The sequence below is a fragment of the Oncorhynchus masou genome, chromosome 31, assembly GCF_036934945.1.
Source record: "Oncorhynchus masou masou isolate Uvic2021 chromosome 31, UVic_Omas_1.1, whole genome shotgun sequence".
Classification (NCBI taxonomy): Eukaryota; Metazoa; Chordata; class Actinopteri; order Salmoniformes; family Salmonidae; genus Oncorhynchus; species Oncorhynchus masou.
In genome coordinates this window covers 62838885-62901100 of record NC_088242.1, presented here as the reverse complement: position 1 = coordinate 62901100, position 62216 = coordinate 62838885, and the positions used below count along the sequence as shown (strand labels likewise).

General features: G+C 42.4%; 1 protein-coding gene, 1 long non-coding RNA gene and 2 other non-coding genes across 5 annotated transcripts; 2 read left to right on the top strand and 2 right to left on the bottom strand.

Annotated features, from left to right (window-relative positions):
- Positions 1 to 22922: 22922 nt before the first annotated feature.
- LOC135525260 (uncharacterized) lies at positions 22923 to 37207 on the bottom strand. Its single transcript, XR_010453104.1, has 3 exons — positions 37105 to 37207; positions 34850 to 34973; positions 22923 to 23501 (listed from the first exon to the last, which is right to left on the bottom strand). It is a non-coding gene; the product is annotated as an uncharacterized LOC135525260 (long non-coding RNA).
- A 7850-nt stretch (positions 37208 to 45057) lies between these two features.
- On the bottom strand, positions 45058 to 45130 carry trnar-ucg (transfer RNA arginine (anticodon UCG)). Its single transcript has one exon. It is a non-coding gene; the product is annotated as a tRNA-Arg (tRNA).
- A 423-nt stretch (positions 45131 to 45553) lies between these two features.
- On the top strand, positions 45554 to 57277 carry LOC135524251 (DNA polymerase subunit gamma-1-like). Of its 2 annotated transcripts, none has more exons than XM_064951626.1 (22): positions 45554 to 45629; positions 45883 to 46510; positions 46821 to 47016; positions 47325 to 47498; positions 47711 to 47857; positions 48966 to 49045; positions 49300 to 49482; positions 49828 to 49901; positions 50325 to 50448; positions 50759 to 50998; positions 51186 to 51303; positions 52092 to 52166; positions 52344 to 52460; positions 52679 to 52839; positions 53050 to 53221; positions 53329 to 53464; positions 53747 to 53993; positions 54391 to 54513; positions 54766 to 54934; positions 55044 to 55252; positions 55455 to 55615; positions 55962 to 57277. In XM_064951626.1, exons 2-22 carry the CDS (start codon positions 45948 to 45950, stop codon positions 56024 to 56026), a joined length of 3534 nt encoding a protein of 1177 aa, XP_064807698.1. In that variant the 5' UTR covers positions 45554 to 45629; positions 45883 to 45947; the 3' UTR covers positions 56027 to 57277. The 2 variants fall into 2 exon arrangements, with proteins under 2 accessions (XP_064807698.1, XP_064807697.1); XM_064951625.1 differs by having other exon boundaries at positions 49828 to 49970.
- A 448-nt stretch (positions 57278 to 57725) lies between these two features.
- Positions 57726 to 57798, top strand: trnar-acg (transfer RNA arginine (anticodon ACG)). The gene has a single exon. It is a non-coding gene; the product is annotated as a tRNA-Arg (tRNA).
- Positions 57799 to 62216: the final 4418 nt, after the last annotated feature.

The window sequence follows — 62216 nt, the reverse complement described above, 5'->3', positions numbered from 1 at the left end:
GGCAGCTATCAACTGCAGCGCCATCTTCAATCTTCTACTGTATGTCATGTTTTGTTTATAGCTTAGGTTGATGTTTTTTTAGGTCCAGTTGACTTTATGGTTTATCCAAATGGCTCTATAGAATTTCAGCTCAAGCTTTCATCGTTTAGTCATAGAACCTGATTAAATTTGCATCGCTGCATTCAAGGAGTGTAAAGTATATTTATGACTGTAGAGAAAGGGGGTACATTACCGGTGTTTATAGTGAGATGTGAATTTGATTAAACTAAATCAAGGCAAATGAACACTGCTGTGTTTGGATGTCTTCACTTATAACCTGTTTTACATATTTAATTTATTGTTCATTCTAATCTGTACATTATGAAGCATTTTATTAAATCTAGCTACCCATTTGTGCAACCTCGCCATGAAGTGTTTGAGACTATTGTAGTGGAGTAGGTCTACTGTCGCAGGTATTCACAGGTCCCCCAAACTCGACTACCTGAGAGGGTCTAAGTCCAAAATTCCTGATTGTATCGTTTCTCGGGTGTATGTAGCTACCAGTGGTGGACCCAACTACAGCTCTGCATAGCCTAAAGCATATACATTTTACGCTAATAAGGTGCATTTATTGACTTATAGATGGCCTAGCCAACATATAAAACTCTGCTCGTTAACCAGAAGAGAAACGTCTGATAAACTTTGTCACTCTGGTCCAATTGGATCCGGGTCTTGGTCCAACTTGTTACACCTGAGAAGACCTCTGTGCAGCCTATTTTTGGGGGGGGTCAGGGTAGCCTAGTGGTTAGAGCGTTGGACTAGCAACCTAAAAGGTTGCAAGTTCAAAACCCCCGAGCTGACAAGGTACAAATCTGTCATTCTGCCCTGAACAGGCAGCTAACCCACTGTTCCTAGGCCGTCATTGAAAATAAGAATTGGTTCTTAACTGACTTGCCTAGTAAAATAAAGGTAAAAAAAAAAAAGTTCCCTCACAGAAAAAATAAAGTTAATCCATCATTTAATTTTGCAGGTCTTCTGCTTTGAAAACATTGAGTATGAAATAAGTTCAGTCTTTTATTGTAAAGTAAGTGGATCCAGGGCTTTTTCTATTAAGCTTACCAGTGAGAATTGTTTTTGAACCCTTCTAGACTGCTTCTTTTATAAAAGCTACTCTTATTAGCAAGACAATGCATCGTATTTAATTGTATTACAATTGTTTCAATCACTCTCATGCAATTTTCACAAGTATGTGGTGCATTTTCACTAAGCACAGCAGTCTAAACAGATACTCAAAATGGCTAATGTTTAAAAACTAAGCACATTCAGTTGACTGAGTAACTAAATTTACACGTTCACTTGTTCACTGCACAAAATCACTCTTAATTTGGATACATATTCGATATGAGTATCTGCTTTTCAAAATGCGATATTCACTTTAATTATTATTTTCTTTTAATTTGTTAGTACAATTAACTTCATCGAACCATTCAAATCTGAAAACTACTGAACCACAGTTATGTAGTGCCTAGTTAACGTATGTAGTTTGACAACTGCTGAACACTACATTTTTACCTCAAATGTATCAGTTTATCAATGTTGGAAGGTAAAACTAAATCATATGTCTGTAAATAGTACATCATTCTCCATCTGCCGGTGTGCTTCAATAGGACAAAGTGGAAAGTCACCCTGCACTACCATTGCTGAAATACCTGATTTGTATATAACCATATAATCCATATATTTAATTGATACACTAATCTGATTCATTTCAAGCAGAGAGACGGGCAATACTGTATCAGTTGACAAGTCTTGTAGAAAAAGTGATCTTGTACAAGGTTTCATTGGTCAAAACTGGAATTTCACGAGTTAAGGACCAGACATTGAAATGGGTTTAGAATTTTTATTGAGGACATGGAATGGACGTGAGAATGAGGATGAGAATGGACCAGATGAAGTAGAGGGCTGCAGATGAAGGATCCAGGGGGTGGAATCTAGAGATTGGAGTCTTAGGTAGACATGGTCAGGCCATGGTAGTTATGCTGCTGTGGTGATGGCAATCCCTAAAAAGAAAACTCCAAATTAGTCTGACTCTGGAGAGGAATTGAGCTGTTCTGGACTGCAGGTGCTGAATGGTTGGAGATATAGTTGAGGTAGTACAGGCATATGGATGAGATGCCCATGGAGTTACCCAATCTTAAACCCCAGGAGAGCAAGCAGAAGCGACGGTGGCAAGGAAAATAACTCCCTTGAAGGAAGAAAACCTTAAGAGGAAGCAGGCTTAGCTGGGGAGCCAATCCTCTTTTGGCTGACTAGGTAGGATTCTGTGTGTGAGGTGGATGGTGTCTGTAAACTGAGGCAGGAACTGGAGAACTGCTTGAGTTAATGCAGGTTCTAAGAGATGAGCATGTTGTGGGCTGTTGTCAGAGTGGATGTAGGAATGATAGGCTTGAGGGGACCAGCATCCAAGGAGTGTTTGGGATGCCGTGTCGAGATGCCATGGATGCAGCTCTGATGTGGAAGTAGTGTCTGGAGAATTGGTCAGCAGGATAGCTGGGATAGGGATAGCTTGTCTCAGATGGGAATGGAACCATTGGCGAGGTGATGGAGCCAGATTCGGTGATGAATAGTGGATCAGATGGAGAGGCATGTTGAGCTTGTCTGGGTTGTAGAATGTAGGTGAGTGGTTCGTGAGGGCTGAGGATAGATTGTAGCCGGAACAGGTAGACTGGTTTACTTCTGCCCAACTGATCGGTTTACCTTGTTTGATGTTGAAGGAAACTTTTTCGAGGATGGCGTTGTCTGATATGCTGAGATGAGAAGTGATTTAGGTAAATGATAGAGGATGTAAACTCAAAACGTTGCAGGAAGTGCTTCAAAAAGAACCATTTTGAAATGTTTATCTTGTATTTGCAATAAATGGTAGTTACAATTACAAAATGGTGAGCCTATCATTGGGCTCCCGAATGGCACAGCGTTCTAAGGCACTGCATTTTGGTGCTAGAGGCGTCACTACAGGCCCTGGTTCGATTCCAGGCTGTATCACAACCGGCTGTGATTGAGAGTCCCATAGGGTGGCGGACAACTGGCCCAGTGTCGTTAGGGTTTGGCCGTCATTGTAAATAAGGATTTGTTGTTTGGGCTTCTGACTTGCCTAGTTAAATAAATAAACTTAAAAATCATTATCTGATATGTGTTGGTGATAAAACAAAATGTGCTCATGGAATTTCATGGGAAAAATTAGATTTTGCATGAATGACACGGGTGAAAGTGTGTTCCCCAATTAATGCACAATTAAAGGTTCTGAACATAGATTTGTAAGGTCTTGCCTATGGAAAGACTTAGCACTAAAATGAAATTAAAACATTTATACTAGGAGGATGTCATATCATTGGATGAGTGGGTGAGTGACCGACTTTCCCCCCATATAATTTGCCGGTGGCTGCAGCTAGAGATGCAGGCGTAATTTGGTTAGTTAGCAAGAATTGTGAATCGCTTTGCTAGCTAGCTAGCTATGCTGAACTTGAACAACTGTTAACCAGTTAGCATATCTCTTGCGTTCATAAATTCACTCTGGCTAACTACTCCGATTTCAGAGCACTCTTGTCTGAGTGTACCAGAGCGCAGAATAACTGATGGATTTACCGACTTTCAACACCCTCTGAATATGACTGGTGTCAGTAAATGTCGGCAAAGAAAAGTAATTCAATTGTTGCCAGTAGCACAGTTAGTCACCAACGCTCCTGATAAAATGAAAACGGCCTAACCAGCTCTTCTAGGGCGAGTAAAACGGTCAGTGTTAGAAACGAAGTGTCATATTCTTCCTGGGAGTGTATATGAACAGATTTGAATAAGATTTCATGTCCACTTTAACTCAGTGTAAAGGGAGTAAGGGGATACAATACTGTTTGCGCCGATACGTAAACTTATTGCATCGTGAAATGTGAGGTGTGTATCTGAGCAGAAAGTTGGGCAACTATGTGGAAATCTTCTTTTTTTTAGATGTTTTATTTTCATCTTGATGTTTTTGTTATTATTGTTGTACTTTTTTTCTATTACACTATTTTGTTTCTGATTGTTATCATTGTTTCTGTCTTTGTTGATGTTGTTTTTGTTTAATATCTATCAATATAACAAAGAAAGAAACATTAAGAATCTTTACATTGAGAATGTCAAGGCAATATATACTGTCTGTCACTCAGTTGTGTTTTTCAATTATCCTTATGTTTAAAGAACTGTGATATTTGTTTAAAACAATTTAAGATACAGTATATAGGCCCTACCACAAATATGGATATTTTTACTCCCATTGTAACTAATGTAATCAACTGCCTTTGTGATGAGAAATTAAATCATTAAAACTAGTTTACAGTGAGAATGGAATAGCTGTTTCATTAATGACGATCTATTGTATTCAAAAGAATGTGACCTTTGTACAAATAAAAGCACTACACAGTAGGTGTATCACCCCATCTCCCTACACTCAAACTCAACTCATACCAACCCTTGAGACTTCACCTCATCCGATATATGTGTTCATGTAATTATTGCACAATACGCCCCAATATATCACAATTTATTGCACATCTGAAAATCAATACCCAAATTCAACATCCCAGGATGTCCTGGTTTGTCCTCATCATTTAGCTCTAATTAGAGGGCTCTGATCCTAGTGTCAATTTCCAGCCACCTCACACAACCAATGTTTGGTAACGCACCATCACTCTGACCCAGACCCTCCATAGTCCTCTCTGCAGAGAGATCACACATGGGTCATGAAGTCATTAATGGTGCCACAAAAGCCCCAATTAAAAGAGATGCTGTCCTGCTGGGAAGGAAGGGAGCGCCTCTCAATTCAATTCAAGGGGCTTTATTGGCATGGGTAACATGTGTTAACATTGCCAAAGCAAGCAAGGTAGATAAAATATAAAGTGAAATAAACAATAAAAATTAACAGTAGACATCACACATATAGAAGTTTCAAAACAATAAAGACATTACAAATGTCATATTATATATATATACAGTGTTTTTACAATGTACAAATGGTTAAGGACACAAGATAAAATAAATAAGCATAGATATGGGTTCTATTTACAATGGTGCGTGTTCTTCACTGGTTGCCCTCTCCCCTATTCAGACACCAACTGCACCCATGGAAGAGTGGCAAGAAGAAAGCCATTTCTTAAAGATATCCATAAAAAGTGTTGTTTAAAGTTTGCCACAAGCCACCTGGGAGACACACCAAACATGTGGAAGAAGGTTCTCTGGTCAGATGAAACCAAAATTGAACTTTTTGGCAACAATGCAAAATGTTATGTTTGGCGTAAAAGCAACACAGTTCATCACCCTGAACACACCATCTCAACTGTCAAACATGGTGGTGGCAGCATCATGGTTTGGGCCTGCTTTTCTTCAGCAGGGACAGGGAAGATAGTTAAAATTGATGGGAAGATGGATGGAGCCAAATACAGGACCATTCTGAAAGAAAACCTGATGGAGTCTGCAAAAGACCTGAGACTGGGATGGAGATTTGTCTTCCAACAAGACAATGATCCAAAACATAAAGCAAAATCTACAATGGAATGGTTCAAAAATAAACATATCCAGGTGTTACAATGGCCAAGTCAAAGTCCAGACCTGAATCCAATCGAGAATCCGTGGAAAGAACTGAAAACTGCTGTTCACAAATGCTCTCCATCCAACCTCACTGAGCTCGAGCTGTTTTGCAAGGAGGAATGGGAAAAAATGTCAGTCTCTCGATGTGCAAAACTGATAGAGACATACCCCAAGCGACTTACAGCTGTAATCGCAGCAAAAGGTGGCGCTACAAAGTATTAACTTAAGGGGGCTGAATAATTTTGCACGCCCAATTTTTCATTTTTCGATTTGTTAAAAAAGTTTGAAATATCCAATAAATGTCGTTCCACTTCATGATTGTGTCCCACTTGTTGTTGATTCTTCACAAAAAAATACGGTTTTATATCTTTATGTTTGAAGCCTGAAATGTGGCAAAAGGTCGCAAAGTTCAAGGGGGGCGAATACTTTCGCAAGGCACTGTATATACAGATGTGAGATCTTAATTTGATCACTCTTTTGTTGCTGATCATTTCCACAGCAGGAAGTGCACACTTGTAGTGTATTCAAGGTTTAAAAAGGCTTCTAAAGTTTGTCATTTTCACTTTAAATGTCTCACTTAATTTTCCCGAACAAAGGATGCATCAACCCCTACAAATAATGTTCATTAACTATAATCCACATAATAATTCACATTTCCTTTTGCTGCAGGATTATCTTCCTGCTGTAAAACACTGGCTCAAATTAAGATCCTACATCTGTACGCGCACGCACGCACACACACAGCCATACACACATTTTCCCTGACCCCACCCCACCACCTCTCCTCAACCACGGCCCCTCCCACCATCCCAAACTCAGCACGTTTATCAATCAACCACTTAAAGGGCAGATAAGAGACCCCATTAAAACTAATTCAGAGGCCCATTTTATGGTCCTAGTCCTTTCCCAAGGTGTCAGAGAAGTTAGTGCTGAGAGGGACATGTCCCTGGGGGCAAAGAGTTGAAGAGGGAACAGGGAACCAAGTTGAGGAGGGAAGGGGGAACATAGTTGAGTAGAGAGAAGCAAGGGGAAGGTGAAGGAGAGCCAAGTATACTACCATTTTTACAGAGACACTGACCTTGGTAATGGATGAGACTGAAAGGGGTGAGGTGGTGGGGAAAATGAGTGAAGGAGAAAGATAGTGAGAGAGAGAGAACGAGAAAAAGTAATTGAAAGACAGAAAGGGAGGGAGAGGGAGAGAAGAAGGCAAGAAGGAGGGAGCAGGGAGGGACAGAGAGGCTCCTCCTTTTCAGAGCTGATGCCTGACGGCCTTCTAGGGTCAATCAGGACTGTTGATTGACAGGTGTGCTGACTGAGAGGGTGGGCAAGTGTGCTGTGGACGAGAGTTAAGAAAGGAGTAGAGACAAAGCACACACTCACAAAGGGCCACAGACGATCATTAATGATAAAGAACTGTATCATCTCTACTAAAATGTTGGTACAAAGTTATAGTCTGTTTGTAGTCTGCTGTACTTGAAAACATAACTGTGAGTAGCCTTAAATTACACACATTAGACCACTTAGAAGTAAGCCCATAAAACTTTACGAGCATTTATAAACATTTTAGAAAAATGTTGTTTGACCAGATACAATGCTATTTCACAGTAAACAAATTAACAACTGACTTTCAGCAAGCGTACAGGGAAGGGCACAGACCAATGCTGAATGATGAAGAGACACACACAAACACAGACACACGCATACGCACAAACACTATAACACATACTCTACACACACACACAGACACACACACACACAGACACACACACACATTGTAATGTTGTGGTATTGTGGAATTTACATTTTAAGTTTGTAATAAGACAGTAAAAATGTGCCTCCGGAGTGGCGGAGCAGTCTGAGGCATCGCTACTGCCCCAGGTTCGATCCCAGGCTATGTCACAGCCGGCTGTGACCAGGGGACTAATGAGGGGGCGCACAATTGGCCTCGCGTCGTCCGGGTTAGGGGAGGGTTTGGCCGGCCGGGATTTCCTTGTCTCATCCTGCTCTAGCGATGACTTGTGGCCGGCCGGGTTAAGCGAGTAGTGTATCAAGAAGCAGTGTAGCTTGGCAGGGTCGTGTTTCGGAAGGCTCTCGACCTTTGCCTCTCCCGAGTCCATAGGGAGTTGCAGCGATGAGACAAAACTGTAACTACCAATTGGATAGCACGAAAAATGGGGAGGAAAAGGGGTATAAAAAGAGAGTATTAATCTAATGTCTTGTATGATGTATTGTTTTATTAAGCTGATGTGTTTTGCTATGATGTGCTTGTTTTAACCCTGTTTGGACCCCAGGAAGAGTAGCTCCTGGGGACCCTAATAAATACAAAAATATTTATTGCGTGATTATTTTATATATTGGGGATAAAAAAACATTCATTTAGATTTTTGATCAGGGAGCTAAAGCCAATCTAGACAATGAACTCCACCCACCACAGTTGGTGACGATCTCTCAATTGGATGATAAACAAACAATATGGCAGTTATAGTTCCCTTTTTATCCATCAGACTCTTGATCCGATTTTATATATTGGTTTATTTAAATGTCAGCTCCAGAGAGTTAACTTTATGATCGCCAAAGAGTTGTCTGTCTCAGACCCTCAATGTGTAGGGAGGCATTCAGGGCCTTATGTTCAGTCTCTCATAAAGACACTTGTAAAATCATCCAGTGAAACCATTCAGAAGTCCATAAAAGTGTTCATGAACTCTACTTATCCCACCTCTTCTCCTCATATTATACTCAGCCTCTCTATAGTTTTCTCAAAGCACAGCCTGTCACAGCCCACTGACCACTGGCCGCCCAAGGACACTAACTGGCCACAGAGGCAGGTTAAGTGTCCCTATCGAACCACAGTGGAGTGGAACAGCAGATTAGCCATGATCTTTTCTATCCTATCCACTGGTAGTCGGCCCCTTTATACGCTCCATTACACTGCCGTTTAAAAGGAACAGGTTCGTCCATTCAGGTCCTGGCGTATGAATCCCAGATGCAGTGCAGAAGAACAGGCCCTTTCAGCCACAGAAAATAGGTCTTTTTGGCACCTTCTAATTGTAGTTGCGAAGGACCCCAGGGTTCAATGGCGAGGCCCTGTTGTGAGGGGAAAATGCCCCGTGGTCGCCTGACAACGGCTGCCAGGGGAAGCGAAATGTGTGGGGAGGGACGGGCGAAGTCGAAAAGTCTCTCTTAAGACAGGAGGGATCTGGTGATTGACAGGTGGCTACATGCTCTAGTGCCGACCGCACGGGAGGTCTGTCCTTCCTGGGTCCTGTGTGTGTGTGTGGGGGGGGGGGGAGCAGCAAAAGGAAATGTGAATTATTATGTGGATTATAATTAATGGACAACCCTGCCTGCATGCGTTTGTGAAGTGCATTTGCATGTGCTAGCATTAGGTAGCATTGATGGAGCTCTGAAAGCACTGTTTGTAAGTCCATAAGATGGGGTCTCTCAAGTTTCATTTTCTAGCATATTTAGCAAACAGCCCTGTTCACTATGGTCTGAAGGGGGCAGTACTGTCCATCTACTCAGTAAGTCAAGGGCCACTACATGTCTGCTGTCTGCGTGCCTGCCTGGGCCCCACCAGGACATCCATCACAGCTCTTTGTCCCCCCTAGTCAACACTAGTTTCCCAGGGCCCTCAGACGGATGTGTAAACGGCTGTCTCCTTCCAAACCTACCTGAACAGATGTTTTCTGTTCTTAGTCTGTATAAAATATAGCTTCTGTTGCAATTTGTAAACAGCCTGTAAATGTTTGCTGATATGTGTTGTGTTAACTATGAATGTCTTTCAACATGGTGTGCAAAGTTCTTCACTCAGCAAAGTGAAGCACAGCGCCTTCAGAAGGTATTCATATGCATTGACTTATTCCCCATTTTGTTGTGTTAAAGCCTGGTTTCAAAATGGATTAAATGTCATTTAAATCATCTCATCTATCTACTAACAATGTGTCACGGTTTTCTATAGGTGAAAGAGAGTCGGGCCAAAAAGCGGCGTGGCTATTGTGATTCATATTTTAATGACACAAGGAAAAAACACGAATCAATACGAAAACAACAAACGTAACACGAAAACCGAAACAGCCTATACTGGTGCAAACTAACACATGACAGAAACAAGGACATAAGGACAATCACCCACGAAACACTCAAAACTAAGAAGCGGTAGATCTGTTCTATGTGGTCTATTTCTTTGCTTCCCGTTCTTAAGATTCATTTTGCTTCTTTTATTTTTGGTTTTGTACACCAGTTTCAAACAGCTGAAAATACAATATTTTGGTTATAATGAAAATATATTACACAGGGGTTTAGATGGTACAATGATTCTCTACACTATACTTGCTTGTTTTGTCACATAAACTGAAATTAGGCAAACTATTAGAATTTTAGCAACCACGAAATGGCAGAGTGATTTCTACATAATTGCACCTTTAAGTGCCTTGTCACAAACAGGATGCATGTTTTGGAACATTTTTATTCTTTACAGACCTCCTTCTTTTCACTCTGTCATTTAGATTTGTGTTGTGGAGTAACTACAATGTTGTTGATTCATTCTCAGTTTTCTCATATCATAAACATTAAACTCTGTAACTGTTTTCAATTACCATTGGCATCAGGGTGAAATCCCTGAGCAGTTTCCTTCCTCTCCAGCAACTGAGTTAGGAAGGACACCTGTATCTTTGTAGTCACTGGGTGTATTGATACACCATCCAAAGTGTAATTAATAACTTCACCATGCTCAAAGGGATATTCAGCGTCTACTTTTTTTGGTAAACATTTCCCTATCAGTGCCCTTCTTTGCCAGGCATCGAAAACTCTACCTGGTCTTTGTAGTTGAATCTGTGCTTGAAATTCCCTATTCAATTGAGGGACCTTACAGATAATTGTATGTGTGGGGTACAGAGATGGAGTAGTTATTCAAAAATCATGTTAACCACTATTATTGACCGCGGAATGAGTCCATGCAATTTATTATACGATTTGTTACTCATTTTTACCACTGAACTTATTTAGACTTGCCATAACAAAGGGATTGAATAATTATTGACTCAAGACATTTCAGCTTTTCATTTCTTATTAGTTTGTGAAAGTATCTACAACTATAACTCCACTCTGACTTTATGGGTTATTGCTTGTAGACAGTGACACAAAATCTCAATTTAATCCATTTTAAATTCAGGCTGTACACAACCAAACGTGAAAAAGTAAAGGGGTGTGAATACTTTCTGAAGGCACAGTTTTAATGGTGGGGATATAGTGTGGATTCTGATTTTATGTGTTTTATATGTATATAATACAGTATATCATGTGTTTATGCAATGATTCTGTGTGTTTGTGTACGTTAGGACCTCTTTGTGTCTGTCTGTGTACCCACTTTACACACCCCTGTCTGGGAACCAGCACCCCGCCAGTCCCCAGACAATCCATCAGCAGTCCACCTGTTCATTAAGGCCCAGGGGGTTAAGGGAAACAGACAGAGCGGTGGGGTGGGGTGAGGATCTAAAGGGGGTGCAGGATACACAGCCTCCCCTGTACTCTCAACCAGACGTCTGGGACAGTCTGGACCCTTCTCTCCCAGACAGACCCCCCAAATGCGTTCCATAAGCCCCCTTCCCCCTTTACCCTTGACCCCCTGTCACAGTAGCCCTCCAGACAGACTGGGGTTAAAGTTTAGCCTAGCAGCCACACATCAGACACGGCTGATGGACCATGCCTGATGGACTACTGATGTGAATGGAGAATAATGGTAATCAAATTGAGAGTCAGCCTGTTGGAATGTTGCTGGTGCATTCCTATAGACATGGATCCAAAGACATTTTGGGTCCTTTTAGAAGGGTCTGTGACAAGCATAGTGGATGACTCTAGATATTCTAAATGTGTAGACTGTGAAGACAAATTAGAACTGTGTTAATGTTTCAAGGGCCCCTTGCCTTCCTACCCGCTGTGAGATTATATTTTGATTCAAAGTCTACGATTTAAAGGAAAAGTTGTGGTATATGGACTTGACTATTTATTTGATAACTATAAAGCGTATGAACAATCCATATCATATGGCCAATGGCTTTTAAAAGGAAGATGTGCATTCACTTATGTTTAAACATATTAAAGGACAAATTGCTTTAATTGCTAAGTTGTCAATGTTGTTGTTGTTAAAAGGGACCTCAGACCTGTACAATATGATAGGCAATTTGCTATTCAATATCATTATTGATTTTACTATTAAACATACACAGTTTCAGCCACTGTTCTTGGTAACATTGTTTTGTTTCTGTACCCACAGCTCACAGCTCAAACTTTACCTTTTGACTGTGTTGATTCAAACAGGTTTCAACCAATCCCCACGCTCATCCCTGCCTCTTTGTTATAACTGATCTATAACAGAGAGGATGGGCTTCATCCTCTCTGCACTGAGCAGCTAGTCCATCCACGTAGCATGTAGCTCAGATGGCTCTCTCTCCCCCTGACTGTAAGCATGTGCACGCATATAAGTGTGACTGTCTCTCTCTTTTTCTCTGGAAGAATAAGAAAACAAGAGAAACCCTTCCATTAAGACTAAGATAACATTGGGAGATACATCACTGATCCAAACACATTTCAAGCCAGGTGCACTGAGCAGCTAGTCCATCCACGTAGCATGTAGCTCAGATGGCTCTCTCTCCCCCTGACTGTAAGCATGTGCACGCATATAAGTGTGACTGTCAATACATGGCCCTTTCTTTCTTTCTCTCTCTCTCTCTCTCTCTCTCTCTCTCTCTCTCTCTCTCTCTCTCTCTCTCTCTCTCTCTCTCTCTCTCTCTCTCTTTTTCTCTGGAAGAATAAGAAAATAAGAGAAACCCTTCCATTAAGACTAAGACAACATTGGGAGATACATCACTGATCCAAACACATTTCAAGCCAGGTGCAAACACAGACAACAACCTCTTATTCACTGACTATTGAATGATTCCTGGCTCTAATGAATCCTGGGCTCTGATCAGGGGTTCAACGTTACAAGACGTTCAGATAGAAATGAATTGTGTAGAACAAAACGGATTGTATGCCATGTAGAATAGGAGGAATCATGTTAGCACATTTCTATGCAATGTTTGGAACGTTTCACTTTTCTGAATACACCCCTAATGAGTTACTCAAACTCATTGGATTGTTTTCTACAGTAGGGAATGAAATTGCACCTTTCTCATTCAACATCAACAACACATAGCCTGCAAGCAGTAACAGGATATTGGTTTGTCTATTGCTGTGAGAAGGAGAGAGGCTGTGTGTAGTCTACATTCCTCTCCTCCACCACAGGACATCAACATTAACATTCTGCACCTAGATCGTATATCCTGAATAAAAGAGACCAAAATGCTGTACTACTATGAGAGACATATTGAGAGCAAAACCAGCACTTTTTCTTTTCACCCCCAGTCAACATGCTTGTAAGATTAAGTTATTCAAGATCTCTCCCACACACACGATCACACGCTCACACACACACGTAAAGATGCCACGTCCTCCACCCCCAAAAGCCTATTCAGCAATAATAATAATAATAATTTTGCACGCCCAATTTTTCAGTTTTTGATTTGTTAAAAAAGTTTGAAATATCCAATAAATGCCGTTCCACTTCATGATTGTGTCCCACTTGTTGTTGATTCTTCACAAAAAAATACAGTTTTATATCTTTATGAAGCCTGAAATGTGGCAAAAGGTCGCAAAGTTCAAGGGGGCCGAATACTTTCGCAAGGCACTGTATATTGTCATCAATCTACACACAATACCCCATAAAGACAAACCAAAAACAGGATTTTAGAAATGTTTGTCACTGAAATATCACATTTATATAAGTATTCAGACCCTTTACACAGTACTTTGTTGAACCACCTTTGGCAGCGATTACAACCTTGAGTCTTCTTGGGTATGACTCTACAAGCTTGGCACACCTGTATTTGGGAAGTTTCTCCCATTCTTCTCTGCAGATCCTCTCAAGCGCTGTCAGGTTGGATGGGGGGTGTCACTGCACAGCTTTTTTCAGATCTCTCCAGAGATGTTCGATCAGGTTCAAGTTCAGGCTCTGGCTGGGCCACTCAAGGACAGTGAGAGAGCAGGTTTTCATCAAGGATCTCTCGGCTCTGTTCATCTATCCATCAATCCTGACTAGTCTCCCAGTCTCTTCTGCTGAAAAACAACCCCACAGCATGATGCTGTCACCACCATGCTTCACCGTAGGGATGGTATTGGCCAGATAATGAGCGGTGCCTGGTTTCTTCCAGACATGACACTTGGCATTCAGGCCAAAGAGTTGAATATTGGTTTCATCAGACCAGAGAATCTTGTTTCTCATTATCTGACAGTCTTTTAGGTGCCTTTTGGCAAAGTCCAAGCGGGCTGTCATGGTCCTTTTATTGAGGAGTGGCTTCCATCTGGCCACTCTACCATGAAGGCCTGAATGGTTGAGTGCTGCATAGATGGTTGTCCTTCTGGAAGGTTCTGCCATCTCCACAGAGGAACTCTGGAGCTCTGTCAAAGTGACCATCGGGTTCTTGGTCACTTCCCTAATCAAGGCTCTTCTCCCCCGATTGTGCAGTTTGGCCGGGCGGCCAGCTCTAGGAAGAGTCTTGGTGGTTCCAAACGTCTTCCATTTAAGAATGATAGAGGCCACTGTGTTCTTGGGGACCTTCAATGCTGCAGAGATGTTTTGGTTCCCCAGATCTGTGCCTCGCACAATCCTGACTATGGACAATTCCTTCGACCTCATGGCTTGTGTTTTTGCACTGTCAACTGTGGGATCTTATGTAGACAGGTGTGTGTCTAATCAATTGAATTTACCACAAGTGGACTCCAATCAAGTTGTAGAAACATCTCAATGGTGGTCAATGGAAACAAGATGCACCTGAGCACAATTTCAAGTCTCATAGCAAAGGGTCTGAATACTTATGTAAATAAGGAATTTTAGTTTTTTATTTGTAATATATCAGCAATGATTATGAAAAGCCTGTTTTCACTTTGTCATTATGGTTTATGTTGTGTAGATTTATGAGATGTTTTCTTCTTCATCCATTTTAGAATAAGGCTGTAATGTAACAAAATGTGGAAAAACTGAAGGGGTCTGAATGCTTTCCAAATGCATTGTATATGCCTCATCACAATTTCGGAGAGCTACAGATAGTTCCTTAGACTTCATGGTATAGTTTTGCTCTGACAAGTACTGTCAACTGTGGGACCTTATATAGATAAACGTGTATTTCTTTCTAAATCATGTCTGAACAATTGGCCATAACTGGACTCCAATCTAGTTGTCGTGACATCTCAAGGATGATCAAAGACAATTTGATGCACACGAACTCAATTTGGAGTGTCATAGCAAAGGAGTGTAAATTAGATAGTTCTGTTTTACATTTTCAATACATTTTCCTACATGTATAAAAACACGTTTTCACTTTGTAATTATGGTGTACAGTGTGTAGATGGGTGAGAAAAAAAATATTGAATCAATTTTGAATTCAGGTGGTAACACAACAAAACAATAACACAACAAAATAACACAACAAAATGTGGAATAAGTCATTGTGTATGAATTGTTTCTGAAAGTAATGTATTATGCTGTGTTGTATCAAGTGTTTCGCTGTACATATGATGTGTTGCGTGGCTCCCTGACTCTGCAGATAGGATTCTGGTCTTATATATTCTACTAGATGCTGCTGTCAGAGAGGAGTCTCTGAGGATCGTACAACAGCCTGCAGTTCTTAGTCAGATCACACTTTGGCCATGTTGATGTTGCCTACGTTTCCCTCTGGTTGTAAAATGCAACGAGAAAGAAGTGTGTAAGTATAATATTTGATTCACATGACTCCTGGATATTTCAGATGCATTACACAGCCTATACCTTAACAAAAATATAATGAAATGTAATATACAGATTTACGGTATAATATGCATTATAGACGTGGGTGTCAGGGAGTGAGAGTAAAAGGGAGATTAGTTTAAAAAAGCAAGCACTTCTCTCCATTATTTTCTCTGTCAATTTCACACGATTCAATTAATAAAGACTACAATCATTTTAGATTTCCCTGTAATTCAGTGTTCGAGATTTTTTTAAATCCAGTTCGACATATTTAAGGCGTATTTCGGGCGGCAGGTAGCCTAGTGGTTAGACCGTTTGCCTAGTAACCGAATGGTTGCAAGATCAAATCCCCAAGCTGACAAATTAAGGATTTTGTCGTTCTGCCCCTGAACATCGCCTCGTTTAAAAAAAGGTAAAATATAAGATTTAAGTTTTTTTTAAATTGCTTGGAAAATTAGTATGTGTGTTAGAATGTGAAAGTTAAATTTTAAATGTACAATATAAAGATATAAATAATATCAAAATTCGTGATGAACACATGTTCTGATATAGACTATACTCAAGGCAATTTAACGAAAACGTTAACAGAATCTCTCTATTGTCTTCTTTCCCTCTCGTTCTCGTTGTATAGCATTTACATTTCACACATTATGTAGGCCAAGGCTATGTTACTAGCCAGAAATAATAAGTCAAAAAGAGAGCTATGTTACTAGCCAGAAATAATAAGTCAAAAAGAGAGCTATGGTACTAGCCAGAAATAATAAGTCAAAAAGAGAGCTATGTTACTAGCCAGAAATAATAAGTCAAAAAGAGAGCTATGTTACTAGCCAGAAATAATAAGTCAAAAAGAGAGCTATGGTACTAGCCAGAAATAATAAGTCAAAAAGAGAGCTATGGTACTAGCCAGAAATAATAAGTCAAAAAAGAGAGCTATGTTACTAGCCAGAATTAATAAGTTAAAAAGAGAGCTATGTTACTAGCCAGAAATAATAAGTCAAAAAGAGAGCTATGTTACTAGCCAGAAATAATAAGTCAAAAAGAGAGCTATGGTACTAGCCAGAAATAATAAGTCAAAAAAGAGAGCTATGTTACTAGCCAGAATTAATAAGTTAAAAAGAGAGCTATGTTACTAGCCAGAATAAAAAAGTCAGAAATATAATCGCACATTTAACATAAATTATATGATCGTTAAATATATGTAGCCCACTCCAAGTTTTAGTTCCTCAATTGCGTAAGAGACCAAGAAGCAGAACACTCACTTTCACTTGCAGATGAATCATTTTCAAGACTTTTCGTTGACATATTACAAGTTTGATGACAATTAGCCCTATAATTGCTTATGTGAGGATTCAATCAAGAAATGAAATGGAATCAATTTTTTATTTGGTCTGCCATTGTGTTGCACATCGTTTTGAGAAACTATTTTTGAACCTGTTTGGATCAACGTGTTTAACAGTGCGAAATTCAATTGGAATAATATAATGTATTTTTTAAATCAAATGTGAGAATGTAATACACATCATTTATATTCCAAAAATGGCAAAACGTATGAGGACAATGAGCTAATCATATTATAGGGCTACATTTTATACACCACTTTTACAGGTCTAATGTAAGGTATGAAATAATATGATTGGTTAGGACAATGATGTATAACCATGTTGTAGGCCTATACATTATATTCACACCTCGTTTTGAGCCCCACTTATGCTCTGGGAAGAGAGCCAGACATCGCTTAACAGGCAGGCCTACATCAGACTACCCAGGTATACCATTAACTATATTACTGACAGTTCAGTAAATTTTCAGAGAGTAAGCTTGAGCCTACTACGTTAATATAGCAGTGCCACGGGCACAGGAACATTTACACAATCTAATGCAATGAGATCCATGTTTGACACAGTTTTACCCATTGATTACGTGCACCTTTCACTTAATGCAAGTTATTCGTTTATTTAATTGGTTGTTGTGTCACAATCTCTCATTTATAAACTGATGAAAACGCATAGGCCCTAAATAAAACAGTTTTGCAATTATTTAATAAATATAAATACATAAACTGGAACAATATAAAATGTGCATAAATAGAGACGAAATAGGAAATTCACTTTTTGTGTCTGGTTCTTGATTGCAAACTATAGAGATTCATTGGAAACACGTGGCGCTGTCCTCTCAGCACTCCGAATCCATAGGCTAAATGAGTCAAACTGACAGATGCAATGGTATTGCCAACAATCTCCTCTTTCTCCCGATAGGCCTAGGCTACAATAAAGGTTTTGCTGGTTAAGTAATATTTGTGTGTCAATATTTAATTCAAACTTATTGCAAGCAATGAGATGTACCTTAATTAAAGGTATGAGGAACAAATTGTGAAGGAAGATTCAATGAGGTCTCTTTTCTCAAACAATGTAATAAAATAGGCCAAGATACAAATTCTCTGCCTTGAAAGGTAGACCATTTGAGCTATATTCTTGACATTCATCAGAGACTGTGGATTTTACAGAATTAAATGTTTCTTCTCCATGCCTGAAGGTGTCACTCTCTTTTTACACATATTATCCTGTCAGACCAGCTTTCTGCATCAGGTTTTCTGCAGCATGTTATCCTTATTCTAATTCACACCTACCTTTGAATAGCTGTTTCAGTTGCACAGTTGCACTTCAGTATTGAATGTGAGATGTGTGATTATGATCAGAGTGACACCAGTCTGATCCTTTTACCATTCTAATTCGGATTAGCTATAAACCGCTCAGTGGATGGGGAACCAATTGATTATGTGGAGGCCCAACTTCTTTCGGAAGAGAAAGGGACCCCTGTTGTCTTATACCAGCTCCTCAGACTCCTCCAACTTCCAAGTCCAGGGGCCCATAAATTGGATGAGGGGTACCCGGATTGGGGGGGCGAGGCATGCCTTAAACAAACTGCCGTACCCCCGGTCTGAATAAATGGGGGTGGGGGTGTCTAGAAGGGGGTTGTAGGATACATTAAATCAGCTTGATTAGAATTTTAGGCATGGTTCAGGTCTGACATAGCGAGCGGGCAGCTCTTGAGTGATACTATTCACATCCCAGGAGAGAGGTCAATAGGTCAGAAAAGTTCACAGGACCCATCCCTATTCTCATGCTAACAGTTCATATACACAGACTTAATGCTCACTGGCTAGAAAGACATAAACTATTCCTATTCCTATCTGCTCACTGTGAAACTTACTCCAGCACCCACTGACTGCTGAATTGGAATGTATAGCAACTTGAAAGTGAGTTTCCCTCTATCTTTCACTCCTCAAACTAGCCTACAACTGCAATAGCCTACTGGCTGACTCTTCTGGTTGTGTTTCCTTTTTTTGTTTACTACTTTCCATATAAAAAATAGAAACTTATTTCCTTTTCACAAAAGAACATGATTTTGCAAATGTGTTGCAGTATATTCTGACACTGCATTTATCTTGGTCTTAAAAACTATGGAAAAAAAGTTGGGTTTTGTAAATGAACACAATGTAATTATGACATTGTACAATCAGAAATCTTCTTTGGTAGTTACTACAGTATTACTACAGATTTCTACATATATTGCCTGAAATCTGCCTGAAATCCTGTGGGGTAAATATCCCAGTAAAACCACCCTGTAAAACAACCCATTATTGTTCCCTCCAAAAGTCTCCTGATTGTGGTGAATAGGCTGGAATCACTAGTTAATTTAGTTAGTTAATCACCATATAGTGTTTGTTAAAGCCTGGTCATCAAGGACCTCCCCAAGCCTCTGCCTGTCCATCTCAGCCAAGAGGTCACTGGGGAATAGCCAGAAATAGACACTTAATTACTGGCACTTGACCTCTGGCTGTGACCCCTGACCTTGGTATCACATGATTGTCCTTTGGGCGACTGTCCAGACCTCTTGACCCTAACCTCCAACCACCTTAAGGCCATTACCAACAGGTCCATGTGCCTCGGACCCACTTTGGTCTCAAAGAGGATGCGTCTACTACCTCAAGCTGCTAATTTAACAGACTCAATAATAACAAAGGTGGTGGAGAGTAGGCCTGCATTACAATAAATCAATAAAAATCAAATGAAATTATAATAATTTCTCCAGCATTTTACTTCAGTGTCACTGTTGTCAACTTGCGATCTACAATATAAACCACAATATTCATGATGAAGAGAGCTTGCTGCCTTATATTTCAGGAAATATTTTAATGTAAAATGCATGTGAAATATCACAGCCAAAGCACAATTTGTAAAACTACTTGCACAATTGTGTACATTCTGTCTTTGGGGTTGCAAGAAAACACCATATGATTTATCAATTTAAACATTTTATTTTTTGTTAATGCAAAATATAAATAATAATAATAGTTTATAACAGTGTATTATTGTTCTGTAATTCTATTACATTTCATTGTGTCAGTCTTTTCACTCCACCAAACAGCACAATTTGGACTGTTTTCCAGCATGAATTAAACAATTTCCTTGACAACTTTGTAAGTGTTAGCATCAATACCAATGATAAGCATTCATTTAGTGTCACGGTCGTCCTCCTCTTCATCTGAAGAGGAGAGGCGAGAAGGATCGGAGGACCAAAATGCGGCGTGGTAGGTGTTCACAATTCATTTTAATAAAGAAAACACTGAACACTGAAACACTATACAAAAACAATAAACGAACTAACAACCGTGAAGCTAATGCGAACTGTGCTGAAACAAGCAATCAACATAGACAATCACCCAAAAACAAACAGTGCAACCCAGGCTTCCTAAGTATGATTCTCAATCAGAGACAACTAATGACACCTGCCTCTGATTGAGAACCATACTAGGCCAAAACATAGAAATCCCCAAATCGTAGAAAATCAAACAGACTGCCCATCCCAACTCACGCCCTGACCATACTAAATAATGAATACAAAACAAAGGAAATTAAGGTCAGAACGTGACAGTACACCCCCCCCCCCCCAAAGGCGCGGACTCCGGCCGCAAAACCTTAACCTATAGGGGAGGGTCTTGGTGGGCGTCTGTCCGCGGTGGCGGCTCTGGCGCGGGATGCGGACCCCACTTCACCATCGTCTTAGTCCGCCTCATTGTCCGCCTCCATGGCTTCCTAACCATGGCAACCCTTCTAAATGCCCCTACTGGACAGAGGGGCAGCTCGGGACAGAGGGGCGGATGCTCCAGACAGAGGGGCTCTGGCGGGAGACTCAGGACAGGCGGGAGACGCTGGACAGGCGGGAGACGCCGGACAGGCGGGAGACGCCGGACAGGCGGGAGACTTGGGACAGGCGGGAGACTTGGGACAGGCGGGAGACTCTGGCGGCGCCGGACAGGCGGGAGACGCCGGACAAGCGCCGGACAGGCGGGAGACGCCGGCAGCGCCGGACAGGCGGGAAACGCCGGACAGCCGCCGAACAGGCGGGAGACGCCGGACAGGCTGGAGACTCCGGACAGACGGGAGACTCCGGACGGGCGGGAGACGCCGGACAGGCGGGAGACGCCGGACAGGTGGGAGACGCCGGCAGCGCCGGACAGGCGGGAGACACCGGCAGCGCCGGACAGGCGGGACCACCTGTAGGGAGGAGACAGAGAGACAGCTTGGTGCGTGGGGCTGCCACAGGATCCACCAGGCTGGGGAGACCCCCAGGAGGCCTGGTGTTAGGAGGAGGCACCTGAAGGACCGGGCTGTGGGTGAGCACTGGAGCTCTGGTGCGCAGCCTTGGCACAACTCCCCCAGGCTGGATCACTATTCTAGCCCGGACCCTCCAGAGTGCAGGCACTGGTTGAACCGGGCCGTGGGTAAGCATGGGAGATCTAGTGCCTACTACGCGCACCTCTCCCTTAGGCTCCACTCCCACATTTGCCCGGCACGAGCGGAGCGCAGGCATAGGACGCACTGCACCCTCCCAGCGCCCCGGAGACACAGCACGCAGAGCCGGCGCAGGATACCCTGGACGAAAACTGCGTACCGGCGACCAGACACGCTGAGCAGGCACCATACGCCCTGGCTCGATGCCCACACTCGCATGGCACTTTCGGGGGGCTGCCCTATAGCGCACCGAGCTATGGGCACGTACTGGCGACACCGTGTGCTTAACCGCATAACACGGTGCCTGACAAGTAATGCGCTGCTTATAATAAGCACGAGGAGTGAGCTCAGGTCTGCTACCTGGCTTAGCCCCACACCTCGTCTGCCCCTCGTACCTGTCGCGCTGCGGTGCTGCCTCCTCATATCGCCGCCGCTCAGCTTTCGCTGCCTCCAGCTCTGCTTTGGGGCGGCGATATTCCCCAGCCTGTGCCCAGGGTCCCTCTCCGTTCAATATCTCCTCCCATGTCCAGAAGTCCTGTGATGCTGGCCGCTGTTGCTGCTGCCGCTGCTGTCGTCGCTGTCCTTTACCACGCCGCTTGGTCCTTGGTTGGTGGGTGATTCTGTCACGGTCGTCCTCCTCTTCATCTGAAGAGGAGAGGCGAGATGGATCGGAGGACCAAAATGCGGCGTGGTAGGTGTTCATCATTCATTTTAATAAAGAAAACACTGAAACACTATACAAAAACAATAAACGAAATAACAACCGTGACGCTGATACGAACTGTGCTGAAACAAGCAATCAACATAAACCATACTAGGCCGAAACATAGAAATCCCCAAATCATAGAAAATCAAACATAGACTGCCGACCCCAACTCACGCCCTGACCATACTAAATAATGAATACAAAACAAAGGAAATAAAGGTCAGAACGTGACATTTAGTTATATTTACTACTTGTTGTCTGTCACATCAAACATGTTTTGATTATAACTACACAAAGACTGAATAATCCCTTCTTGATCTTACTTCTGTCCATCTGTTGTTGACTTTGGTCATCAGGATGGACACTGATTGAGGTCAAGGGTGAGATATTGGAGTCAATGTTCGTTCCATCAAATCAGACCTACACTGTATAATCCTAAACCTGATTTGGTGTCAGAAAATGGAGTCACTAATCAAGTCTGTCAAGTCTGGAATTAGGAATAGCCTCTAATAGTTTAAACAACTCCATCAAAACAAGTCTAACTTCAGATTTGACCTACTTCAGAAATAACTGCGTGAAATATGGGAATATTCGATTGTATTATAGTTACTAATTGACATACATTTTATGTTCCTGAGGCCACCATTGTTTCTCACTCCCACCTGCATAAATTAGTTTGTTATATGAAAAAGTGGGAGCTGTAACCCAACCCATGATGCTGTCCAAGGTACTGATACAAGAGGACTAAATGATAAGTTGTTTGCTTTGCACTATGGCCAGCTCCAAAGAGGTGGGTTTCTCTCAGCATGGTAGCCTATATTACAATTGTTTTAATCACCCATACCCCTGTGCTACTTTTGTCATTCTAGTTTGAGGCAGGTGTCCTTAGGCCCACTCCCCACCCAAAGTGTTCTTTTGGTTCTCCACATTTACTATCCCTTAAAAAATTGATGAACATGAAGCAAGACACAAATGATCATTGTACATAATTTAATTGACAACAATGTGGAATCACTTTCTTCAGGGTTTGTAAAGAGCAATGCCACGCACACACACACACACACACACACACACACACACACACACACACACACACACACACACACACACACACACACACACACACACACACACACACACACACACACACACACACACACACACACACACACACACACACACACAGCAGAGTTTGAATGTCACTTGTGACTTGAGAACATAAGTGTGTTTATGTTTTTCATTATTATTATTACATTGAATCAGTGAAAGAACAACACATTCAAGGAAGAGTGAATGTGTGAATGTATTCCATGAAAAAATATCAGATTTCTCCAGTATTTTCTAGTCTCTTGTGATTTTTGCCAAAGTATATTTTAAGCATCCTCTTGCATAATCTTCCATAGTCTTCCCTCTAGCTTGTTGTGGTCCTCTGGTTCTGTGAACAGTGTAGGCTACTGTAGCTCCTCATGCCAGATGTATAAACTGACTATGACAGTGACAGAGACGGTTTTAACTGTCTAATGGTTGTTTGGTCCATACCAGGATCCCCAATAGGGTATGCAGAATCCTGACGACTCCATATCCAGACCTGAGAATATGACAGAAATAATTATTAAGAACACGCACATACACTATACAGTAAAAGTCAAAAGTTTGAACAAACCTACTCATTCAAAGGTTTTTCTCTATTTTTTACTATTTTTCTACATTGTAGAATAATAGTGAAGACATCAAAACTATGAAATAACACATATGGAATCATGTAGTAACCAGAAAAGTGTTAATCTAATCAAAAAATGCTTTATATTTGAGATTCTTCAAAGTAGCCTTAATGACAGCATTGCACACTTTTAGGATTCTCTCAACCAGCTTCATGATGTAGTCACCTGGAATGCATTTCAATTAGCAGGTGCGCCTTGTTAAAAGTTACCTTGTGGAATTCCTTTCCTTCTTAATGTGTTTGAGCCAATCAGCTGTGTTGTTACAAGGTATGGGTGGTATATAGAAAATAGCCCTATTTGGTAAAAGACCAGGTCCATATTATAGCAAGAACAACTCAAATAAGCTAATTGTATCTTTATTTAACTAAGCAAGTCAGTTAAGAACAAATTCTTATTTTCAATGATGGCCTAGGAACAGTGGGTTAACTGCCTTGTTCAGGGGCAGACTAGTAACCTTTTGGTTACTAGTCCAACACTCTAACCACTAGGCTACCCTGCCACCGTTTGGTTGCTCTGCCTAAGAGAAACAACAGTCCATCAGTCCATCATTACTTTAAGAACATTTCAAGAACTTTGAAAGTTTCATCAAGTGCAGTCGCAAAAACCGTAAAGCACTATGATTCAACTTGCTCTCATGAGGAACGCAACAGGAAAGGATGACCCAGAAATACCTCTGCTGCAGAGTTAAATGCACCTTAGATTGCAGCCCAAATAAATGCTTCACAGAGTTCAAGTAACAGACACATCTCAACATCAACAGTTCAGAGGAGACTGCGTGAATCAGGCCTTCATGGTTAAATTGCTGCAAAGAAACCCCTACTAAAGGACACCAATAAGAAGAGACTTACTTGGGCCAAGAAACACGAGCAATGGACATAAGACCGGTGGAAATCTGTCCTTTAGTCTGATGAGTCCAAATTTGACGCAAAGTAGGTAGATGGATGACCTCCGCATGTGTGGTTCCCACCGTGAATCATGGAGGAGGAGGTGTGATGGTGTGGGGTGCTTTGCTGGTGACACTGTCAGTGATTTATTTAGAATTCAAGGTACACTTAATCAGCTACCACAGCATTCTGCAGCGATACGCCATCCCATCTGGTTTGGGCTTAGTGGGACTATCATTTGTTTTTCAACAGGACAATTACCCAAAACACACCTCCAGGCGGTGTAAGGGCTATTGGACCAAGAAAGAGAGTGATGGAGTGCTGCATCAGATGACCTGGCCTCCACAATCACCTGACCTCAACCCAATTGAGATGGTTTGGGATGAGTGAAGGAAAAGCAGCCAACAAGTGCTCAGTATATGTGGGAACTCCTTCAAGACTGTTGGAAAAGCATTCCTCATGAAGCTGGTTGAGAGAATGCCAAGAGTGCGCAAAGATTTCATCAACAACTGGGTGGCTACTTTTAAGAATCTAAAATATATTTTCATTTAACACTTTTTTGGTTGCTACATGATTCCATATGTGTTGTTTCATAGTTGTTATGTCTTCACTATTATTCTACAATGTAGAAAATAGTTTTAAAAAAGAATAACCCTTGAATGAGTAATGTGTCCAAACTTTTGACGGGTACTGTGTATAAAAAAGTATTTGGACACCCCTTCAAATTAGATGATTCGGCTATTTCAGCTACACCAGTTGCTGACAGGTGGATAAAATCGAGGACACAGCCATGCAATCCCCATAGACAAACATTGGCAGTAGAATGGCCTTACTGAAGAGCCCAGTGACTTTCAACATGGCACTGTCATAGGATGCCACCTTTCCAACAAGTCAGTTTGTCAAATTTCTGCCCTGCTCGAGCTGCCCCGGTCAACTGTAAGTGCTGTTATTGTGAAGTGGAAACGTCTAGGAGCAACAAAGGCTCAGCCGTGAAGTGGTAGGCCACACAACTCACTGAACGAGACCGCCGAGTGCTGAAGCAAGAAGTGTGAAAAAATAATTTGTCCTTGGTTGCAACACTCACTACCGAGTTCCAAACTGCCTCTGGATGCAACGTCAGCACAATAACTGTTCGTTGGGAGCTTCATGAAATGGGTTTCCAAGGCTGAGCAGCCGCACACAAACCTAAGATCACCATGCGCAATGCCAAGCGTCAGCTGGGGTGGTGTAAAGCGTGCCACCATTGGACTCTGGGGCAGTGGAAACGCATTCTCTCGAGTGATGAATCACGCTTCACCATCTGGCAGTCCGAGGAACGACTCTGGGTTTGGCGGTAGCCAGGAAAACGCTATCTGCCCGAATGCATAATGCCAACTGTAAAGTTTGGTGGAGGAGGAATAATGGTGTGGGGCTGTTTTTTATGATTCGGGCTAGGCTCCTTAGTTCCAGTGAAGGGAAATCTTAATACTACAGCATACAATGACATTCTAGACTATTCTGTGCTTCAACTTTGTGGAACAGTTTGGAGATGGCCCTATCCTGTTTCAGCATGACAATGCCCCTGTGCACAAAGCGAGGTCCATACAGAAATGATTTGTCAAGATCGGTGTAGAAGAACTTGACTGGCCTGCACAGAGCCCTGACCTCAACTCCATTTAACACCTTTGGGTTGAATTGGAATGCCGAATGTGAGCCAGGCCTAATTGCCCAAAATCATTCATGCTCATTAATGCTTTTGTGGGTAAGTGAAAGCAAGTCCCTGCAGCAATGTTCCAACATCTAGTGGAAAGCCTTCCCAGAAGACTGGAGGCTGTTATAGTAGCAAAGAGGGGACCAGCTCCATATAAATTGCCACAAGTTTGGAATGAGATGTCCACATACTTTTGGCCATGTAGTGTATATAATGCACACATTTTTCACAAAAAAAGGGGAATACTACAAAGAGACCCAAAACAAAAACTTTTTTGATTCCACTCACTTCTTCAGTCTACCTTGTTCTCCAAAACCAGACATTGAACCCACCAATTTAACAGTACTGCAGCCCACTCTCACCCATTTAACAGTATTGCAGCCCACTCTCACCCATTTAACAGAACTGCAGTCCACTCTCACCCATTTAACAGAACTGCAGTCCACTTTCACCCATTTAACAGAACTGCAGTCCACTCTCACCCATTTAACAGAACTGCAGTCCACTTTCACCCATTTAACAGTACTGCATTTAACAGCTGCAGCCCACTCACACCCATTTAACAGAACTGCAGTCCACTTTCACCCATTTAACAGTACTGCAGCCCACTTTCACCCATTTAACAGAACTGCAGGACACTCACACCCATTTAACAAAACTGCAGTCCACTCTCACCCATTTAACAGTACTGCAGCCCACGTTCACCCATTTAACAGAACTGCAGCCCACTCTCACCCATTTAACAGTACTGCAGCCCACTCTCACCCATTTAACAGTACTGCAGCCCACTCTCACCCATTTAACAGTACTGCAGCCCATTCTCACCCATTTAACAGTACTGCAGCCCACTCTCACCCATTTAACAGAACTGCAGTCCACTCTCACCCATTTAACAGTACTGCAGCCCACTTTCACCCATTTAACATAACTGCAGCCCACTCTCACCCATTTAACATAACTGCAGCCCACTCTCACCCATTTAACAGTACTGCAGCCCACTCTCACACATTTAACAGTACTGCAGCCCACTCTCATCCATTTAACAGTACTGCAGCCCATTTCACCCATTTAACAGTACTGCAGCCCACTCTCACCCATTTAACAGAACTGCAGTCCACTTTAACTCACCCATTTAACAGTACTGCAGCCCACTCTCACCCATTTAACAGTACTGCAGCCCACTCTCACCCATTTAACAGAACTGCAGCCCACTCTCACCCATTTAACAGTACTGCAGCCCACTCTCACCCATTTAACAGTACTGCAGCCCACTCACACCCATTTAACAGAACTGCAGCCCACTCTTACCTATTTAACAGTACCGCAGCCCACTTTCACTCATTTAACAGAACTCCAGCCCACTCTCACCCATTTAACAGTACTGCAGCCTACTCTAACCCATTTAATAGAACTGCAGCCCACACATATCTGACAAACAAACAGCATTATGAACAACAATATCTGGAATAGTTTCCATATTGGCACGCTCATAGCAAGCTCAGATGCTTAATTAAGAAGAAAGACAACCTACGGGATTGTATTTTAAATGCATTTTACTGCCTACCCGAAACACTTACACAACCCATAACAAAGCCTGATCCCTGGTCAACATGATAGCAACCTCTTTATTTATCTTTATCTTTTATTTATCTTTTATTCATTTTAGACACTTCCAGACATTTATTCAAATCTGAAATGCAAACTGAAATGCACTGAAACACAAACAGTTTTTCCCCCCTTTCTGCAAATAGGCCCTGCATGCACTGTATTGCATGTTGTTCCTCTCCATTTTAACTCTGTATACATGGAGCTCTGTAGGCTTTAATCACTTCAGGGAGCCGGCCCAGACTCTTTCTCTGTCAATGTTCATCCACTCCCCCATTCAAACAGTTCCTTTCTGTCTCCAATCCATACAATGCAGGGTTTGTCCTTGCGCTCTTTGTCCAACTCTGATATATTTTTTGACTGCTCCCTCTCGTCAGACAGCATGCAGCATATGCAAATAGAGGCCCTTTTATTCGCCAGACCCCTCCCCTGAAGGGGAACAACCATGAACAACCACACTCGCATACAAACAGAGAGAGGTGTAGAAATACATACGCAAAAAGCCTGTACATGCACTTATAGAAACACACACACACAGACTCACAAACACAAACACTCAAACAAATAGACTGACATACCAGTTATTTTACACTGAAAAGTGAAAATTCTCTCTGGCTGATAATACCACATCCATAAGGTGGTTCTGTAACACTAGAGTTTTATGCCATCCAAATACTTCTCAATTCAACACAACAATATAATACAATACAACAGAAACATACTACCTCAAATATACGTAGGCAAAGCATGCAGTGAGTGGCAGAGGGAAAAGTTAGATTACAGGGTGGAGGATGTATGAATTCTCTTCTATAGGGTGAGGGTGCTGAGTCTAGACAGGGATCAAAGGTGTGGGGGGTATCCTACACAGATCTACAGAGGGGTAGACTGAGGGAGGGGCCAGACTGGAGCTATGGAGCGTAGACTGAGTATTTGGGGTTTGGGGGAAGACTGTGTGCTTATGGGGGACTAGACTGTGTGTCTGAAGTTGGGGTGGAGGTGGTGGGAGGGTAGACTGGAGTTATGGTAAGGAGGTGTCTGATGAACATAAAGCAGTCCTTCCCTCAGAGCTGACATTCCAAAGCTCTGGTCCTGTGCCTTCTGTGAGTGTGCGTTTGTGTGTGTGTGTATTGGGGGGGCTGATGTGCAGCCTACTCCCACCCATTTAGACAGCTCTGACAGCTTGGCCTTTTCACGGGTGCATTGCTGAGCCAGCTGGCTTCTCTTCCTTAGCAACCTCCACAGGGGTCAAAGGGCACCCCCCCACCCCACCACCTCCAAGACCACCTCTCCCACTGGCCAGAGACCAGACAGCTTGGCAGCCATGAACTTGAGCTTGACGAACTTGACCTTTACTACAAGAATACGTTGAAACAAGAAAAGCATGCGCATTGCATCACCTGACCAGACGTGGATATTTGATCTGTCAAATAATGATCCAAATCAGATAATAATCTAGAATCAGTAGCACAATGATCAAAATGGAGAAGGAACCAGTATGCAGTATCAGCAAGGACTGAGAGCTACAAATCTATACAGTGCTATACTTAACACTGAAACTGAGACTCCTTTTCCTAAGTGTTCCTCACTTGCAAATCTGCAGTATTTCTGAGGGATCGACACAATCATTACAGATCTGTAGATAGTACTATACAGTAGCTGTACATCTTCAATCAGATTAAGAACATGCAAAGAAAGAAACAGGTCACTCTCAAGACCTCCCACCACCCCACCTCCAAACTCCATCTTCCCCTAGTGTGATTATAATATGAGTACTGTATTAAAAGCTCAGTCACCTAATTCTCCTCTACTTTCATTAGAGAACAGAAGATCCCTGCTCCGGGACTCTGGGGGCAGACAGACATAATCTGAAAAGCCCTGGATGTGCAAACTTCTCCTGTGTATTCCTCTATAAGATACTTAAAGACAAGGATTTGTGCTAGATTACTACCGGCCAGAGTTGTATTAGGGAGCCCTGATGAGGCCAGCCTGACCCACATTGGACTCCCCCCCCCCCACACACACACACGTGAGCCAGGCTTAATATATATCACAGTGAGCCATTAAAACATTAATACTATTCACACAGCGAGAGGTGAATCCAGAGAGGCAACTTGGGAGATGTACTTATTTCATTAACTGTTTGTGGGCTACATTACTCAAGTACAGAATGGGAACTGTGGGAACACACAAGATCAGTTTATGGTATGACTCTCCCTCACTGAAATACCTCCAAACATTAAATAATACTTTATCCTAAACGCTCAAACAACAGTACTACGATTCAATTAATGCAAGGCTACAATATCTCTAACAACAGTACTACGATTCAATTAATGCAAGGCTACAATATCTCTAATTTCTTCCGTTCCTTTTCAGGACACACACAGTCATCTGTGGCGGTCACCAAAACATTTACAGTCGCTCCCCTATATCACGAGCATTCAACTCTTACCCTACGAGTTCCGGAGCCAGCTGGTTTTTGGTTCTACCTGATAATGAATTGCACCCATTTGGTGTCCCGAGGTCCAGAGTTGAGTTTGAGGGCCCTATATGGATAATTAAGTTTGTTCAGAGATTAAAGGAAAACTTTGGCTGATGTATCCATACACGGGAGGGGTAATCTTGCGGAAACTATGATCCCAAATTGTTCTTAAACCATGTCTTAGTGCCACTGACCTCTCTGACCAATCACTGATTGGACATGGCCACCATTTTGATTGAAAGCTGGGGTTTAAAATTAAAGTATTCATCCTTACACACCTCAATACTGATGTGTTATAATGAAATCACTTCAGTTCATAGGTCAACTCTCAAACTATACCACATTTGACATGTTTTGGATCACTTTGGTATTTTCTGTTATAGTGGATTTTCTGTTCAGATAGAAGTTTATGTTTTACTTCTATACCAAATTCCCATGATCTGGAACTGTAGAACAGAATGTATTTTATATGAACTAACTGTGTTCTTTCCTAAATGCAAATATGGCTTAGTGACTCATTAAAGAAAACACACAGGGGAACATTGTTTGTCTGTGAACACTGAACAGATGTGCCTGGACAGTACTGAGGCTGGGTGGGGGGTCTAAATACCTTTTGAATGCATGCATCCAGTATTTGAAAGAAAAACCTGTCTCCTTTAAATGCTAGTATAGTGACCATGAATACATTTAGATTGCCTCACAAATCTGCCTCGGTCGCTGTCTCTCTTTGGCCACTGTGCCGACGACTGTAGCATCTGTCACATAGAGCTGACCCCCCCCCCCCACCCCATCCCACCACACAAACAGACACACAGACACACCCTCAATAACTCCCCCTAATTCTCCATTACTGACATGCAATTAAACGCATACAGGTCTTTTGATTGAGCTTGCGCCTCGCTGTTCCTCTGCTTACAGTAGCTTCTGCTCCACGCGGGGAGGCGGAGGGAAAGAAACATGGCCACTCACCCTATACACACTATCATGTGTCTCTCTCCTCCTCCCTCTTAGCATCCTTCAGCCTCTCCCTGTCCCTCTCTTTCCTCTCCTTTCCACCAATCTGTCTTTTACCTCTTTTCGATGAGCAACTGTCGACATTTCAAAGTGGCGTTCTATAGCTGTTTTTAGTCTGTTCAAAAGCAGATTGTCTGTCAGACATATTTTCTTCCTCTCTTTGTTTGCTACAACACAGTAGCACCACTCTTATAGAAAAGCGATGAAGTGTCATCTGAGTGAATTCTCTCACTCTTTCTGTCCCCTTTATCATAGTTTCACATATGCAGTATATAAGACAGACAGGCCTAACACAGTTACAGTATATAAAGAGCTGTGCGTATCATTCATCTGAATAAGAAGGGTAATACTTTATGGGCCGGTTCCTGGACCTAGATTACGTCTATTCCTGGACTGAAAAGCATACTCAATGGAGAATCTCTACTAGTTCCTTTTAGTCCAGGACTAGTCATGATGCTGTTCTGGGAAACCAGCTTTGTAAATATAAATGAGACATTCATTAAACCTGCATGATGAAGGAGATGGATGATGAGTCAGCTGTTTCAACACACCTTGCAGGTCCGCTGAAAGTACTCAGTCATTCAATACATCACTTTTCATCTACTTCAACCAAATGAACTACTATACCATTAGATTCTCTCTGATACATCCAGTGGTCTCAGTGGGTTTTCTCTATCTATACCTGGTTCCTCTGTGGAACCTGCTCCATGCACCCCAGAGATAAAATGAGGTAGAGGAGGAGAGCTTGGCAGAGAGGAAACACGTCAGATCCACTGATAACACTGAAACACTCCCTGCCTTTTTTCTGTCTCAGACTTAAATCTATTTTACCACTAAAGCAACAACAAAACAATCCAGAACATAAAATACTAATATTGATGAGTAACATTTCACCTGTAATGCGACTTATATTTCTATCATATCCCTTTGCCAGCTTGTGTATATTGTGGACATTGTTAGCGTACATACTGTATAACGGCAGTCAAATCTCCTATACGTTTGTCAAAGTATTTCCCAGTCCACAGCAATGTCCCTCTCAGTCATGCAGAGCAGACGGAATAGACTAATGAACCCAGTCAGGTGGCACTCTAGTGTGTGAAACTAACCCCACCCACCACTCCTCACACATCCAATCAACATATCAAATGCACATATTAAAACACACACCACACACACATTAAACCCAGTCTCTCACAAGACTCTCCTGATCGGTTAAAACATTCTAATGTCTGTGGCATCTGCTCATAGTCTAGTCTGGAGGGCCTTTCCCACCCTGCCCCCCGGCCCTCCAGGCCCAGGCCTCACCTCACCACCAGCCCTCACAATAGTGGGGATAGTTTTTTTTTTTTTTGGGGGGGGGGGAACAGCCTTTGAGGGGGAGAGAGAGTGGGGATGAATAATAATGTGAAAACGCAGGCCTCTGTTCATTAACACACGAACGCAGGCTGCAGCTGCACACATTGGCCCTTAATGCAGACTCTCTCTCTTGGCCTCTCTGCTTTTCGCTCTCTCGCTCTCTCTCTTGCCCCGTTTCAGGTTGATGCAGGAACCGCCAGGGGCACAGGGTGGCATTTATACCAGACTTAAGTCTGATTTTGGTGTGTGCTTGTGCGTGTTTGTGCGTGTGTTTTGCATGTCTGACCATCTCTGTCTGTGCACTTCATTCATAAATCAAGCCAGTTCCGCAATGTAGGCAATGCTATTTCTACAGTTTTTGTGATTATAATAGCTCCCTTACATGTCTCATCATCAATATTTGGGAGTAGAGTATACAGAAATTAGGTAGTAATTTGCCAGTAAAGTATGCTCACACAGATGCACGCACACACCCCACATACATTAACTTGATTCTAAAAAAATATGAATATAGATTCATATGAATCAATTAATAATTTGGGAATGGCAAGTAACAGCCAAGTATGAGCATAACTTTGCAAATTGTCCTTGATGTTTGTTTGATAATCTCACACAATATCTGAATAATTATTCCATATCATTCATCATTTAATTACACAGTAGGTACATGTGAGTTTGATGTAGTAAGATACTACAACTGTACTGTATAATTTGGAGCACTATATTAGTTTTCATCTGAACAAAAACGTTTTCATGAGAAAAAAACAAATAAGATTAAGAATGAATCTTATAGAAAAATCTATTTAGCAGGTATCTGTAGTAGATTATCAACGAAACATTTTAAACCCCATTCAAAATCCCTCGTTGCAAACTATTTGCATCAAGCAAGACAACCATCAACACAACCCACACTAGACTACTTCCCGAGTGCACTAAGCCTTTCAGAGCAAAATGTCCCTGCCCGCAGTCTTTTTCATATCATTTTTTTAATCATCACTATATGTCTAATAAATCACTATGTCTGTTTATTTCATGTAAATAACTCAAACTATTTCTTCTCATTTATTTTCCTGAGCCTCCTTTTGCCATTGACAGGCTCAGTCTGATCATGTGGGTGACAGACAAGTGGCCCCCCCTCTTGACAGCGAAGATAAATGTTTTAAGTTTAAGAGTTAATTTCATGCAATCCTACACATTTTGCCATGGAGTGTAGAGAAAATCTTTCAGTTTTAAAGCAAGTTTGATGCAATTCTACACATTTTGCCATGGGGCGGAGAGAATATTTTGCAATTTTACAACACATTTCATCCAATTCTACTTATTTTGACATGAGGTGGAGACGAATGTTTGATTTTAATATGATATCTGAGTGAGACTGATTAACAAAATAAATAGGGGGCCCCCCTGGCTGATAATTTGACTATGATAATAAGTTTTGATAGCTGGCAGTTAACTTAGCAATCAAAAACATTTTTTGCTAACATGGGCTAATTAATTGGTTATCAATGACTGATATAACTAGAGAAAAACTGTTGATGCACAATGAAATTTAGAATTTGCACCTTGCATATTCTACTATTCTAACTCGTTGAGACCCCGACTGAGTTTTTTTTTTACCTCACTTACCCCTTCAAAGAATGAGAAGCCATATGCATATAAAAGATGGACTGGTTATTGGTCAGATCTGATCAGATTGTGATGTCATGCTGTGGACCAAAAATTCCATCCCACCTGAACAGGCTGAAATTCCATGATAATATTTTTCACAATTTCAGAGAGTTATTTTGACGTCATAGTGTGGAAATCACGTTTTTGACTGCACTGCTCCTTTAAAATATTATATAACCTAATCACGGTCTTCTCAGAATAGCATATCCTATTTGAGCGGGAGGAATAGGCCTTCCTTCCTCTACTGTAAAGAGTAAAACGCCGCCAAGAGAAAATTGTAGGCTTCCTGCAATCCTCCAATCGGTGCCAGCTCATTCATTTTGTTTGCCACCCAGCCCCTGCCTCCTTCTCCTTGCCCCAACCCCTTCTCTTTTAATTAATAGTAGAAGGCCATGTGTGATGTGGGAGGAAATAGGGAATACCCCCTCTCTCTCTCTTCACCACCCCCTAACAATTTTTCACCCCCATTCCCACTCCCACCTCTGGTACCCAACAGAGGACCATGATGCAACTCACCTCGTGTGCCAGCCCAGCCATTTTAGGTACCGCGGCAACGTCTCCCAAGATGGCTCCTTTCTCTCCTCTTTCAGCACCCATCCGGCGGGGATCAGGCACAGTCTTTGTCCCCTCTCTTGTCTCCCTGTTGGCAGTACAGATGACATTAGAGGCTGGTGGGTAAAGGGGGTGGGGTGTTGGGATAGGGGTTGGCAATTTCCAGATAGTTTCATCCTCCTATTTCTCTTTCTTTGTGGTGATTCTGTCCCCTTTTTGTGCTCCTTGATCACACCAAGTTGAGAACAAGTCACCTGTGGAGAAAGCAGGTGGACGAGAAAAACATACACCATGATATTTGGTGATTAGTACCCTTTTCAAAGCCATGGCAACTACCTCTTCAGATCAATTTTAAGAGACAAATGTGGATGCGCAATTCCTCTAGTTCCTTAAATTGTTAACATATAGAGCATTTAAAAACGACACTACAGAAACCCATTCTGCTTTAATCTAATTATTTTATGAATTACATCTATACACACTCTACTTACACAGATGTGCTTTTTTTGTTTGTTTGCTGCCTGAGGAGTTGTCTGACTCATGCATTACATTGATACAGCTGGAGATGTACAGTAACAGTGTGACTGACATGTGCAGAACCCAGCATGCTGTTGGTCAATATCTTAACCCATTACCTGTGCATGATGACTGATGCAAAATGATTTAAAGCTAGTACGGAAAACACATGCACGCCTCTCCCAGGAATTTCTCCCCCAAGTCATCCTTATTATATCATCCACCCAAGCTAACAACACCACAATTAACGAAATCAAAGGAAATCTATATTATTGCAAGACTTTGAGATGGCGTACAGAATGCCTTGACTATACCGTAAAGACCACACTGAGTGAAAGCTCGTTCCAGGCATGCAAGGGAAAAGAACTAGGACTTTGACACAAATCCAATCTCCCTATCTGAATCAAAGCAATTAGCCCGGCCTGGGCTGACAGTGAGCCTGCTGCAGCAGGTAGTTAAAAGGGATGAATGAATACTCATCTCACTTTAGTGCTCTCTAGGCTTTACAATCTCAGTTGCTTAATTCTCTGGCCAAAGCACACAAAGTAGGTGAAGTAGAAAGTTAAGAAGTGCAGGCCCTGTATCCTGGATGTCCCTGCCCTTGTTATTGAGAGGACACAATGTATTGGTAGAATTACGCCCAAGGTCTCAGACACTTCAATTGTAACTGCAGTCTGCAAGTGTTTTTCTTACCTATGGGTGTATTCTTAGAGTAGGCTTACCTATACCATTCACATTTAGTTGCATTTCTAGTGTATTGCATATTCAAATAGCCTACACTGCCTAGAACACGTAGTGCTTTACTGGCAGGTTTAGCCTACACTCTTATTTGGCTATTCTTTCAAACATCCTTTAATTTTTCGTTTTCCTGATGGCTTGAATAAGGAATAGGCACACTGTAATATTTTTTTGCCAAAATGTAAGAGATTCATTTAAGTTAGAAGGTGTGAATCGTGGCCATGGCAAAGTGCTGGCAGGGTGGTGGTTGAACGTGGCGGTTTAAACTTAATACGCAGCCAGAGAGCGAGTTGTTTTGCATTCAGCACCATGTTCTAGAACGGGCTGAATGGATAGCTCCCGCGTAGGCAGACTCGGTGGATAATCGTCCCGAGAACACAAACTAATCCAAACACATCGAAACAGATTCATACCTCGTCAGTGACTGCGACTAATGCCACAAACCAACATCGGGCCCTAATAAGCATAGGCCTATATTCACAAATGTGATCGAGTCATGTGCTTGTTGTAATAGCTTTTATGGCAGCCTTAGCCATTATCAAAAAGGCAAAGACGTGGTATGTACTTAGATTACCTTATTCGAAAAGTTTTAAATGTAAAAAGAGGCCTGTAGTCCTTATTTGGCCACAAACATGGTCATAAGAGTAGCGCACACCCTTACCACAAAGGAAACAGCCAAAAAGGCCTGGAAAAACGAACAAATGTCCTCAAGCCAGTCGAGGCGGGTATACATTAAGGAATGCTCACGATGTCAGAGTTCGGATAAAAGTAGGCTTACTTCTGCTCATATTTTGTTTACTGAAATTAAAAAGGAAGCCATTTAAAATAAATTGTTGATTTTGTTTGATTATATTTGTAACCATAAATATTAAAAACACAATAATGTCTAACAAATTACATTGCAAGCATTGTGACATCAAAGACGTTTATTGTTTTTACAATTAACCACATGACGTGTTGCTTACCTTTGAGGTGGAACTTGGCGAAACTTGTTAGAAGGCCTAATTAGTTGTAGGTATACCCTAGGCCTTATTTCCTACCTGACCGTGAATGTGGAAGTAATTTCTACTTTCGGTTATCTAGCTTTATGACAGGTATGTAATACTCATACAGCTAGATAACCAAAGACAGAAACAGACCTCCGGTTTACATGCATTTTCGTAGACTACTTTGTCTTGTTGCCTCGTACTCATGACCGATTGGTGAGCGGTAGTGATGACGTGCTTCATCCGACACCCTGAGAGAGGAAGGAATGATAGATATGATTTAAATTTGTTATGACCATATTAAATGTCCTTCTACCAATGACGGCCGAAAATAAGTGGGGAAAATATATTATATTCTAGAGATGTCCATATATTCTATTCGGAGATCTTCATGTGACGTGAGGACAGGACACTGACAGCGAGTCATCAAATTCATTTTTAAAGGACCAATAAGGACAAGATAGACCCGAATAAACATTGACTATAAGTGAGTGGCGTTTATACAGTTAGGCCTGTTATTACAATATATAGCACCATCTTTCAGGCCATGGCAACAAAAAGACCTGCACTGATTGGCCTTATCATTGATAGGCATAGGCCTATCATTCGATTATATTTAGTTTTCTAATCATTATTAGGAAGTTCATCAACAGGTAGGCTAGAAAGGGTTACACTCGATGTGAGTTAAAAAATGTGATTGCCTTTAATTGAAGGGGGAAAAATATATCCAAACAAACTCAGTTCGAACAAAGTGGCTGATTTATTGTTCTACGATCAAGACAGTTTGTATAACGTGCGCATGGGACTTGGTTATGTTGGGCCTATATATAAATTATCTGTCGCCTGAATTAAATTAATCAAGTGTCTTATCTTAATTTAGAAGTTATCGCCACAGCATTGTGGAGATTTTGGAGATGTTTCCTTGTCAAAGCTTTTCATTTATCTCAGAGACAGAAAAAAACATTTCCTGGTGTGTCTAGTATCAAATCATAGTCTAGTAAAGTAGCCTACGTTATATCTTAAAAATGATAATTGTATTCTTAGTAAGAAATTCAGTAAATGTGATGTTACGAGTGTTGATTAATTGGCATGAGAGGATAGCGCCAACAGGTCCTCTCCAACAGGTGCTTTGTTACATTTCATTAGGCTAATATTAATGGACAATGCTTACACAGAAATAAACTATTAAACTTCCACTGAAAATAGGCAATATGACTCAAAGAGATGTGAATAGCTTACATTTTATTTACTAAATTACTTATTAGTTGTGTAAGGGTGTAGGCTGCATAGGGCCTACTGATTTTGTTTGCATTTGGACAGTTATTTTCCTTCTGTCCATTAATATACAATTTACTGAACAACAACCAAACTTAAGAGTTCCTTGTCTGTAATCAAACTAACTAAATGTGAATAAAGACAATCAAAAGCAGACCTAGGCTCACAAGTTCTTCCTAGTCGCAATACGAACCATTGTTTGTTTTGTATTTTAAGAACAACAACACTATTAGACTTAGTGAAAAGTATTTTTAAAGACTGAATGATTTGTCTATATGTCACTGTTTAGAAGTTTAGCATATTTAGAGGATGACTTGGACGTGAAACTGAATTTGAGATAGCGCGGCTATAACACATGATATGGCGAATATATCGTGTACGACTCGGCCCTCATGCTGTCTTCAGTTCAAGCACGTTCCGATTTACAAACCACCGACCCGTTTACAAACATACAAGATAGAAAATAAGGACTATGCTATATAATAGACCATAATTCAAACGCTAGTAATATGATTGTCGAGTTGCCTTTGTGTGCCCCTAGGCCTGGTCACTTTTATTGAGAGTTCTTGCCAATGACCTAGTTCTGAATCAAGGGCTATATTCACATCAAAAGCAAGGCTATAGCCTGGATAGGAAAATCACAGTATTCTAATCTATTAGTCTACTAAAAAATGCACAGTACATTGTTATAACACTTCCTACAAGAATGTCGGCTACTTTTCTATTCGATGTAAATAAATAACATATGCCCCCAATATATTATAATGTACCCGATGCCAGAAGCGCACGCCTATTTATAACCAATGCACAACAAAAATCCGATAATTGTAAGTAAAAGGTGACCACCAGCAAACCAGACACATCCAAGGCAGCAGGCAGACCATGGACATGACGAGAGAACAGATTCCTTGAAAGGTGCAATCCATCCTTATCTAAGATACCCTGTCTGTTTGCAGTGATGCCGCTATAGCTGACTTGTGTTTAAGTCCTAGATTAAGAACTATATTTTCTGAATCCCCATTTTTCAGTCTTTAGTTCTATGTTTCCCTCCACGTGCGTATGCTATGTCTAGTTAACTCGCGCTCTCGCTCCTCATCTGTCCGACCTATCATTGCATTAATACGCACCGTCTTCTCCCCCTAGTCCGTCTCCTTCCCTAGTCCCCCGAGCTCTAGCCTACTCACTTCGTGCGCGCATCCTCTGGTGACAATTTTTGCACACCGTGACGCCATTCCAGTGGCAGGTTGTTGTATGTCCAATCACAGAACCCGATGAAAACTAAGGTTTATGTATGTGCGCATGTGTTGGTAAGGTGCATGGGGTTGGGAGTCCTTCTGTAAATGTCTTATTAACAACCATTGAGTATCTCCATTGTCAAATCAGTGCAAATATGCATATGCAAACTATGAGTTATATTTGGTGATGTCCAGTTATGCCCGCATACAACTAACGTGGGCTAATATGGCTCATGTTTACTCGTTAAATGTAGGATATTACGCAGAAACAAAACTAGAGAGGAATGTATACGTTTCACTTGATAGCCTTTACTAATTTACGCATTGGCCTAATTGGTGCGTAAAAGGCGACTCTTTATCCAGCCACGTACACGTAGGTTCTTGAATCATGTCATAGTAGCCTAATAAAATTAAATATAACTGCTTGTCTGAATAATGACTGAAACTCAATTCCTACAAGGGAGTCTGTATTGGTTTCAAATCAAATTTTATTTGTCACGTGCTCCGAATACAACAGGTGTAGACCTTACAGTGAAATTCTTACTTACAAGCCCTTAACCAACGGTGCAGTTTTTAAGTAAAAAAATAGGTATTAGGTAAACAATAGATAAGCAAAAAAAGACATTGAAAAAACGGTTAACAAAAATAACAGTAAGGAGGCTATATACAGGTGGTACTGGTACAGAGTCAATGTGCAGGTGCACCAGTTAGTCGGGCTATTTGAGGTAATATGTACATATAGGGTTAGTTAAAGTGACTATGCATGGATGACAAACAGAGAGTAGCAGCTGCCTCAAAGAGGGGTTGGGGGGGGGGGGGCTGGACACAATGCATAGGGTAGCCATTTGATTAGCTGTTCAGGAGTCTTATGGCTTGGGGGTAAAGCTGTTGACAACCCTTTTGGTCCTAGACTTGGCGCTCCGGTACCGCTTGCCATGCGGTAGCAGAGAGAACAGTCTATGACTGGGGTGGCTAGAGTCTTTGACAATTTTTAGGGCCTTCCTCTGACACTGCCTGGTATAGAGGTCCTGGATGGCAGGCAGCTTAGCCTCAGTGATGTACTGGGTCGTACGCACTACCCTCTGTAGTACCTTGCGGTCGGAGTCTGAGCAGCTGCTGTACCAGTCAGTGTTGCAACCAGTCAGGACGCTCTTGATGTTGCAGCTGTAGAACCTTTTGAGGATCTGAGGACCCATGACAAATCTTTTAAGTTACCTGAGGTGGCATAGGCTTTGTCGTGCCCTCTTCACAACTGTCTTGGTGTGTTTGGACCACTCTAGTTTGTTGGTGTTGTGGACACCAAGGAACTTGAAGCTCTCAACCTGCTCCACTACAGCCCCGTTGATGAGAATGGGGGCGTGCTCAGTCCTCAATTTCCTGTAGTCCACAATCATCTCCTTTGTCTTGATTACGTTGAGGGAGACGTTGTTATTCTGGCACCACCCAGCCAGGTCTCTGACCTCCTCCCTATAGGCTGTCTCGTCGTTGTCAGTGATCAGGCCTACCACTGTTGGATCATCTGCAAACTTAACGATGGTGTTGGAGTTGTGCCTGGCCATGCAGTCGTGGGTGAACAGAGAGTACAGGACGGGACTGAGCACGCACCCCTGAGGGGTTCCAGTGTTGAGGATCAGCGTGGCAGATGTGTTGTTACCTATCCTTACCACCTGGGGGCGGCCTGTCAGGAAGTCCAGGATCCAGCTGCAGTTAGCTTAGTGATTAGCTTTAAGGGTACTATGGTGTTGAACGTTTTTGTCCATGTGGGAAACGCTTTTGTCCTTTTGTCCAGGTGGGAAAGTGCAGTGTAAAGTGCAACAGAGATTGCATCATCTGTGGATCTGTTTGAGCGGTATGTAAATTGGAGTGGGTCTAAGGTTTCGGGGATAATGCTATTAGTGTGAGCCATGACCGGCCTTTCAAAGCACTTCGTGGCTACAGATGTGAGTGCTACGGGTCTGTAGTCATTTACGCAGGTTACCTTAGTGTTCTTGGGCACTGGGACTATGGCGGTCTGCTTGAAACATGTTGGTATTACAGACTCAATCAGGGACATGTTGAAAATGTCAGCGAAGACACCTGCCAGTTGGTCAGCACATGCCCGGAGCACCTGTCCTGGTAATCCGTCTGGCCCAGCAGTCTTGTGAATGTTGGCCTATTTAAAGGTCTTACTCACGTCGGCTACGGAGAGCGTGATCACACAGTAGTCCTGAACAGCTGATGCTCTCATACATGCTTCAGTGTTGCTTGCCTCGAAGCGAGCATAGAAGTGATTTAACTCCTCTGGTAGGCTTGTGTCACTGGGCAGCTCGCGGCTCTGCTTCCCTTTGTAGTCTGTAATAGTTTGCAGGCCCTGCCACATCTGACGAGCATCGGTGCCAGTGTAGTATGATTCAATCTTAGTACTGTTTTGGCGCTTTGCCTGTTTGGTTCGTCTGAGGGCATAGCAGGACTTCTTATAAGCATCTGGGTTAGAGTCCTGCTCCTTGAAGGCGGCAGCTCTACCCTTTAGCTCAGTGCGGATGTTGCATGTAATCCATGGTTTCTGGTTGGGGTATGTACATACAATCTCTGTGGGGACGATGTCATCGATACACTTATTGATGAAGCCAGTGACTGATGTGGTGTACTCCTCAATGCCATTGGAGGAACATATTCCTGTCTGTGCTAGCAAAACAGTCCTGTAGCTTAGCATCTGCGTCATCTGACCAGAGTCACTTGTGCTTCTTGCTTTAGTTTCTGCTCGTAAGCAGGAATCAGGAGGATGGAATTGTGGTCAGTTTTACCAAATGGAGGTAGAGGGAGAGTTTTGTATGCATCTCTGTGTGTGGTGTAAAGGTGGTTTAGAGTTTTTTTCCCCTCTGGCTGCACATAACATGCTGATAGAAACGTTTTCCTGTTTGCTTATTTCCTTATACAGCTGACTGAGTGCGGCCTTAGTGCCAGCATCCGTCTGTCATGGTAAATAAACATCCACAAAAAATATAGATGAAAACTCTCTTGGCAAACAGTGTGGTCTACAGCTTATCATGAGATACTCTACTTTAGGCGAACAAAATCTAGAGACTTCCTTAGATTGCGTGCATCAGCTGTTTTTAACAAATATACACAGACCTTCCCCCTCGTTTTACCGGACTGTGCTGTTCTATCTAGCCGGTGCAGCATATATCCCGCTGAATGTTATCCATGTCCTCATTCAGCCACGATTCCCTGATATTTTAAGGCATAAGGCTACTTGAATTGATGGAAATTTAACTCAGACTTTATTTTCCCATTTGAGATTGGATATGCATTTCCTTGCAAATGGGAGATGACGGTCTATCTCACAATAAAGCTGGAAGCTATCTTTCATGGTTAACTTTATAGCCAACTGATGTACACCTGGGACTCCATGGAATAGTTATAGGTTTTTACAGAATTTTAAATGTGTAGTACCCATTTTGTTCTTAATTAAGGTAATATTCATTTTCAGGTCCGAGTTCAAAAGTTGTCAATATAACAAAATAAAGTCAACAGAAACTCGATCTGTACAGTTCAACATTGTGTGTGTGTGTGTGTGTGTGTGTGTGTGTGTGTGTGTGTGTGTGTGTGTGTGTGTGTGTGTGTGTGTGTGTGTGTGTGTGTGTGTGTGTGTGTGTGTGTGTGTGTGTGTGTGTGTGTGTGTGTGTGTGTGTGTGTGTGGGTGCCAGGAACGTGTGCTCACATGGAGTTCAACAATTATTTCAGGACAAGTTTCTAGGCGATAAAGGCTCAGAAACGTCCTTCAAAATAGACTCCTTCAAAAATATAATCTCACTATTTAGGCTATGCTTGATGTGAAATATTGTTTTACATTGTTCTCCTCTATGAGACGATAACCTCCCATGAATAACACATACATATAATTGAAAAGATACAGCATCAATGAGCCTACAAAACAGTTTAAATCTCCATATGATAATGACATTCATTTCAATGCTACTATATCAACATACACACAGCAAACTCCTGTTCTTCACATAATCTATTACACACATGACACTAGACCTACACAAACCCCAAACGTATGCTTAAACTGAAATAAGAACAATCTATCTAATACTGTATTGTCACAGGAATACAGAATACAATAAATAATTGTTCTCATTTATTATTCCAGAATAAGCTACCAGTTGACAAGTTTTTAACAGGTTTGAACAGAATAAACCTGACCTAAATTGAAAGACTCACTGAAAACAAGCACTTAATATAACCTGTAACAAAGCACATAGGGCAATGGTCAAGTTCTTGCTGGTGACCATACCTTCCATCCCACTCCCTCTGCACCACAGTGGCAAGATTTTTACGCATTGTTTTTTATTGGACATTTCACAAAGATTATGAGCCAATTATGATGTAGGCCTATCTAAAGAAAGTAAATGTAGCCCTATCTAATTTGGGCAAAGAAAGCTCAGTTGTGTTAATTACAATGATTTGTATATATACTAGATGGCTGACAGGGGTGCTGTTTTGAAGCAGCCCAACCTAAATCTAGGCACTCCCCCACCATTGTATAAAAATGTTGGACGCTATAGAAATGTATTATAGTCAACATTTGTTTTTGCCACGTTTATTCTATTACATACACCTTAATGCATACGTGTACATTATATTATGTGTGCTAAACATACATTTTTGTTTAATACATGTAATTTTGTCCTTTAAACATTTAATTGGAATACTGTAGAATTCCCTTCATTCCTATGGAGGATTGCTTCTTCTGGAGAATGCCAATAAGACCGACCGGTGGCTTTAAAGCATCTCACGGGACAATACACTGAATCAGCAATCCAGGGTTTATATACATTGTTGGTTAATTAGTTCTGAGATTTTGGGCTACGGTTCAAACTCATAAAAGACACACCCTAGTCCATTTACCCTCTCTCACTGACTTCTCAAACCCCAAACCCCGGCCTTTGGTCTGTTTCGCAAGCGTTCCCTGAAGTCTCGCGATGTTGCGCCTCTGGGTTTAAAAATTCGGTGAGCAGTCCAAACACCCAAAAGACACACTGCACAGAGTTTGAGATTAATTTTTCTATTCAGGAAAAAGTAAGAGAGGACCATATCCTTAATTCACATAAAATACCAGATATCTGATGTATGATTGTCTCGGTGATAATCACATTGACCACGTTTTCATGTGCACAGTATTCCGGATAGGGGCTCATATCCCGTTTAAGGTCTTAAGTAGTACTTCAAAGTATTTTTACCTAAGTACTTTACACCACTGCTTATAATCGGGAGTTTTTTTCGGGTTATTGTGTACGTGATATGATGTTCATATGCGACAATTTAAAAACAGAATAGTTGAGTATCCCGAATAAAAACGGGATATTGGTGTGCATATAAACGTGGTCACTGATTGACCAAGAAAGGACGGGTGGTTATTGTTCATGTATAAAAAGTTTGACCCCGGCAGGACTCGAACCTGCAATCTTCTGATTCGAAGTCAGACGCCTTATCCATTAGGCCACGAGGCCTACAACAAACAGGTAAAAATATTATATTATACTAAATGAACATTTTAACCAGTGACTGTTTTGACGGAAAACATATTTTTATCAAACACTGGCCAGATACTTTGTAAAAGGTTCACCTTATCTTACACTTCTGTACGGGAGGTCATCCCTACCACTGGATGTCACTAGATAGCTGGTCTGCTACAATGTTTCAACCTCCATGCCGGGGAAATCCGGTTGTCACTAGTTACCACAGCCACAAAGTCAAAGTTGTCTGTATCGCAAACATTATTTTTTGTCTTGATTTAAGGTTAAGGTCAGGCATAAGGTTAACAACGTAGTTTGGATTAAGGTTAGGTTTAACATCAGATTTTAATAACATACATTGTAGAAATGGGCGGGGTTTAACCTTCAGAATTACTTTGTGACTGTGGTAACTAGTGGCGACCGGGAAACACATTGTTTATGTCACATTGGCCAGCGGGTGAATTGCAAAGCGGTAGGACTCACAGCGAGATTGGTAAATAATCACTATTTTATTCTGTTGTCAACACAGCATTCTGACCATTCTCTGCATTGTCGCTTGAAGATATCAGCAGGTTTCTCAAGTAGGCCCACGAAGCAATCATGGTTTCGGTGTGAGGAATTGATTGCCAGGGGATCGTGTTGATTATCTAAATAGCTATTACATTTTATTTATATTAATTATTTTATGGCTTTGATGGGATGGTTGCATGGTCACAAAGTTGCATCCTGGCTCTCTCTCCATTCAGTTTGTCATCGTGTTCCTGACCAAGTCCAAGGGGATGAACAAGTGACTGTAAGGACTTGTTAGAAAATGCAACATCTTCTGCATCTTCCTCCCTTCTGGGGGCCTCTCTCCTCTGTCCTACGGAGGAGACTATGTTGTACCTCCTACTCCCTCCAGGGCTCCCTCCCCTCAGAGACCCGCCTGAATCCCCTCAATATCCAGATGCTGTCCCAAAACCTGCATGAGCAGATCTTCCGCGGCGCAGAGCAGGAGTACGAGGATGAGAAGGTGGAGCGGAGCATCAGGCACCTACAGAGGCACCAGCTGTGGGGAAAAGAAGCCTCCCTGCTGCCTGGTGTGGAGCTCCAGCTGCCCCACATGTACGGGGAGAACATAAATGACCACTTCCGCCTGCTGGCCCAAAAGCAGAGCCTTCCCTACCTGGAGGCTGCCAGTAAGCTCCAGCAGGCCCCGCTGCCACCCATGCCCCAGGACTGGGTGTGGGAGGTGGGCTGGATGCGCTACGGGCCGGGTGAGGAGGCCAGACGGGTTGACTTCCCAGACGAGGCAGGCCTGGTGTTTGACGTAGAGGTGTGCATGGCAGAGGGACACTGTCCCACGCTGGCTGTGGCTGTATCCCCTACTGCCTGGTGAGACTAATAGAGAGGACCAAGACCCTACTGTGGGAGAGAGGAGTTGTTTATAATTAGCTGGAGGAACTGACAACTTTATTTCAGTACCAGACAGTTTCTCTTCTTAGTATTTGTACCTATTTATTTTTCATGTAAAATTATCTGTAAATATACAAATATTGAAAGGCTTTTCTAGTGACAGGTTGATGGTGTATAATGTGTTGGAACTGGTCAGGAATGATTACAGTTATTTATCAAGGACTATTTATTTTAGGCCAGGTCAGTATTGCAGTTTCATTAAATATTCTGTCTTTCTGTTTCCTGCCAGGTACTCGTGGTGTAGCAAGCGTCTGATAGAGGAGAGATACTCCTGGTCCAGCCAGCTGACCCCTGCTGACCTCATTCCCATGGAGACCCCGACCAACTCCAGCCGCCCTCCGGGGGGCCAGTGGAGGGAGAGACTGATTGTGGGTCACAACGTCAGCTTTGACCGGTCTTACATCAAGGAGCAGTACCTGCTGAAGGTTAGAGTTCACAGGGTTACGGGGACACGTTTTGAGGCATAATTCATCCCTATTTAGTGTGATTGACAGTAATTTATGCCGGATTCACACTATAGGACCGAATGGCACCGTGCTGTGCTGGCTATGATATTTTATTATCCTCAGGCTAGCTCAGAACAGCTCGGGGTTGTCCCAACAGTGTGACTCAGGCATTAGGGTCTTTGGAGTGGCTCATGCTTTCTGTTATTATTATGGCTGTTTCCCAATTCACATGGATGCTTGCATTGGAAGCAGGTAGGCAGCAACCTATGTGTGTTCTTTTCCCACAGGGGTCCAAGGCTCGTTTCCTGGACACCATGAGTCTCCACATGGCCATCTCTGGTCTGACTGGGTTCCAGCGCACGCTGTGGATGGCCAACAAGCACGGCAAGAGGCGTGGCCTCCTGGAGGTCAAAGCGCATATGAAGAAAGTGGGCCGACCTGGGCGGAAGGAAGGGACCATGGTCAGTGCTCTCTGTCTTCTAGTCAATGATTATGGGACACAGAAAACTGTTGATTTGCGATTGTTCTGTAGAAATGTTGTTGTTGCCTATCCGCAGGTCAACAATCTCGTTCCTCAGCCCTTCCTTTCCTGGATTGGCTCTTTCCTTCAAGTATCCAAAGTTTTAAAAGGAGTTAATTAGTTAATAAATTGGTTTTGTTGTTGTGTGTATAGATCGGCTCATGGGACTGGGTGAATATCAGCAGCATCAACAACCTGGCTGATGTGCATGCTCTGTATGTGGGAGGGGAGCCACTGCAGAAGGAGGCCAGAGAGATCTTTGTGAAGGGCAGCATGGCTGATGTCAGGAACAACTTCCAGGTCAGAGGTCAATGGAGGTCCAACCTCTCGTGTACAATAATGATTGGTTGTTTACAAACCTCCTTGATTTGCTTTTCTTAAAAGGGGAAGTCTGCAGTTTAAACAACAACATGCAGCCTCCCCGCCACCTTTTTAGGAAAACAGCTAGATGCCGCTATGGATGCAAGGACTGACCATCCATGAGATCAAAATTATAGTTTAAACTATTTTGTGAAGCTATACAGTGTTTGTTTACAATTACATTGTTTACAAACAGAGTAAAACAAGATTCGATTTTGGGTTGGACAGTTGAACTAACCTCACGAGGCATTCATGAGTTATATTCTTCAAGAATAAATGGCTCATTCATTTAAAAGTAAAATAATTTATATATCAATCATAGATTAGATTGCCCTTCCTCTCAAAGTAGTTGTCAGGATGGAAATAAGAGGCTTTCAATGAACATACAGTATCAGTCAAAAGTTTGGACATACCTACTCATTCAAGGGTTTTTCTTTATTTTTACTATTGTATACATTGTAGAGTAATAGTGAAGACATGGAACACATGGAATCATGCTGTAACCAAAAAAGTGTTAAACAAATCTAAATATATTTTATATGATGGACTGTCATTTCTCTTTGCTTATTTGAGCTGTTCTTGCCATAATATGGACTTTGTTTTTTTACCAAATAGGGCTATCTTCTGTATACCACCCACACTTGTCACAACACAACTGATTGGCTCAAACGCATTTAAGAAGGAAAGGAATTCCACAAATTAACTTTTACCAAGTCACACCTGTTAATTGAAATGTATTCCAGGTGACTACATCATGAAGCTGTTTGAGTGAATGCCAAGAGTGTGCAAAGCTGTCAAGGCAAAGGGTGGCTGCTATGAAGAATCTAAAATATATTTTGATTTCACACTTTTTTTGGTTACTACATGATTCCATGTGTTATGTCATAGTTTTGATGTCTTCAATATTATTCTACAATGTAGATAATATATATCTTTAAACGAGTATGTGTCCAAACCTTTGACTGGTACTGTATATGCCCAAACCAAATCATTATTCACCCACTGTACTTGAGTCATAACGGAGTCATTTCTTTGCTGCCCCCTGCAGGAGCTGATGCAGTACTGCGCTCTGGACGTCCAGGCCACTCACCAGGTGTTCTGTGAGCAGCTGCCCCTCTTCATGGAGAGGTCAGGCAACCACATTTGCTTAATTAATTTAAAAACTTAATTTAATAATAATAATATAATAATGCCCAAGATGCAAAGCCACAATATGTTTTACTTTTAGGGGCATCTCTAGCTTGATCCCAGATCTGTTTATTGGAGTTGGCAAGATAACACAAACAGATCTAGGACCAAGCAAACCCATCTCCCTCGCCACCTGCCAATCATTGGACAGTAGTCTCTCAACCAATCACTGTCCCTCCTTTGTCTGTACACAGGTGCCCTCATCCCGTAACATTTGCAGGGATGCTGGAAATGGGCGGGTGCTACCTACCTGTCAATCAGAACTGGGGGAGGTACCTGGAAGACTCTCAAGACACGTTTGAGGAGCTGCAGAGAGAGATGAAGAAGAGTCTGATGAGTCTTGCGGATGACGCTTGTCAACTGCTACAGGACGACAGGTGAGGGACCGTAATGCATGTAGTACTTGTTTTATGAATAATGAGGCTTACGTAATAACATTGTAAATACTCTATGGTGTGTGCATATGTACTGGATATGTGTGTGTTTAAGACTATGGTCATATTGGGATTTTGTGTCTGAGAATTTCGGATGGAGCTAATGCCTTTTCAAATGATCCGTCTTTTTATGTATGCAACTTGTCCAAACTTGTTTGGGGAAAAAAAAGAGATGAGTAACACATTTGATGAAGGAAAGCTAACAATGATGTACATCATGCGATTTTTATGTGTTCATCCGTCTGATTGTGGCTGCGGCCTTAAAATAACGGACTGTTTCTTTGTAAGGTATAAGGAGGACGCCTGGCTTTGGGATGTGGAATGGGACGTCCAGGAGTTCAAGCAGAAGAAGGTGACCGTCAGTAAGAGAAAACGCTCAAAGGCTGAGGCTGAGCCTGCACCCAGCACACCATTGAGAGACTGGGATCAGGGTAGGAGCTCACACTATATACCAGGGCCCATATTTAAAAAGGAGTGCTGATCTAGGATCAGATCCCCTGTCCATACAATCTTATGATATAACTGACACAATATAAGCACTCCTACTCTGACTCTTAGTACATATGTGCCTGGAACAGAGATAGACCAAGGGCCTTTCATAAAACTAGTTAAGACTGAATACCAGTACTGCAGGACTATTCTGTCTTGCTAAGTTGTTTTGTGTGCTTATATTGGATCCCATTGGGGTAAAGGTGTCTTGTGGAGCTGTAAAATGATTGACTCTGCTGCTGTGTTGACTTGGATTAAAACTAGCAGGTGACTTAGCAGTGTTGTTGTGCTGTCAGACCCAGGTCCCCCCACTGAGGAGGAGATAGCAGGAACATGCCCAAGTAGGGAGGCTCTGGAGAGGCTGAAGAAGATGGTCAGCAGGCTGCCTAAGAGGAGACAGCACCTGCCTGGACATCCTGGGTGAGCTGGGCTGTACTGGGCCCCCTGTGGAGCTCCATGTAGCTAACTGTTAACTAATATAACACACTAACACCCTGGTACAGATAACTGTGGCTGTGAAATACATCAGGCAACACTCACTAATGTCAATTCTCATTTGAGCTCTTTCTCAATCTTTCCTTGATTCCTCGCATCCTCTCTCCTTGCCTGAAAATGCACTGGAGAAGAAGGTAGGAGGGGAAGGACCTTCTCCTATACAGTGAAAAGGGAGGTGAGAAATCGAGGAAATCCCATTGAGAAACAGCCAGTCTATTCCTCCCTACCTTACCAGGTGGTATCGTAAGTTGTGTGTGAAGATGTCGGAGGAGGAGGTGAGCTGGTCGCCGGGGGCCAGCCTGATCAGTCTGGCTATGCGGGTGACTCCCAAGCTGATGGGGCTGACGTGGGACGGCTTCCCCCTGCACTACACGGAGCAGCACGGCTGGGGCTACCTGGTGCCTGGCCGCAGGGACAACCTGATGGAGCCCCAGGGGGGGGAGGAGGACACCATGGGGCCTGTGTGTCCCCACAGGTAGGTCACAGCACAACACACAGCTCAGTCAGCGGCACCAGAGGAAACCGAGACCAAAGACAAAGGAGGCACAGGGATGAGTCAAGTGAATTTAATTAATTATTTTTTTACCACATCACTGGGTGTACTCTAAGTGCATCCACCAGAAGTAGTGTATGTATAATTACCTCTGTGTTGTGACTCACAGGGCCATAGAAAGTGTGTACAGAGAGTACTGTGAGCAGAAAGGTAAAGAGCAGCCTAGGTGTCTGGACAACGGCCTCTCTGATGACCTCATGCTAACCGACAGCACACTGTGGCAGACGGTAAGACCTTGACACACACACACACAAGATGGGTCTGTCTTCATGACACCTGAATTAGCGTTAAAGCTAAAATCCTCAGTTGCTACATCTATTTTGCACTTAATTATATGTACCCATTGATTCATAAATAATATAACGAGTGGCGCAGCGGCCTAAGGCACTGCATCTCAGTGCTAGAGGCATCACTACAGACCCTGGTTCGATCCCGGGCTGCATCACAACCGGCCGTGATCGGGAGTACCATAGGGGCGGTGCACAATTGGCACAGCGCCGTCCGGGTTAGGGGAGGGTTTGGCCGTGGTAGACCGTCATTGTAAAATAAGAATTTGTTCTTAACTGACTTGCCTAGTTAAATAAAGGTTAAATAAAATAAAATAAATGCGCCATGAGCTTAGTTCAACTGTCATACCCCATCAGAACCCAAAATATACACTTGTTTTGCATGTAAACAAACACTGTAAAGCCTCAAAACATGATAAAACTGTAAAGTTGATATCATGGATGTTCAGTCCTTGAACCCATAGCTCTGTCTATGAATTTGAGAGTGGTTACATTTCTTCAGGCCCATCCTTCAGCTTTTTACCAAAACGTGGGGGGGGGGGTTCGTTCAACTGCTGATTATAGTTTTAATAACTGGAATATATAAATTACAGTTACATGATAACTGTTTAATAAAGAATTACTCACAGATAATGATCTTCATATCAACTAGGAATTCAGTGCAAATAGCAAATATCCTCTCCTGTCAAAGTATAACAGGTGGGTGTCTTTCCTGTGTTAACCTGTAGGTGGAAGAGTTGGGTCGCTTGGAAAGTGTGTCAGAGGAGGAGAACGGTGGCAGGGTGACGAGGAAGAGCAATAAGGTGAACTGTCCCCTCCATAGAGATGGAACGAGGGCACACCTCTCTTTGACATTGATTCTTGTGGCAAGTGTGCCCTCTATACAGCTCTATGTTCCCCTCCTACACATTTCACCTATTATCCTAATGATCTTTAGGATTTTAATGCATTGGGTGACATGGTCTATGTTATGTAACCAGGAAATGCAGGATATTAATTCTCTACCAGGTGAGAGTCACTGTCCCTATCACCATGGAAACGGACCTTACAACGATGTCAACATTCCGGGCTGCTGGTTTTTCAAACTCCCACACAAGGTACATCAACTGATCTATGCGATGCTGACCTAATTTGTGTTGTGCCGAAACAAAATGCTAATCCTCTCATAGGGGCGAATCCTTACTCAAATGGTTCACTTAGTCTTGCATGGGTATATTGTCTGTATCAAGTATTTAATAGAATGATCCTAGAATCTGTGCAGTATCTGTGCACCTGAACACACCCATAAATGCTTAAGAGACTGTTTTGGCTACAGGATGGAAATGACAACAACGTGGGCAGCCCCTTCTCCAAGGACTTCCTGTCCAAGATGGAAGACAGCACCCTGAGAGCGGGGCGGGGGGCCACCAACGCCACCCGGGCTCTGGAGATAAACAAGATGATCTCTTTCTGGAGGAATGCCCAGAAACGCATCAGGTAGGCACCCAGGCTCCACTTCATGTGGACAGTTACATGTAAGAATGACTTAATAAAAAGGAATTAAATGAATTTCTGGAAAAGAATAGTTGAAGACGTACTGCAGTTACATTGCTATTCATCATGGCCAGACACAATGAGAAATAAGAAATGACAATTCTTAGAGGGTTAAATTACAGTTGTGTTATCATGTCTGATGTGTCCTGGCAGCTCTCAGAAGGTGGTGTGGCTGAGGAAAGGGGAGCTCCCTCGCAGTGTCAGCAGGCATGAAGAGTATGATGAGGAGGGGCAGTACGGCGCCATCTTGCCCCAGGTCATCACCGCGGGAACTGTCACCCGCAGGGCTGTGGAGCCAACGTGGCTGACTGCCAGCAACGCTCGGGTAAGAGAATAGAAAGCGAGAGAAAAAGAACTATGGCGGGAGTGTATTGGGCAACACAGCTTTTTTAAGGGAGCCACTGATATAGAGGTTGTATGTGGTGTGTGCAGCGGGATCGAGTGGGCAGTGAGCTGAAGGCCATGGTACAGGTGCCCCCTGGGTACCACCTGGTGGGGGCGGACGTGGACTCCCAGGAGCTCTGGATCGCTGCCGTTCTGGGAGAGGCCCACTTCGGTGGCATGCATGGTGAGGCTTCACCCCTAGCGCTGATACTCTGATTGATGCTGTATTCATTTTGCTATGTGAATGGTCAGAAATGTGAGTTTCTGACAATGTCCATTAAAGATGGAAATCTAATGAACTCATTCCCAGTCAGAATATTTCAGTGTCTGTTTGTATTTTGTCACGGAATTCATATTTTTTACAACATATAGCATGTTTTTAAACAGGGCCCCATATCTATGGACTTGAGGAATCCATTCAGTCATTAACGTGGCCTGTTAATCAGGTATATGTTACTGTGTCCAGGCTGCACAGCGTTCGGCTGGATGACCCTGCAGGGCAAGAAGAGCCAGGGCACTGACTTGCACAGCCGCACGGCTGACACGGTGGGCATCAGCCGCGAACATGCCAAGGTCTTCAACTACGGACGCATCTACGGCGCTGGGCAGCCTTTCGCCGAGCGTCTGCTCATGCAGTTCAACCACCGCCTCAGCCAGCCAGAGGCCGCCAGCAAGGCCCGGCAGATGTATGCCCTCACCAAGGGCCTACGCAGGTACAGGAAGGATAGTGATGGATTGGATTTAAGTAGTGATGACACCCTATTCGCTGTATAGACAACAGAATATGCCATTTCAGATGTAGATCTAGTGATCAAAGCGCTTCAGATTGTGAAGAGGGAGGACTCCCCTCATCTACTACCAATGTGTAGCACCTCGCTGAGGGGTACAGTATGGCTAACATGATGGGAGTTTGGAGCTGTACTGTGAAAATCAAAATCGCCTATCCTTGCTCTTTTGGAGGTTTAAGCTTGGATCTAAGCCCTTTAAATGTATCTATATGTGCACAGAGCAGTAGATAGTAATTATAAGCACAACAAGGGACTCCTTGGATGTTTGGAGGATTAAATTACAGAAAGGATGAGCCACACTGAGCTGTGTTTGTGATGCTAGGTACCATCTGTCTGAGGAGGGTGAGTGGCTGCTGAAGGAGCTGGATGTGGAGGTGGAGAGGGACGAAGATGGGAGCGTCTCCCTGCAGGATCTCCGCCGGATCACAAGACTGGCCTCCCAAAGGTGAGGCAGCAGTGTGGGTGCGTGTGCTCCTAAGCCCATTGGAAGGCCATGTGGAGCCATTGTTTACACCTATCAGGTTCCTTCAGTTCTGCAAATAGTGGCTCGGGATTTTTTTGAACCTAGCACTAATGTCAGCATTGTATGAACTGAAGTTCTTCACTACATCTGACCCCCCGACCTCCAGATGCTGCTGTAGATCTGGCTAGGGACACACTTACTTTCTATCTCATTCTCTCCTGATTGGCCGTGCAGTTCTCGGAGGAGGAAGTGGGAGGTGGCAGGCCAGCGTCTGTGGGCTGGTGGTACGGAGTCAGAGATGTTCAACAAGCTGGAGAGCATCGCCCTCTCAGCCCAACCAGCCACCCCTGTCCTGGGCTGCAGGATTAGCAGAGCCCTGGAGCCTCAGGCTGTCAAGGACGAGGTCAGGAGATACCAGGAGAAACACACAATCATAAGAACACACTCACTCACAATCATAAGAACAGAATCAAACACACATTTTAAATTAAGAGATTTAATGTGTGTGTCAGTTCATCACCAGCAGGGTGAACTGGGTGGTGCAGAGCTCGGCGGTGGACTACCTCCACCTGATGCTGGTGGCCATGCGCTGGCTGATGGAGGAGCACGACATCGACGGACGCTTCTGCGTCAGCATCCACGACGAGGTACGCTACCTGGTCCGCAGCGAAGACCGCTACCGGGCAGCACTGGCCCTGCAGATCACCAACCTTCTCACAAGGTCAGTAGTACTGCCCTGACTCATACACACCTGCTGATGACTTGACACATCTCCCCTTGCAAAATACTTTCTGATTCTTTCAGGATAATATACAAAAATTGAAAGTATTATGTAATTGTTATTCATAGCCTGTGAGTTACTTGTTTTACATAAACAGCTTATTGAACAGACTTGAGACATTGTGTTCCTTCATACTTTTCAGGTGTATGTTTACCCATGCACTGGGTATGCAGGACCTGCCCCAGTCAGTGGCCTTTTTCAGTGCCGTGGACATTGACCGCTGTCTGAGGAAGGAGGTGACCATGGACTGTGTGACTCCCTCCAACCCCACAGGGCTGGAGCGCAAATACGGCCTCCCACAGGGTGAATATATCATCACTGTACATCATTCTTTAAACTGCTGCTCTTAAAACCTGTGCTTCATACATAGAGCCCCAGAATGTCTTCAGATTGTAGTGTGCATGTGTTGCAACCTTATTTCTAGACCTTTTTTTATAAAAAATAATTTTAGAAACATTATATCATTTAGAAACATGTTTTAAATAGTTACATGTTCACAGTAAATTAATAAGCAGAAATGTTTGCATGCTCTCAGTATGCTAAGTGAAAGTTTTAAACAAATGATCAGATAATACAAAACATCTTCAACCTCTTGTATCTTTCTCTGTACAGCATGTACCTAGAATAACCACACATTGAATCTCCACAGGTGAGGCTCTGGACATATACCAAATCATAGACATCACCAAAGGCTCTCTGGGGAAAGGGAGATAACAGGGTGAATAGACCAGTCCTCTGTGTAGCTCGTGCAGACATGGGCATCATGGGATAAAGGTCCTCCAGGGCTGCCCCAACCCAGGCACTGAGTCAAACCAATGACGTCAATGGGAACTGCAGGGTCACGTTCATAAGGCACCAAACAGAAGAAAACAGTCAGCAGCGGAGTTGTACTATCTAGAGTTGTCCCATTTTTTTTTTTTAAGGGCTCATTTGTTTTTGGCTGCTATTATTTTGCTACAGTTAGCCCAAATGAACACAACCCATTTCAGTGGATCATCTGAATTAATGGGGGCAGCTCCAGACTGGTTGAGAGAGGAGTCTATTGAGCGGTTTAGAGGGGAAAATATGATTGTTTTCCATCACTGCTTCCTCTTGGGCTCCTGGCTCTGCTCTGGCTCCTGAGAGGCTGTGGTCTAAAGAAGGAAAAGATCCAAAGCAGCACTTATCCTCTTCAACACGCAATTGGATATGTGGTGTCAGACACTGATACTTTAGCTCAGACCATTGGGTCTGGGGAGAAATAGGAGAACCAAAAGAAAAATGTATCCATGGAGTTATAACTTAGAAATGTGATGTGTGCTATTGAACAGGACGATGTGAGGAATGCGGGCGTATGGGCAGGTCTAATAAAGCATAAGTAAATTTGCTGTGACAGGTCATGATGGAGCTGAGTGAATAGGAGACTAAACCAATGTTTTGGATAGCTGTCATATGTGTGTCAGTGTTATGGTTGATGCTCACCTGCTGACTTGTCCTGCTCCTGCAGCGCTGCCTCCAGTTGATGAGGAAATCTCTCAGCTTCATGTACTGAATAAGATTCACCTACGCAACACACAGACACCCGTTTTATCTTGTAGTTACAATGATGCAGTGTATGTTTAGTTTGGGAGATGTTCTTTTACTGAAATGTCCCACAAGGCTCTATCTTCTATTGTGTGTCCTTATCTTGCTTTATGTTTGGTTACAAGTAGACACTTACATTAAATTTGAGACAATCTCCCATCCCAAAGCACTCCCATACATAACTTTGATTTCTTGGAGAGGTTGATGAGGTATTTCTCATACTGCTCTATACTGTAGATCAGGTTGGGAATGGCCTTGGTCTCACACAGGAGTTTTGACCTTGAGAATGGGAGAACAGTACACGTGGTTTTAGTTAGACCAAGGCTCAACATATCAGTTGAAGTGGGTGGGCATTACTTTGTAACTGTAAATAAAATGTGTGTAACAGAAACTCCGTACAGACGCTGTAGTGGTGGCCTCCCCCCTCCTTTATCTTCTTCTTGTCATCTGCACCTCCTCCAGCCAACTCAACACTGCAGGAAAACACATGTCAAAGGACACAACAACATGAAAGGGTCTCTTAACGAGAGGACAGTGTCAACAAGAAAAGTTGTATTCGCTAGAGGCCCTATGGCCAGATCTACTAAGCATTTGCTGAAAAACAGTGCAAACACTTAGTTAATCTGCCCATAGTGTCATAGGTCGAGGGTTTAGGAACAAACAATGCCACCTGTTGGCAGACAATGGCTGCATAGATTACGTCAACATGAGGCTGTACCTACACATAGGTGATGTCAGAGTAGCACTGTAGAGGCTGTTGAGAGCCTTTGTGGGGGGAAACTCATTCTGATTGCCTGACTCCCCACTGAGTAGGACCTTTAAATAGGCGTAGGTTATAACGGATGGCTGTGGGCCAGTGGCGCAATGGATAACGCGTCTGACTACGGATCAGAAGATTCTAGGTTCGACTCCTGGCTGGCTCGAATTTTTCCATCCATCCAATTTTTCCATCCACAACTTTTATCATGCAACACGTGCGTATATATATATATATATATATATATATATAGAGAGAGAATTTTTCCATCCATGTTGGTTAATTTAATTTAGACATAAGTTATATCGCACGTGTTGCATGATAAAACACACACACACACACATATACATATACATATATATATATACATACATACATACATACATACATACATACATACATACATACATACATACATACATACATATATATACATACATATATATATATATATATATATATACATTGAGAAGTCCCGTATGTAATGCGGCATTCGTAATTAAGTGGACATTTACGACCATTGCTTCAGAGGACTCTAGATCAGGGATCATCAACTAGATTCAGCCTTGGGACGGTTTTTTTCTTGAGCGGATGGTCAGGGCCCGGAACATAATTACAAATAATTTGTAGACTGAAAATTGACAACAAGTAGCTCAAGTAGCTCAAACAGATATAACATTAGACTAAAAACATAATAATTTAAACCTTGCTGACGTTTGTATACGATCACATACAGACCATTCGGAAAGTATTCATACCTCTTCCCTTTGTCCACATTTTGTTAGGTTACAGCCTTATTCTAAAATGTATTCAAATATGTTTTTATTTCTCATCAATCTACACACAATACCCCATAAAGACAAAGCGAAAACATGTTTTTAGAAATGTTTGCAAATGTATTAAAAAACAAACAGAAATACCTTATTTACAGAAGTATTCAGACCCTTTGCTATGAGACTCGAAATTGAGCTCAGGTGCATCCTGCAAACCCCGCCCTCCCATGAGGCAAGATTAGTGACGACACTAGAATTTGGGGCGGCATTTTGACAATTGACTGCCGCCCTCCGGCGCCCCTGATCGACTACTACACCGCCCGCGGCATTCCAGCCACCAGCTCATAACGTTGTGGCATTTCCCGCCCCCACCCCCACCCCATTTCCGCTTCTCTCGAAATTCACTCCCACTATCCTTGGTAGCGATGGTGATGGGTGTGTTTATATGGGATTATCCAATTTGTGAAACATTCATAAAAGTGAATCTGCCAGTTAAATTATTGTGTTTTTCTTTTATGTTTGTGTGTGAGGAAGATGATTAATGATTAAGGCAGTAGCCTAACCTAGCCTGTTAACGTTAGCTAGCTACTACTAGTGAATATCATTTTAGCTATAAGTAATCTTTAGAGATTTGAAACAATTTGCTACCATGTCTAAGAGAAAAAAAACTATCAGAAAGCGAATATATATATTTTTTTAACTACGACAAAAGAGGCACAATCTCTAAACCAAAGACATTCGCTGGTGAAATTTCTCAGCGTGCAGCAATTTCCATCAGCCGGTGTGGGGAATTACAAGCATACGAGGACAGGGTTGGAATAAGGGACTGGAAGAATCTGTGCCACCTCTTCAGCTCGCATGAGAAGTCGCATGACCCCCTAAATCGTTTCCAGAGATTGAATGACCTGGAGATCGGTCTGGTGTCCAAGCAAACTCAAATTATTTGATTTCAGGACCATGGACAGCTACCCGAGAGAAAACATCTCTGACTGCAATGCAGCACCACATCAAGGAAAAGATGCCACTCTAGGTGTTGACGAAATAAATAAATTCGATATGTACATTAACGAAATTCGTGAAGGTAGGGTAATTAGCATAAAGCTTAATTTACACTGCTCCAGCAAAACGAGGCCCACCATGCATTTATGAGAGCACTTGTTTACGAAGCTCAAATGATCTTACTCTGTTTTACAGTGTACATTAATTTTAAAATATATGTTAAATATGTTATATAAAAGTGTTATTTTTATTATAATTGTAACAATTATGTGGTCGTGCCATGTGTGATAACAGGTGTGATATTATTAATAAGAAACTCGTTTTCCTACTATAGGTAGTAGGTTGCATAGTGATAGCAACAGTGGAACTCTCCCATGCAGGGGTTAATTAAAGTAAAATTCCTTTCTGCCTGGTAAGGGACCTCCTATATGTGCACGTGTGCACCAACATTTTTTATGGGCATAAACATATAATTGGAGCATATTTCTTCATCTTGGTAAGTGGTAAGCCTACCTGTTTGACAGACACAATTATCTTATCCATAGATTTCGGTATAGCCAAATACTCCAGTACGGTCACATGCACTGATTAAATACCTCCGTGTTTGGGAAGGGCTTGGTGTGTTTGACTAAAACCAGGGCTTGAATTGAGTGAGGGTACAACATACCCTTTGTTAAAGAAAAAGGCAAAAAGGATATCTATTGTTTGCTTTATATTTTTAAATAAATACATAAAACGTATCCATAAATCGGCGAGTTAATGGCGCCATCATTCTTAAATGGAAGAAGTTTGGAACCACCAAGGCTCTTTCCAGAGCTGGCCAACTTGCAAAACTGTGCAATCGGGGGAGAAGGGCCTTCGTCAGGGAGGTGAGCAAGAACCCTATGGCCACTTTGACAAAGCTCCACAGTTTGTCTGTGGAGATGGGAGAACCTTCCAGGAGGACAACCAGCTCTGCAGCACTCCACCAATCATGCCTTTATGGTAGAATGGCCAGACGCAAGCCACTCCTCACCAAAAGGCACCTAAAGCACTCTCAGACCATGACAAACAAGATTCTCTGGTCTGATAACACCAAGATTGAACTCTTTGGCCTGAATGCCAAGCGTCATGTTTGGAGGAATCCTGGCACCATCCCTACGGTGAAGCATGGTGATGGCAGCATTTTCTTCAGCAACAAGGACTGGGTGACTAGACAGGATCGAGGGATAGGTGAACGGAGCAAAGTACAGAGATGGGGTATTGTGTGTAGATTGATGAGGATTATCATTTTTTGAAATACATTTACATTTAAGTCATTTAGCAGACGCTCTTATCCAGAGCGACTTACAAATTGGTGAATTCACCTTATGACATCAGTGGAACAGCCACTTTACAATAGTGCATCTAAATCATTTAAGGGGGGGGGGTGAGAAGGATTACTTTATCCTATCCTAGGTATTCCTTGAAGAATACATTTTAGAATAAGGCTGTCACATAACAAAATGTGGAAAAGTCAAGAGGTCTGAATACTTTCTGAAAGCACTGGTTATCTTTCTTATTGTGCGTGGGAATTCTTTATGGGGGGAATAAAATCACCCATGGGCTGCCAGTTGTGAAACTCTGTTCTAGATGGATAAAACCTGTTTTGACATGGACATCACCTTTCTTCTTCTTTAATGTCCATGGGCATTGCCATTGAGGGCTTCACCATTTTAAAGTAATCAACTGGGTGGGACTTCCTATGGGTGAAGGCAGGATCACATGATTCCAGCCGGGTAATCAGAAGGGATCAGCCAATGAATTATACTCGCGAGCAAATATTCCATAACTGTAGATGGCTGTCATTTGCCATCCTTGGCTTTATACCTGTTCAAACAACACACTCTAGATGGCAGTATGCTCCCATTCAGGTTGTTTGCCAACTCATAGAAGTAGTGGAAGGGCAAAAAATGTACTACTTCAAAATGGAGATGCCTTAATGGCGCTGCCTGTGCACTCACAGATGCTATAAAGGGACATGTATAAATAATATATATATCTCATTCTCTATGTTTACCACATGACTGGGAAATATCTATTTGAACGGCCCTCCAACTGGTAATTACTAGTGGGAAACTTGTCTTTCATCCCTGAGCTCCAAGTGGGAGGTGGGAATTTACCAGTCATAAATACCAGTTGGATGCATTCACGTGATATGAACTTGTTGAGAAACGCCTAATCGACTAATGGACAACAAACTGTGTAAACCATCAACTAAAAGTGCAGCTATCAGGCCTGTACACCAATTATAGTGTTCAAAAACCATATGAATAGACTACATTTTTTAAATTAAGATTTGTAATTGCATTTAATTGCCGAAAATGCTGTTATCAAGGTAATTTCATTAGTAGATTAAGTCAGAGGTCACCATGTAGGAGACGTCGGAGCTCAAGAATGGTAAACACCTTTCCCACTAGTTAGGCCTGGTCCTGGAAGTTCTTCCGCCCTACGCAAGACAAAAAACTGCTGCCCCTTCCTATCCCTGCTAATGCTAAACTATGTACAGCAGGGGTTGGCAATAGTTTTGGCCTTGGGACAATTTTCAACACATCTGGTTAGTAAGCTATGTAATCAGTTCAATATCAATAACATAGCCTAATATTTTCAATCTGATTATATTGATAAAATCACCAATGTTTCTATTAAATTCTTTTTTATATTTCTGTGTGTGTTGATTGGGGAAAAATAGCTTGCAATCAAATGAAAATGTCAGGCTGAAACAGTCTCAAAAGACAGATGGATAATGAAAATAGAAGTTTCAGGGAAGAATGGACAGAGAAATTAGCATTCT

What these genes read in the sequence shown, in the direction of transcription:
- LOC135524251 (XM_064951625.1), top strand. Translation starts at nt 45,948, where the DNA reads ATGCAACATCTTCTGCATCTTCCTCCCTTCTGGGGGCCTCTCTCCTCT. An exon ending in AGGAGCAGTACCTGCTGAAG is followed by an intron (nt 47,017 to 47,324) that starts GTTAGAGTTCAC and finishes CTTTTCCCACAG; the next exon opens with GGGTCCAAGGCTCGTTTCCT. An exon ending in CCACTTCGGTGGCATGCATG is followed by an intron (nt 53,465 to 53,746) that starts GTGAGGCTTCAC and finishes TACTGTGTCCAG; the next exon opens with GCTGCACAGCGTTCGGCTGG.